At 32.7% G+C, this 72,089-nt stretch overlaps 5 protein-coding genes and 2 long non-coding RNA genes across 9 annotated transcripts; 2 read left to right on the top strand and 5 right to left on the bottom strand.

The window, feature by feature from the left end:
* Positions 1 to 913: 913 nt before the first annotated feature.
* LOC107921686 (uncharacterized) lies at positions 914 to 2,616 on the bottom strand. Its single transcript, XM_016851510.1, has 6 exons — positions 2,531 to 2,616; positions 2,233 to 2,380; positions 1,966 to 2,154; positions 1,483 to 1,797; positions 1,074 to 1,362; positions 914 to 939 (listed from the first exon to the last, which is right to left on the bottom strand). The coding sequence occupies exons 1-6, from the start codon at positions 2,614 to 2,616 to the stop codon at positions 914 to 916; spliced, it is 1,053 nt and encodes a 350-aa protein (XP_016706999.1).
* A 14,984-nt stretch (positions 2,617 to 17,600) lies between these two features.
* LOC107922530 (uncharacterized) lies at positions 17,601 to 24,016 on the bottom strand. Of its 2 annotated transcripts, XM_041087270.1 has the most exons (17): positions 23,543 to 23,795; positions 22,585 to 22,796; positions 21,689 to 21,825; positions 21,501 to 21,611; positions 21,292 to 21,393; positions 20,997 to 21,105; positions 20,703 to 20,903; positions 20,320 to 20,488; positions 20,144 to 20,225; positions 19,964 to 20,057; positions 19,585 to 19,681; positions 19,120 to 19,213; positions 18,968 to 19,040; positions 18,426 to 18,599; positions 18,194 to 18,316; positions 17,969 to 18,068; positions 17,817 to 17,879 (listed from the first exon to the last, which is right to left on the bottom strand). In XM_041087270.1, exons 1-16 carry the CDS (start codon positions 23,553 to 23,555, stop codon positions 18,018 to 18,020), a joined length of 1,842 nt encoding a protein of 613 aa, XP_040943204.1. In that variant the 5' UTR covers positions 23,556 to 23,795; the 3' UTR covers positions 17,817 to 17,879; positions 17,969 to 18,017. The 2 variants fall into 2 exon arrangements, with proteins under 2 accessions (XP_040943203.1, XP_040943204.1); XM_041087269.1 differs by lacking the exon at positions 17,969 to 18,068 and having other exon boundaries at positions 17,601 to 17,879; positions 23,543 to 24,016.
* Positions 24,017 to 26,386: 2,370 nt separating this feature from the next.
* LOC107921310 (uncharacterized) lies at positions 26,387 to 27,702 on the top strand. Its single transcript, XR_001691014.2, has 2 exons — positions 26,387 to 26,692; positions 27,197 to 27,702. It is a non-coding gene; the product is annotated as an uncharacterized lncRNA (long non-coding RNA).
* A 6,935-nt stretch (positions 27,703 to 34,637) lies between these two features.
* Positions 34,638 to 37,321, bottom strand: LOC107921008 (uncharacterized). The gene is made up of 5 exons (XM_016850861.2): positions 37,066 to 37,321; positions 36,485 to 36,579; positions 36,016 to 36,088; positions 35,157 to 35,220; positions 34,638 to 35,031 (listed from the first exon to the last, which is right to left on the bottom strand). Exons 1-5 carry the CDS (start codon positions 37,167 to 37,169, stop codon positions 34,996 to 34,998), a joined length of 372 nt encoding a protein of 123 aa, XP_016706350.2. The 5' UTR covers positions 37,170 to 37,321; the 3' UTR covers positions 34,638 to 34,995.
* Positions 37,322 to 51,291: 13,970 nt separating this feature from the next.
* On the bottom strand, positions 51,292 to 53,243 carry LOC121213919 (uncharacterized). 2 transcript variants are annotated; one of them, XR_005909431.1, is made up of 3 exons: positions 53,066 to 53,243; positions 51,843 to 52,535; positions 51,292 to 51,514 (listed from the first exon to the last, which is right to left on the bottom strand). It is a non-coding gene; the product is annotated as an uncharacterized lncRNA (long non-coding RNA). The 2 variants fall into 2 exon arrangements; XR_005909432.1 differs by having other exon boundaries at positions 51,292 to 51,499.
* A 7,262-nt stretch (positions 53,244 to 60,505) lies between these two features.
* Positions 60,506 to 64,291, top strand: LOC107921235 (COP9 signalosome complex subunit 4). The gene is made up of 14 exons (XM_016851114.2): positions 60,506 to 60,751; positions 60,844 to 60,995; positions 61,274 to 61,377; positions 61,491 to 61,551; positions 61,925 to 62,017; positions 62,107 to 62,207; positions 62,457 to 62,565; positions 62,659 to 62,703; positions 62,787 to 62,855; positions 62,946 to 63,037; positions 63,119 to 63,161; positions 63,692 to 63,751; positions 63,835 to 63,894; positions 63,983 to 64,291. The coding sequence occupies exons 1-14, from the start codon at positions 60,622 to 60,624 to the stop codon at positions 64,055 to 64,057; spliced, it is 1,194 nt and encodes a 397-aa protein (XP_016706603.2). The 5' UTR covers positions 60,506 to 60,621; the 3' UTR covers positions 64,058 to 64,291.
* A 453-nt stretch (positions 64,292 to 64,744) lies between these two features.
* On the bottom strand, positions 64,745 to 68,514 carry LOC107921068 (DNA ligase 1). Its single transcript, XM_016850920.2, has 11 exons — positions 67,939 to 68,514; positions 67,772 to 67,826; positions 67,580 to 67,679; positions 67,245 to 67,461; positions 66,973 to 67,026; positions 66,754 to 66,893; positions 65,860 to 66,436; positions 65,624 to 65,738; positions 65,483 to 65,532; positions 65,235 to 65,375; positions 64,745 to 65,105 (listed from the first exon to the last, which is right to left on the bottom strand). The coding sequence occupies exons 1-11, from the start codon at positions 68,440 to 68,442 to the stop codon at positions 64,830 to 64,832; spliced, it is 2,229 nt and encodes a 742-aa protein (XP_016706409.2). The 5' UTR covers positions 68,443 to 68,514; the 3' UTR covers positions 64,745 to 64,829.
* Positions 68,515 to 72,089: the final 3,575 nt, after the last annotated feature.

The following is a 72,089-nucleotide window of genomic DNA, read 5'->3' as shown; positions in this document are numbered from 1 at the left end:
GTTACCTCAAATTAAACAAGTATAAGAGGAAAAGACCGAGGATTCAGGTTTAATGATAAGGGTAAATTGTGTTTCCGAGAAAGGTTCTGTATGCCAAAGAACGATGAGTTAAGACGAAACATACTTTGGGAGGCGCATGCTAGCCCTTATCCCATGCATCTTAGAGGAAACAAGATGTATCAAGATGTGAAAGAGTTGAACTGGTGGTCGGGATTGAAATGTTATGTAACTGAATTTGTGGCCAAATGTCTTACTTGTCAGCAAGTAAAAACTGAGAATCAATTTCCTTCTAAGTTGTTGCAACCTATTAAAATACCATAGTTGAAGTGGGAACGAATGACGATAGACTATGTTAGTGGGTAGCCTTAACACCCTCTAAGAAATATCCAATTTGGGTGATAGTAGACCGGTTAACTAAGTCAGCACACTTCTTATCTATCCGCAATGATTATTGTTTACAAAAGGTGGCTAAGTTATACATCTCAGAGATAGTAACGTTGCATGGAGTGCCCATACAATTATCTCAGATCGGGATCCCCGGTTTACATCTTGATTTTGGAAGAAATTACAAGATTCATTGAGAACTCACTTAGATTTTATCACTGCTTTCCATCCGCAGATGGACGAGCAATCCGAGCGAGTGATTCAAATATTGGAAGACATGTTAAGAGGTTGTATTATCGAATTTCAAGACAAAAAATTAATAATGCTTTTGTCTTAACCAGCAGCGTACTTCCGACAACAAGCAAAAATTTTCCTAACGCATACAGTGGGATTCAAACTTCGAACCAGATAGGATATAGACAGATGCTTAACCAGTGAACCAGTAGACTCATTCTTGACACAGATTCGTACAGAATTACTTTTAACTATATACTGTATGGATAGGGGTTGTTCTAAAAGGATAAAACTTTTAACGATACAACTCGAACTCTAAACCTTAAATACAAAAGCAAAGCACAGAACCAGAGATATAGAAATCTAATTACTGTATATTATCATAATTAAATTCTCAAAATTTTAGGGCGTTACAACTCTCTCCCCCTAAAAAAATTTCGACCTGGAAATTTTACCTGATTCAAACAGATACAGGTACTGTCGTCGAATCGATTTTTTGGGTTCCCACGTAGCTTCCTCAATGCCATGATTCCGCCATATAACTTTCACTAGATGAACATTTTTCTTCCTCAGTATCTTAACGTCACGTTCTATGATCTGAATAGGTTCCTTTTCGAATGTTAAATCCGGTCGCAACTCAATCTTGTCGACAGGAATAATATGCGATGGGTCAGATCGATATCGTCTCAATATCAAGACATGAAACACATTGTGAATCAACTCTAACTCTGATGGTAATTCTAACTGATACGCGACAGGTTCAACATGTTTCAGAATGTGGTAAGGTCCAATGAACCTCGGGCTCAACTTACTTTTGCGTCCAAATCAGAGAACCTTTTTCCACAGTGATACCTACAAAAATACCTGATCCCCTATAGAAAACTCGATACCTTTCCTTTTTAAATCAGCATAAGAATTCTGTCGATCTGAGGCACCTTTCAGACGATCTTGAATTAATCTCACAGTGTTCTCAATTTCAGAAACTAGCTCGAGACCTAGAACCCGACTTTCACTTAATTTTGTCCAACATAACGAAGTATGGAACTTACAACTATACAAGGCCTCGTAGGGTGCCATTTGACTACTAGACTGGAAGTTGTTATTGTATGCAAACTCAGCCAACGGTAGATACTCCTCCCAACTACCCCGTAAATCTATCACACAACTCTGAAGCATGCCCTTTAAAATCCGAATGACTAGCTCAGACTATCAACAGGTCTGAAGGTGATACGCAATACTGAAATTAAGTCGGGTGCCTAAGGCCTCGCGAAGTTTCTTTTAGAACCGAGATATGAATCGTGGATCTCTATTAGAGATAATTGAGACTGGAATCCCGTGTTATCTCACAATTTCGGTAATATGCAATTTAGCTAACTTCTGAAGGGAGTAATCTGTTCGGATAGGAATGAAGTGAGCTGATTTAGTCAACTGATCAACAATGACCCAAACTAAATCTTTCTTAATGGGGGTTAAAGGCAACCCACTAACAAAATCCGTTGTTACCCACTCCCACTTCCACTGCGGAATCTTAACTGGCTGAAGCAAACCGAAGGGCAACTGATGTTCAGCCTTAACCTTTTAGCACATCAGACAGTGGAACACAAAAATAACCACCGCCCATTTCAGTCCAAGCCACCAATAGAGTTCTTGGAGGTCTCGATACATCTTGTTCCCATCATGGTGTATAGCATAAGGGCTACTATGTGCCTCCTTTAGGATCGACTGCCTCAACTCCTTATCATTAGGTACGCAAATGCAACCTCTGAAACATAGAACTTTGTCACCGTTCAGGCTTAAATCGGAAGTTTCGTTCGAACAAACCTATTGCAGTCACTGAACTAAAGATTCATTGCTCAACTGTTTAGCTCGAATTTGCTCAAACCAAGTCGGTTTAACTTGTAATTCGGCCAACAGCCCACCATCCTCAGCCAAACTCAAACGAGCTAACATGGTTCTCAGATCAGTCATCTCTTTACGGCTAAGGGAATCAACTACCATATTAGCCTTACTTGAATGGTACTCTGTCGTAATCTTTAAGTAACTCGAACCACCTACGCTACCGAAGATTTAACTCATTTTGTGTTAACAGATATTTGAGTCTCTTATGATCGGTGTAAATGATACACCTTTCACCATACAGATAGTGTCTCTAGATTTTTAGAGCAAACATGACTGCAGCCAATTTAAGATCATGTGTAGGGTAGTTACCCTCGTGTGTCTTAAGCTGTCGCAATACATAAGCAATCACTTTACCATCGTGCATCAGAACACATCCTAACCCAACGTGTGACACATCACTGTATACCACAAATTTCTGACTCGATTTCGATTGGACTAAAATATGAGCTTGTGTCAGAACAGACTTGAACTTATCAAAACTAGACTGTTGTGCCTCAGACCAACAAACGGAGCATTCCTACGCAGCAGCTTCGTCAAAGGTGGCGTAATCAGAGAAAATCCCTCGACGAACCTTCGGTAGTACCTAGTTAAACCCAAAAAACTATGATGCTCAGATACATTTTTAGGTTTTTTCCACTCAACTATAGCTTCTATTTTCTTGGGATCGACTCGGGTCCTTTCTATTGTTACCACATGACCTAAAAAAGTGACTTCTTGTAACCAAAACTCGCACTTATTGAACTTGGCATACAACTATTTTTCTCGGAGTATCTGAAGTACAATGCGAAGATGCATATGATGCTCAGACTCAATTTTAGAGTAAATCAGAATGTTATCAATAAAAACCACCACAAATTGGTCAAAGTACGGTTGGAATACTCGACTCACTAAATCCATAAACACCACCGGAGAGTTCGTCAAACCGAAAGGCATTACCAAGAACTCGTAATGTCTGTAATGAGTCCTGAAGGCAGTTTGATACACATCAATTTTGAGCTGATGGTAACCAGAGCACAGATCGATTTTGGAGAAAACAGATGCTCCTCGAAATTGGTCGAATAAGTTGTCAATCCTAGGTAACGGATACTTATTCTTGATTGTCAACTTGTTCAACTATCTATAATCTATGCATATTCTCATCAATCCGTCTTTCTTCTTAAAAAATAGCACCTACGCCCCCATGGAGACTTTCTAAAGTTGTACTTTTAGCTCAGCTAACTCCTTCGGTGCCATTTGGTAGGTGTAATGGACACCGGAGCTGTACTTTATAACAGATCAATACCAAATTCCACCTCCCAATTTGAAGGTACTCTAGGCAATTTCTTAGGAAAGACATTCGGAAATTCCCTTACAGTGTGAATATTCCCCACAGAATGTTTTACGAAAATAGACTTGGATACGTAGGAAATGTATGCCTCGCACCCTTTTCGGGCTAACTTGTCTGCTATAAGTGCGGAGATTACGTTAGAGAAGTGATCTCGATGCTCACCAACTATTACCACCTCGACATTCTCATCCGTTCTCAGAGAAACTCTCTTAGTTGCACAATCTAAACTAACCCGATACTATACGAGCCAATCCATTCCTAGAATCAAATCGAACTCATTAAAGGGTAACTCCACCAGATCAGCTAGAAATAACATACCCTGCATACTCTATCAACTCAAACTGACTGGCCCAAAGGACTAATCATAGAAAACTCTCTAGTAATATTTTTAGCAGTTAAACCCAGAGTTGCAAAAACAACACTAGCTATATACGAGTGAGTAGAGCCAATATCAATGAGAGCATAGTACGAAAAACAATGAATAAAGAAGGTACCTACAATGACATCAGCGTCATCGCTATCCTCAAGGCGTCTTGCCGCATAAACCAAAGTCGGCTGACATGCCTTAGTTTGACCTACACCTCTACCCAGTGCTTTCTGTCCTCTCTCAGAACCATTACCCCCTTTACCAGTAACATAACCTCTAAGTGGTTGCTAAACCACTCTCAGAGGCTGAATAGAACTTGGAGCCGGAGTCTATGCTGCAGCTAGCACCTGATCTGGTCGATGGAGGCAATCTTTAATTCAATACTCCATTGATTCGCAACGGAGGAACACTTTTAACTTCCTCTAGTACTCGCCCAGATGACATTTTCCACAATTACTACACAGTTGGATCTCAGCCGCTGCAGCTGGTGCCTCGAGTATTAGGGACCTATCAAATCTCGCCCATTTCTTATGGTGTTGTCCAGAAACAGAGGGACACAAATCCTTCTTAATCTTACTCTGATCTTTCCCGCGATCACGCCGTCCGTGCTCAGTGTGCTTCACTTCTACCACTATATTTGATTTGTCAAATAGAACCATAAAAACCCACTCCCTCTGAAGAGCTATCAAAACTCGCAGATCATTTCTCAATCTTTCCTCAAACCTCACGCACTTGTATTAGTCAAAAGCTACTAAAGCCGACACTCAGTCATGGAAACCCGGCTTCATATTCAGCCATAGATTGATTACCCTGAACTAGGCTCATAAACTCGTGTCGGTGAGCCTTAACATAACTTGACCCCACATACTTACTCTAGAAGGCGTTCTTCAAATAATCTCTGTTAATCTGTTCGGGCTGAGCACCTTGCTCCACCGTCAACCACCACTGATAAGCCTCGTCCCGAAGTAGAGACACCGCACCCCTCAATTTTTGAGTGGGAGTGTAATCAAGGTCGGTCATAATACGCTCAATAGCCTCGAGCCAATACTCAGCAACAGTAGGAGCGACTCTTATGACACCCCTGAACAATTTAGCCTCATTCGACCGGAGTCATTCAATAATCGACCCTTAGCCTCCCGATCCTGAATGGGTCCCTACGACCCTCTCTAGAGCTCAAACTATGTCCTGAGACAGTGCGTCATCTCCAGCCATCGGAGTCTGGGACTCCGTCTCAGCAGTGAGAGTACCAATCGTCTCCCTAGTCTCCCAATTGGGCATACTACCCATAGAGGACGACTCTGCTCGACCTTTACCTCCTCCTCGACATCCTCGACGCCCACGAGTTCCCCGTCCATGACTATCGCGTGAACTCATTTTAACAATCTAGCTACAATATCAGAGTGCACATATCAGTTAAGACATCTAACAAGATAATTTCCCCAGTTCACATCAAAACATTTAACTAGATAACAGTTCAGGTAATACCATCATTATAACAGAACATAAATACTTATAGGTTCAGCGTCAGAGGCTCAATCATTTGTTAATATTTCAGTTTCCAGATTAACTCAGATACTTGCCTAATTACTTTTGATCACACATTATGAGCCCAAACAAAGTTTGAGTGTTGACGAACCTGGCTCTAATACCACTAAATGTAGCACCCTAAACTCAGTCTAGACGTCCAGACTAAATCCGAAGAGTTACATCGACGATACTAAAAACCACATGTATAACACAGTCAGAATGAACCATTTAACACATAATATCCAACACAGCAATTAAATTAGTATTCAATCTTTCCAAACATCATAATATCTTAGAATATCAAAATTCTTCATAGTAGTATTTAGAAGAAAGTTAAAAGCTTGACCGAGCCCCCGCGACGCTGACCCGTTCAAGTTTGAGAACTACCTCAAATCCAATTGATAACAAAGTGAGTTGTGAACTTAGTGCGTAAAAGAAGTTGTTCAACTAAAACACATTTATCACATAATTTTTGTATTCAAAGATTTAATTTAGTAACAAAAACATTTCTAGTTTAGATTCGAGACAACTTAATTACAAATGCAGAAATAATCTCAGTTACATATACTGAACAGATCAGATTCAGGTGTAGAGATTCCTAACTCTTATTTGCTACACACCATCTTTGGCCATCCCAGCACACCGTTAAGGGCGTTCAATGCCCAGCCAACCCTACACACCATACAGTGTTTGTCCGACACGTTTATAGAAACACAGCTTAGCTGGTAGATCGTAATGCGACAAAGAGCCAGAATCAGAGTTATACATAGTGTGGCTTAGCCGCTATTTAGAGTAGATTACTTCCTTTTTCACAATATCCCAACCCATACAGATACAGAGTACAAATATCCACAATATATATTCAGTCATTGTAAATTGTTTCACAAGTAGATACCACAGTTTAATTTCAGATAAAAACTCACAGTAAATAAACAGTTATGGTATTCATACGTCTGTCACAGAGTATCAGAGAGTTCTCGTTTAGTCAAATTCAGATCATTCATATAATGGGGAAGTCAATATCAGTCTTAGACAACATTTACGGCCTTAAAAACAGGTTTCGTGCCCTTTTTACATACCACACAGCCTGGACACCCACCCACGTCCTTGTCTGTGTGGCTCACACAACCTGGGCACACGCCCATGTCCTTCGCTCGTGTGGTTCTAAAATATAAATAGAGAGTTACACGGCCTGGACACACGTCTGTGTGACTCATACGGCCTGGACACACGTCCATATCCTTGCTCGTGTGACTCACACGGCCTGGGCACATGCCCGTGTGCTTTCTCATGTGGTCTTAAGTCACAAACAATGAATTACACGGCCTAAACACACGCCCGTGTGGCTCCAAATCGATGACTAGTGAGTTACACGGCCACCTACATGGCCTAGGCACACACCCGTGTGCCTGGCTGTATGGCGTCGACAGCCATATTTTTTGGCGACCGAAATTCGTGAAAAATGAAGTTTTCGGCATGCACCTGAAGAGATTTTAAAGTAGAAACAACACAGAGAAATCCCGAAACCTAATTTAACCATTCAACAACCAATTAAACAACTATAATAATGAATCAACGTATACATTAACACTCAAGCAAATGTGTCAGAACCTCGACGTTAACTTTCAACGATAAACATTTACTAACAATTCAACAGTGTTAAATCAGCACAACACGCGAAGGGTCACTTTCCTCTGTACTCACGCCTAAGGAAACAAAACGACTAATTACCAGAGAGTTTAAGTAAAATAATCAGAGAATTCCCAATTTAGCAACGCAACAGAAAACTAACAAAACTTCGCAGAAGTTGAAGGATTCCGACAGAACTTAGACAAAAATCTTCCAATAACTTAAGGGTCTCACTAATTTTCGATATTTACTTGTTGAACACAATTGAGAATGAGAAATCGAATGAGTAAAAAGAAGAAAGAAAAAAATAAAAAAAAAAGAAAAGGGAAAGAAGAAGAAAGAGTATAGAACGTTAACAAAATATTAATAATGCTTTTATCTTAACCACCGACGTACTTTCGACAACAAGCAAAAATTTTCCTAACACATACGGTGGGATTCGAACTTCGGACCAGATAGGATACAGACAAATGCTTAACCAGTGAACCAATAAGCTCATTCTTGACACAGATTTGTACAAAATTACACTTAACTATATACTGTATGGATAAGGGTTGTTCTAAAAGGATAAAACTTTTAACGATACAACTTGAACTCCAGACCTTAAACACAAAAGCAAAGCACAGAACCAGAGATACAAAAATCTAATTACTGTAGATTCTCACAATTAAATTCTCAAAATTTTAGGGCGTTACACTAAGTCCACGATTCATAAGAGCTTACCGAATCCTTAAGAGAATCGGTCTAGTTTCTTATCAACTCGAATTACCTCCTGAACTGGATCAAATTCATGACATTTTCCATGTCTCTATGTTGAGACGTTATCATTTTGACCCTTCACACATTGTCCCAATCGAAGAAATCGAGGTTTCACCAAATTTATCCTTTGAAGAAGAACCTGTATGAATTCTAGAATGAGATGTAAAGGCTCTGAGAAGGAAGCGAATCCCTCTTGCCAAAGTCTAGTGATGAAACCATGGAGTCGATGAGGCCACACGGGAAACATAGGACATGTTTTGAGAAAAGTATCCTCACTTATTCAAACCAGGTAAATTTCGAGGACAAAATTTCTTTAAAGAGGGGAGAGCTATAACACCTCAAAAATCATAGGGCTAGAATTAATAAAACCATCAAGAAATGAGCCTTACTGTAAGTGGTTGAGAGCTTAATAAATTCCTTAAAGAGCTAAGGTTCAAGCCCCATTCTTTTCATTTTTCATCTTTTATTTTTCAGCAACTAAGGAACAAAACCAAGCTAGTATATATATTAAATGTGGTAAAAAATGACCAAGTATGAGAAGCAGCCTAAGTGGTAAGGCTTCTATTTCTCCCTTGCACCTAGGTTCAAATATTACCAATTTCCTTTCATTTTTTTAAAATTTCAGTAAAATGGTTTATTTGCCAAATTAGCCCCTAAAGTGTGAAAATCCTAGATATTTAATCTTCTTTCCAAATCATAATAGAATTATAGTTTCTTTGTTCCTATATCTTCTCTCTTTTCTCCCCCATCTTCTCGTTTGCAAAATCTTTTGATTCTCATTGCTAAGGTTAATATTTTTGAATCCCAAACCCGAAATTAACTTCTGTTCAATCCGTTCATCATATTGATTTAGTGTAACGCTGTCAGTTTCGTCTCTAACATACCAAGATTGGTAAGAACATTCCAAATCTTGATAATTAAATCTCAAATATCTATAGAATACATGTTCTCAACAATTTCAAGATCGATAAAATGATCTTTTACGAATTTTTGGAAAATTTTCTCTAAAATCTTGATAATTTCGATAAATTATGAATGTCGATATTAATTCTTGCGTATTTGTCGACCGAAAGGCCCATTGTAGGTGTCCCGAATCGGACTTGAAATGAGGACCATTGCCCGAAACCTCAGAAATCAGGTGTGTGTTCTTTTACAAGAAAATTAAGGTAAAACTGAACCTAGCCCAAATCACACGACCTACCACATGAGCATGTGGGTCGCCCATGTGGATTACATGACCATGTACCCTTGAAACCTTAGGATGTTCGACTTTCACACGGCCTAGGACCCCCATACGGTCATGCCTTCCTTGTAGGTTGATTTTACAATTTCTACATGACCATAGTCCCTCACACGCCCGTGTACCCCTTCCACAAGGCCCAAGGCTTCCCACACGGTCTGGTCACATGGCCGTGTGACCCCTGTAACACAGAAATTACAATTTGACCCAAAATTTTATGTTTTGATCAGTTTAGTCGCTGAATAGGTTCTAAACTATTTTTAGTGAATTAAATTATGCAAATAGGTCCCTAATGATATGAGATATGTTTGAATCCATGATTGAACGATTCAATGTGATATTTATTTGTATTTGCATGAATTATGAATAGTATATGTTACCTTTGTATCTATATACTTGCGATCGTATGAATGACATGCCCTATAGTAGTATCAATATTGAATACATGAAAAGCTCGAATTGCTACTATTTGGCCATGTTTTATATTATTTAATATGTCTTAATGCATTACATGGGTTGGGTTGATATGTACAGAGAAAGATCAAGAAGTATATCTGCAAGAAAAATGACAAGTGCAAAGCATAGCCATGCGGCAATTCTTAATTGCAATTCGCTGTGTATTCACAACCAAATGGCATATTCCATCTGTGGGTACTGTTGTGAATCCACAGCCAAAGGCTAATTCCAATGAAAATGTTTGTGTTGTAGAATCTACTGTCAAAAAGCAGGTTTTATCTACAAGACTTTTGTTGTGAACCCACAGTCAAAGGCAGATTCCAACCACGAGGACTTGCTATGTGTCCACAGCCGATATGAAAGTTGTTATTTGCGAACCAATAGTATTTTAACAACAACGTGGCGTAAAGGTAAAGGAGATTTGGGGAACTCCTATTGTGGCGTGTAGTGTTGGGTAGGAATTATTCTATTTAAAACTCGAAACCATATGGCATTCCCATTAGTGGAAAAATGACACTTTATTTATGTTTTTTTTTAAAAGAGTATTTTCATAATTTTTAGAATTTTAATTTTTATTTTATATATATATAAATTAATTTATCTATTTTTTTTTTCAGAAAAGAGACGAAAGTACAATTCGAAATGAAATGCAAAAACTCCTATAATATTTTTATCTTATTTAATGCTCTCAACTCGATTAATTTATACCAAAGAGAAGCTAGACTTGTACTTTTGAAAGCTTTAATTTTGTAACAACTAAACCATGAAAATTTTTGATGTGGTGGGTTCATTAACTCATTTTGATTGCAAAGTTTTTTTTTTTTAAATATTGTCTAAGTTAAAAATAATCACGGATCATTTACATGGTTTATATATTAATAGATTTATGATAAAATAAAAAGATAAGCATGACGCATGTAAAAATATGTTTATTATTTTCTCATGCCATGCATCTTTGTGTTAGTTTTCTTCATATTAACTTTCTTTACCAATAATCATAATGGTATTCAATATATACAATATTTGATAAAAAATTTTGGCGATTTTAATTATTTTTACGTTGTCATATTCAAATAACTCGATATATTATAGAGAAAATGAAGTTATTAAACATCTAAATTATTTTTCAAATATAACATGGAAGCAGCAAAGTGGGGGGAAATTAAAGTTATCCTAATAAAATCTAATTAGTGGGTTCAAGTCTTTTAATTTTGTCAAAAAGAAATACCCACTACAAATTTTCATACCTTTTTGAATAACACATAAATGTGATTTGGATTAATCGAATCGAGTCGAATCAATAAAAAAATTTAATGTAATTGACTTTTGATTTGTTCGATGTAGTTAGTCGACTTTGACAATACTACGTTAAATATAATTAAGTTCTAAAATAATACAAAATTTTGGTTAATCCAATAATTTGAATCAATTGAAAAATTAGATTTATTTGGTATAGATAGTCAATTTTGACACTTTATTAGATCGATTTTCTATTTTGAATTTTCAAATTAAATAAAAATATTGATATTTTAATTAATAAATCTTATACCTATACCCATATCAAAACTCAAATAAACAGATGCCGAATAAGCAATATTCCACACAAAAACCAACCCAACAAAACTCAAATATAAATCCAACAATTCGAAAAATTAAAAACCAAATAACCCATTCAAAAGTTTAAATTAAAAAATATAAATTAATCAATACCTTTAGAAAAATTGGTTAAAAATATGGATAATTAGTTGATATATTGATAATGAATTTTTTTAACTTCGTGAGCATGTACTTAATTGATTTTTTTAAAAAAATAAAAAATAACTTTTTAATTTCCGCTTGTGAAGGTAAAAATATTTCACTATCAATATATCAAATAAAAATCCAACATATAATTGTTATTTATAAATATGCCATCTTACCCTTTAAAATTAAAAAAGACTCCAAATTCATTTTAGTCTCCAAATTATATCATTTTGTTACATGGTTCAATTCAATCCATCAATGGTGTTAAAAGAAGAAAATGGAGCCTCTAGCCTATTACCATATGATAGCAAGATTATTAAAAAATAATAATGAAAGTTTTAAAAACAAAATATTCTACACCAATCGGTGTTAAGATGTAGCAACTCAAATAAATTTATTTTAATATATTAAACTAATCTAAACATAATTACAACTAATTTAATTAGTATATGGAACTAATACTAATAACCCCATTGATACTTATCCCATAGTAGCGAAGCAAAGCAACAATTGAAGTAGGCAGCTGATGAATGATCATCATAACTATATTTTTAGGTTTTAGTTAGTTTTCGAGTGAAATGTTATGCATTTAGTGTAATTTGAATATCATGCATTATATTTACTTTTTGTGCATTTTTAATAGTTTTATGTTATTTTAGTTAAGGTAATTTTATTTAAGTGTTTATGACTTGCATTTAAGTTGATTCGAATCTGAAACGCGACATCCAACGCAATCGGTGGCAAAACGACCGAGGAAATGTGAAGGAACCATGGAGGCATGCAAAAGCGACGTGCGCACCACGATGCCTTGCTCACGTGTTGCGGAGCGCAACGTTGACCCTTGGTCAAATTTCACCCACTATTTGACCAATCTTCAATACTCCCGAGCCTAAGTTTGTGTTGAAGCTCTATATTGGGTATCAAACACCTATAAATAGCTTACTTTAGAATGCTATTGAGAGAGAGATTAGAGAGACTATTCATATAAAATTTTTAGGTTTAGTTTTTATTTACTTTTTTTGTAATAGCCCGTTTTTAATGATGTCGGAAATAGTAATTTCGGGACCACAATTTCGATCAGTGAGTTAATATTTTATTATTTATTCAATATTCATAGAGTTATTACAATATCATATTAAAATTTGGTTAGAAAATGTTAACATTTAGATAGTTAATTAAGTAAAAAATATTAAATCATAAAACTTACAAAAGTTAATCGCTATTGATCTGAAGGAGTTAAATGATTATATAAGGATTAAATGGTTTTAAATGGAAATTAGCCATCTTTTTTAGTAGGTGGATGGTTTGGTTTGGTTTGGCATGATAGTAATTTTTTGTTAATTTAATGGTTAAAATGGTAATTTGGTAAATAAGTAATAATTAAATAAAAGATGAAAACATCATCTTCTTTCTTGTTTTCTTTTGTTCAAAACTGAATAGACTATGGATGAATAAGAGTAGTTTCAACCAAGCTTTAAATTGCATGCATGGTATGTATATTTAATCCGTTTTTAGTGATTTTTATATTTAGATCGTTATAGCTTAATTTAACTAACCCAGAGACTTATTTGTAAAACTATTAAATGTTTTGAGTTATGTCATTGATGAGTTTGAGATGTTTTTGAAGTTTGATGATGGTTTTATAAACTTGATAGCTAAATAGGACTAATGGATAAAGTAGTTTTGATTGATTTTAAAGTTTAAGGACTAAGTTGTTAAAATAGTAAAGTTGCATGAAATTCTTGTAAAAATGTGATAAATATGGGCTTTATAGAGGTTATAGGAAATTCGACTAACATGGTTTAGGATTAATTGTGTTCAATTTGAAAGTTTTGAGTTTAGGGACTAAATTGCATAAAGGGTAAAGTTTGGGGGTAATTTTGTAAAATGCCAATAAAGGGGATTAAATGCATAAGTTTAATTTTTAAGTTGTTTTAAATCGTTAATTGAATTAAAATCATTATTTAGATCAAGAAACAAATCAACCGGACAATAATCGTGATAAAGGAAAGTTAGCAGAGTAAACATCGGTGTCATGTTCGCAACCGTTTTTGATTAGGTAAGTTTGTAAATTGGTTAAACTAATTAATTGTTGTTTTTGTAATTCAATACCTATCTATTTATGTTGTGATTGAGTTCATTTGCTTGATAAATGTTAAGTGATGAAATGGATTAAGTTGAAATGTTAAATAAGTTAAAGGTTATGTTTGAAAATGTACATAGATAAATTCTTGTTATGAAATAATATGTATATATTTAAATGATATAGATATGAAACATGGCCTGTATGAACCTTGTGAATGCTTAGGATACAAATGACATGTCATTAGGGTTATTACCGTTTCGGGTGTTGGTATTGGATGTCCTACCGATAGCTAAGATCCTGCATTTATTGTGGATTCTTCACAGCTTGTGTGAGTATCATCGTGTAGCTTAACATCCCGACCCACAACTCGTGTGAGTAGGCTCATTTCACAGCTCGTGTGAGCAATTACAACTTGTGTGAGCATTATTCCCACGTATCCAATGCTATTTCATTTTGGTTCATCGGGTGGAAGATGCATAAATGGGAATGGTTATATGAAATGGCTACAAGAATTGGTTACATGGAAACATATTTATGAAAAGGGACTTTGGATATGGATATTTGAAATGAAATGTGAATTGTTAAATGAATAGGTGATGGTTGAATTGAGTTTTAAATGTGTTTACTTGGAATATCATATGACATGATAAAATTACATGTCTTGATTATGTGAACTCACTAACCTTGTGAGAGTTGTGATATGTATAGGCTAATAATGAACTATTGATCTTGTTAATGAATTTAATTGCGAAATGTCAAATTTATAACTTATACGGTAAGTTGAAGTTTAATTTAGTATGAACTTACTAAGCAATGAATTGCTTACAACCGTTGTGTTTGATTTTCCATAGCTCATCGAAAGTTTATGTCAGTTGGAAGTTCAAGTCGAAGCTCACACTATCCTTCAACAACTTGGTAGAGATTTTCATCATTTTGGTTTAGGTTATAGGTGGCATGTACTAGGCGTTCCAAAGCCTATATGTATATATTTCTATCTTGTGTTACGTTTTGGTTATGTAAATGTTGTTAAGATGTTACTTAATTAGCACTTTTGGTTTAAGTATGTTCATGTATGCATATGTGGTTTGAATCATGCCTTGTGAAATTGGTTTGGAATGTGGTAAGGTGTTTTGGTATGATTGATAGGTACATGCTTGAAAATGATGAATGTGAAATGGTTTAATGTTGAATTGTGGTGCCATTGAGAGCATATTGGTTAAACACTTAGGTTGAATGTTATTTGTGTGTTTTAGTGTGTCTTGAATAGGTAAAAACGAAGGCAAATTGTGTAGCTTGGGACCTAAGTAAATGTAGATGAATTGACTTATTTTTTAAGGTATTTTAGGTGCACACGGTCTGCCACACGACTGTGTGCCATACACAGACACCCTACACGGCCATGTAACCTATTTAATTTTGGTGCAAGTTTGTCCGCACGGTCTTAGGTTGTTACATAGCCTGGCGACACGACCGTGTGACCCTGAAATACACAACCACAAGTTGTTACATGGTCTGGTCACACGGCCATGTCTTTGAGCTACATGGTCTGGGCTCTGTCACACGGCCGGGTGACCAATGTTTTTAGTTTTTACCATATTTTTTTGTTTTGTTTTAGATTAGTTCCTATTTGTTTCTAAACTGATTTTAGGTTTCCATAAGCTCGATTTAAGCCTTGTTTTCGTAGGTATGCTATAAATATTGAGTGACTATTGATGAATGATAGTTGAATTTAAATTTTTTATCTGAAATGGTATATTATTTGATTTGTTATTTATCGTAACATTTCGTAATCCAAATCTCTTTAGGATAAGTTTGTTCTTCCAATATGATCCTATTTTATCTCATGGTAACCATTACATCTTCCTTCATGAAAAGTCAACTGCTATCAAATAGTAATCAAGTCATTTATCATAAAAAATGAACGATCTGTGGTCACATTTAGTTTCATCTATCATGTAAATATTGATGAGAGGATATCATTTACCCATATTCCACTATTATGAATGATGCTACATACTGTAGAAGTTGTATACCCAACGCATCAACTTTCAATTCCTTATCTATTCGAACTCAAGCTTTTACTTACATCAAAGTATACGAGTCACACATATATATAATTCGTCGTCCACTCAAGATTAAGGTATGTCACAATATGAACGTCACAAGTGAATAACTCCATAAACGGATTTTGGATCTATTCTACTTGGGTCCAGTCCGATGTACTATTAGTCCAGTCAGTCACATCTATGTCTCTATCTTCTGGGAGTCATCTGCTTCAATGTCTAAGACAAAGCATCTCCCCAATTGAACTTAATGGAAAACATATTAGTCTTTCAATCGGTTTGCTCATTTCCAGTTAGACTAAGGACATGTTTAGGTTCGTCTACTATTATAAACTATCTTTCTATATTACGATCTAATAACGTAGTATCGCTTAGTATTAGTTAAACATTAGACAACTAGTGAGCTAATATTTGCTTCCATTTTATTTTTGCATGCAAAAGCCATAGAACAATATACAAAGGGTATTAATGTAAATCATGAATAATTTTATTAACCAATCTATTCGAAAAAAATTACAAGTGTATAAACAAATATACTACACTTGGTTCACCAGATTCACAAACATACACATGGATTGTTACGTTAGCAATTAATTAATTTTTTACAATTTAAAAAACTCAAAAGAAAAGCACAAAAATTATTAAATTTATTTAAAAAATATAAAACTGTTTTTGTTATTTTAAATTTGTAAAAAAATTAATTAATTGTTAATGTGGCATACATGTGGATTTCCATCTCGGCAAAATTAACAAACATTAACTTTTTTTATCCATTTTGAGAATGATTTGATAAATAATATAAGTTCAAGAATTAAAAGAGACAACAAATTAAACGTAAAATTAAAATAATTTTTTTTATATAAAATTTAAGCGCTAAAAAAATTATTATGCGCTTTTAATATCTATATATATATTAGCTGGAAAACGTGAACCCATTTAGTGACCTACCTATAAAAATAATTGCCTACATCATTAGGTGGTAAAGTTAACCGACGAGTAAATAAAAAAAATTTCAAATCACATGGTATAACGTATTTTAAAACATAATTAAGACTTTAATTATTCGAAGCTCTTATAGGCTATGGAGCTTCGATTGCAAAAGAGGAAGGTCCCTCTGTCCTAATTAAAATCTACTTCATCGGAAATTTATATAATATATTTTTCAAGTTTTTCATCCATAACAAAATTCAATGAAAAAAAAGTTGGACAAATTTAGCAAAGCAGGACGAATGAAAACAACTTCTTAAAGCCCGAATGGTTTCCAACAAGTTAAAATTACGAAATAAATTGCTTTATAAAATGTTTCAGGTCCAAGAAAACCTGAGGTTTGGATTTTTATGATTATGAGGCAATTAAGCAATTGTGGCAAAAGTTTAGTATAATAGACATGCCCTAGACCTCAACCAATTGAACCTTTTTTTTCCTTGATTGTCAATAAGCAGCAAAAGGTCCCTCACCTTCACTCCAGAAGGATAGGCACATTCATCACACATAAGTAAGGCACAAAAAATCCGAATATGATGGACTTCAACCTAGGGTCAGATTTTTTCTTTTAAAAAAACAAATCAGGTCTGTTACGAGGCAGATCGAGTCAGGGTCGGGGTGAATCAGAATCGGGTCTTCTATTAAATTTGGGGTTTAAGTTTAAGACAAATTCGTGGTTGAGACAGATTGGTTAAGTTTCGGGTAGGGCAAAAATCTGCCCCATCCCCTTGCCATGATATTATGATACCTATTCTACAATTTCTACTTTGCATGATTGATATTCATTACGATGCGATTGAAAGATTATGATAATATATCATACTCATCAACAAAAACAAGGACAATATAATTTGGAACTTCAACATACATCCTAAGTTAAAGTTGACAGAAAGCTGGGCGAGTGGCTATAAAGTTTGTCCTCCTTCCATTGCATATAATTTACGAGTAAAATAAAGAGTGTCTATATATCAACGAAAATAGAATGACAAAAATAAAGAAATAGCATAAATAATTCAGGAACATGATCTGCAACTGCTGAAAATCTCACCCCGCATTATATCAATGGCCATATGTTCATGGGTGTACCGCTCTGGACCTAAATAAACACCCGTCTTCTCTAAAAGTGTAAGTGCTTCTTCTTTCCCATATCTTGAGGCATAAAGCTTCAGGTATTCAAAGTCCTGTATGCAAAATAAATACACATACAAGTAAACAACAATTGGCTGCAAATTTCATAACTATACCTAAACGTTGTTCAAGTCTATGTTACTTGGACTTGGGCACGAGTGTTGGATTTGGATATGGATCCCCCAATTTTTTCACGCATTCAGGTTAACACTCATGTCCAAAACATATGCGAGACGCGGATCCTTTAAGAAAATTGAATAGTTGGAGCAACATAGAATCAATTTTCCTCTACAGTTCTTCTAAATTTCAAAAGCAATAAAAGGGCTAAAATAATGTGACACAGGGCTGACATGAAAATTTGCCTTACCTGCAAGCCGCTGAGAATGCGCTCTAGTCTAAGGGAAGCAACAGGTTTCTTTGAAGACGAGAACACCTCACCTGGGTAGTACAAAACACCATCACCTGGGGGGAGGCCTCGCCTAAATCTTATCTGCACAAAGGCATATTTTCATTCTCACAAAAATTTATAAAAGATGGTAAGAGTTCTGAAATATCATTCTGTTTATTTTCATTGTGGACTTGAGATGCCCGGTGAATACCTCGGCACTGGGAACTGTTGCCTTCTCGTAGCAGTTGGCACCCCAATACAGAAAACCAGTTCCACCTTCCTTCCACACACGCCACATAACAGCACGATGCTGTGTTCCTCGCATTCCCAGATGCCAGTTTGGATGAGGATCGGATGGACCCATGCAGACATATGTCCACCATTCCTAAAATAAAAGCTCACACCCATCAGTATAACATTTCATAGTGCTCATAACTTAGATATTGGGGCTTAGAAGCTTTACTTTTTACAAATTACATAATAAGAACTCTACATCTCTGCAGTATGGAATGTTGGACACTTGCAGGACAGAAACACAACCACTGGTAAATATGTCAAGCATTTTGACGAAGAAGCCAGTAGCAAAGGAAGTAAATAACATTTGTCTTAATCCTAAAATCTGGATCAGAGAAAATTTTTACACTAATAGATAATAATTAATTTAAAGTCATGACAAAATATGAACACTCTTGTTTAAGTTCACTCCACTAAACAAACAGAAAGAAATACACAAAAACCACAAGTAAGCATTACCTCTCCATTTTCTGGATGCAATTCAGAAATAACATCCTTAACAAGATCCTCTCGGTTACCAAATACCCACTCACTGCATGCAAAAAAAAAAAAGGTTTTACCCATTAGTCAGGACAGGAAGAACTCTTTGAGCTAGAATAAGCAAGAGATACCTTGTACAATAGATTTGAGTATGAGGGCGTAGAAACTTTGGCACTTTTAGAAAAGCCTCAAAAGGAGTTGGTGCAAGAGGAGCATCGCTTGGTCCTTCATGAAAGAAGCAAACGAGGTGAAAATATCACGTTAGTTAAGAGAAGAATGCCTTGCTAATTCTATATGATAAAAATAGCCAAAACACTGCTGAAATCCATAATTTTCAACAATATATCAGGTCAACTAGAACAGCAGATCAATAAGCCTTTAAAAGTCAGCCTATGACCAGGCACCTCTTTAACACATGCAGAAGCAACTAATTACCCAAAGAAGAGAGAAACTTTAGACTATGACATTGGGCGGTTACAACTATCGGATTCCACATTCAAATAGTCAACAAAAAATTTCTCAAGGGCAAATTATTTGATGAAGATGTAGCTGACATGTTAATAGAAAACGTAACAAAGTGGAACATGAAATCTTACCACAATAGTAAGTGGTTAAAACACGAGCATCAGGAGCATAAGCATGAACCTCACTTGCCATGTTACAAAGAGACTCGTATTGTTCCATGTTCAGTGGCTGCAAAAAGAATTACATTCTCATCAATGTATCAAGATTGTGATACAATGCTGATAGGCAGCAATCCATTTGCTAATGACTGAGACAACAACTATATGAATACAAAAATGAACATAAAAGACATCTAGCACATCACAAAGAAGGATAAAGATGTAGAAATGTGGAGACCAAAAACATCACTAGAGAAAAAGCTGAGACATCATGAACCTTTCAAGGACATTAAGTCTCATTAATAGGGTATGTGGCAGCTAATTTTTCAGCCAATTGAAAAACAGACTATACCTCATCCCACAGATAAAAGTAAGCTTTCTTCCAATGACTTTTTGTCCTTAATATCTCAATTTCTTTCTGCAAGTAATCCTTTGCTGCATCATTACTGTTGCACATCAACAAGTCAAGGACATTCATCAGTTGTTGTTACCAAAATACCTGAGAGAAGTGAGCATGCAACTAACTCTATACCATGAGACCACTGGACTATGTGGAACAGCATATGCTGCTAGTCGTGGGTCTGAAAAATATTCATCTGATTTTGGATGATCCGCTGCAGTAGTAGAAGAGGTAAAATATATCAAAGAGGGAACAACAAAAGGAAATCACAGCTGTGAAAGTAGATAAATGACAATTCACTTCATTACCTGGCCAAGGAGATGTGTAAGTTAAAACACGCATGCTATCACCCCATCTACAAAAGTATGGGCTGATTCTGTACTGAAGAAGCCACTTGAAATGCTGCTCCAGTGCATCATACCACTCACTGCTCCCATGTCCGACACCAAAGCGATCCTCAATTACAGTATCAGATATCTAATTACGTAGTTAAGCAGACAACAACTAGAGAGGAGAAAATGAAGTACCTATAACTTGTCACCAGTAATTCCAATTATAATCTGAATTTAATTATTATACCAGGGTAAAGTGAAGACTAAATAACCCTTTAGTTTGTGTTCTCAGTCATAAGGTGGCAGCCTATAAAAATTATGAATACAGAAAGAATTCAACTTAGTCAAATACAGGATACACCAAAGACAGCAGGTAGTGAGGGAGTTGTTGGAATAATAAAGTCCCAAACTGTCAAACTTAATTTGACTCGTACAGAAAGGTTCGATATGGCATCTTCATCCATCATATCAACTGGCCCATTATCCGAAAAGAACTCAGAAAATGATGAAGAAAGAAGAACTTTTCTTAAAGATGTAGTTGAAGATTTCACTCTTTCCACCTAAAAAGCAATTAATCATAAGAACAGATTGAAAAGAGAAATGAAATGTAAATGTAATTGGAACCCCAAAGATGAACACATTCGGATATTCACCACTTCATCCAATGGCTTTCCATCTATAGGCTCCAAAGCATCAAGACAGTTACGAAGTTCTGTGAATAGTTGATGCTTCTCAGCCTTCCCCAAGCATTGTGATGATGATCTGAATAAACGGAATGAATACTTGAGATTACATGTTATAACAAAATGTCTGATATAATACGGGCAACACTACTCAATTCATGCAAAAGCCCATGCAAAATATTAAGCACACTCTTTTAACAGCTGCAATTTCATTGACTATGATGGAACAAAAACCAAGGCAAACAGTGTAAAAGAGGAAGGTTACTCTGTATCTGCCTTTGTAGCATTAATGATGATCTCCCCTTCATATAAACCAGGAGGCTGTTCATTTGGCACATCTATTGAAACCCAGACAGCAGTTGTCTCCCTGCAGCAGGGGAAAAACAAACACAACCATCTTAGCACTGAGCAATAAGAAGTCACTTGACATTTGTTCATGCCACCAAAACATGCACTACGACAATAGAGTAGTACCCAGGTTGTAGGCTTATTTGGCTAATAGGGAGGTCAAGAGGTACAAGAGCATCAGGTACACCCAATATGGGAACAACACGTCGCAATTTTAATGATTGGCCAACAATCAACCTGCCCCCAGATAAATATGGTCAGGATATCATCTAAAGATATCACATAAAAAGAACCAAAATTGTCCAGAAACTAACCGATCACCAGATGCCGAGCATAAATCACAGCATTGAACCTGCACAACTCCAGCCACACTAGAACCACTCCAAGAGACTTTTGGACGGATAGCTAATTGAACGCTTTCCCTCTCATTTCTAGCTGCCAGAAGGTTTACCTTCAAGATTAAAAAATCATTAGAAGTCAGAGGAATATATCCACTAAAAGAACATCTGCGTCATTTCTTGTAGTAACCACACCATAAATTTGTTCTTTATAACCAACATGCAAAAAAACAGAACTAAAATGAAAATAGAGAAAAAAATGGAAAGAAAAGAAGAGTAAAAAAGAAATCTGCTACGCACAAAAACCCCTGTTTATTTTCAGCTACACACTACAGTACCAGAAGGCAATCTATTGAAAAGTGAGAAGGAAATGTAAAATAATAATATACATATCATATGCTGAAGTTTCCTTTAGACCTCCTCCAACCTGATATGCAAAGACGTGAGAAGGCTACCCTATAGACTATAAAGATACAAGAATGAGGACAGAAATAAAAAAAATTAGTATAGAAACTGAATAAATTTATATTTATATTTATATTTATATTTGGATCAAAATGAATGTCAAAAGAAACACTTTTTTCTGTCTTTTCTATACAAACATAACCAGGTCAATGAAAATGCACACATTAATTATTAACCATGATTTGATATATAAACATGCAAGTCTGAATCAAAACAATAGTCTAAACTAGCAACTGTGACTAATGCTTGCTTGCATGGTGCGAACAAACAGAGTTGTAAGCCAGCTCAAGGCATAAGAACGTAAAATAACTATCCAAATCTACCCCTTGAACCTGAATGAATGTATTCCTAAAAAGAATTTCTTATTAGATATTAAACAACAATAGAACAGTGTGGAAATTACTTACAGGCTCTAAATTTCTAGGCACTTCTTGTGGTCCAACATTTGCTGTGCTTGGGAGGCACCACACATGTACTAAATCAGCAGTTGGAACTTCTGTGGGGTCAATTGAGCCCTTGAGTGGATTTGAAACATTTAAACCACCATCATTCCATCCATATGCTGTCCCTCCCCCTGCAACACCTTCAACTGGCGGCACAGCCATATCTTGCGAATTTCCTACAAAGTTGTACAATTCCAAATAGAGAACATTAGACTGATGTAGTAACCCAGATTCTATATTTGCCATGCTGTGGAAGTTGAACCCACAAGAAAAAATTAACAAATAACAAAAGAAACTGTTCATCATGACGCTTGGTACCATACCGTAAAGAGAGCATAATTAGCCAAATAAAGTATTTGAGATTATCCTCAGGAGTAATCGATGAGAAAATATGCTCATAAGACATCACAAGAAAGTTTTAAGTTTATTTGGTGTTGCTTTAATAGATAGTCCACCCATATTTCTAATATTTATGCCAAGAAATCACAATCAAACTCCAAGGGAACCTCACATCCCATGATTAATAAAACCTAGAGTTAGTTCCACTGAATTCAACCTTGAATTACAATTGTTGGAACCTATAAGGCTAAAACACAGCTTTTCGATTGCATAACCGCCATAGATCTCTCGTAAATAAAAAGCAATTCAAGCAGGAAAAACATACAGAATAAATAAATAAAAAGTAAAAACAATATAAAAGCAAAGAAGATTATACTGACTAAGCTTAGCAGTGTAAGCTTCCGAGTTACTTTTTTTTCTCTTATTCCTTTTCTTTTTGTTATTTTCTCAGCTACCAAACAGAACACTAAAAACCGGAGACAGACAAATTGAACAGTTGAAAGATAAATTAAATGAAAAAAACCAGAAAAACTCAAGGCTGAAAAGTAATAGAAGCCTAAGGAAAACAAATGTGGAGACTAACCAGGATAGTCCATTATTTTTTCAGTGCGGTTAGGCTACTGCGCTGCTTGCAATTACTCCGATCTTTGAAATCTTGTGTTTCCTTTTTACAGTTCGGTTTATATCTAGGATTTAATAGAGAACCAAAATTCGCCTGACAGAAATGATCGCCTTTTTTTTCTTTCTTTTAAGAGAGCGAACCCAAAAAAAAAAAAAGAGTTGCTAATTATAGGGAAGCCAAAATGATTATTCCACTACCAGATTTACTTCTTACACGTACAAGGTCCGATTATTTACGCGATCTTATTTTATAAGTTTTATTTTAATTAAATTGGATTGTGGGATAAATTATGTTTAGGTTTGATTGGCTACACATAAATTATTCATAAATAATTGTTTAAATTATAAAATTTTATATGATCTTTTAAATAATAAAATAGAAATTTTTATATTAGACAAATCTTATGTTAACGGACTAAGGATGAAGGAGATTTGTAAGACGGTACATCTATAGATTGAGAGTTGTAAAGATGATTCAAATTGATCGACAGGTTTGAGGACAAAAATAAGAGTTGAATGGTGGTTGTTTGACTTAATTGTGTGATGCATTAGGTTAAATTCATTAAATTCAATTCATAGAAACTACCAATTTTTTAAGTTTGAAAAAGTAATTGCCTTGTGATGCATATTTGGATGAAACCCAAGCAATTATAAGTTGATATGTTGATCTATCTCTTAGTTTTGAAACGCACTTTAAATCACATTATTTTGAGTTTGCGAGCTCAACTTATAATCACTTTGATGAAAACTACGCAAGCAGAATTTCTAAATGGGACTATTACAAGAATTACGAGCTTTGAACTTTGGATTAGTGTTTAAATCATATTGGGCTTGCTTTGGAATATTATTTTTCACACGTGTTTTAGTAGGTAAAAAGACCTCTACAGTCCCTCTCAATTTTGAAATTGAACAAATTAGTCCCTCTCAGAAAAAGTTAGAGCAATTTAATCCCTGTCAAATTCGAAAGTGAGCAACTAAGAACAAATAATCACGACATTAATGTCTTCCATCAATTGCACATAATTTGGATTGGTATATAATAACAAATTTAGCCTTCAATATTTATATATTTTGTCATTTTGGCCTTAATTCTAAAAAATTAAACAAATTTGGTCTCAATATTTACACATTTACTCAAATGTTATGGGATAAATTTGTTAAATTAGGACCAAAGTGACAAAATGTGTAAACTTCGAGGGTTAAATTTGTTATTTTACCAATCAAAATTATGTACAATTGATGAAAAACATTAACGTTATGATTAATTGTCTTTACTTGTTCACTTTCGAAATTATAGGAATTAAATTGCTCTGATTTTTTAAAGGGACCAATTTGCTCAATTTTGAAATTAAAAAGGATTGGAGAGGTCTTTTTATCAAATTTAGTATATGGGTTAGCAATAAACTAATTCGATTGGTAATATTTAGCCACTCCCATGTTTTTTTAGGAAAGAGAAGGACAATTTTTCGCTTATTTTAGAGAAATCTTATTTTTTACAATAGTTATTACTCATATTTCTAATTTCAAGTTTAAATTTGTACTAACTATTCTTTATTTGATATCTAACTATTGTAATACATACGTAATAAATATTTTTTCATCATATTATTATACTAGTAACCAAACGAGGAATTAAAGTCTAATTTTGATTATATGTAAACCCAATATTATATTTATTATGGTTTATATTTTTATATTTATTTATTTCAAGTTTTAGGAAATTTTCGAGTCTTTCAAGTTACTTAGAAATTTTATATTTCCTACTTAACAAGAAAGTTTAATTTAACTAGGACTACTCCTTGTTCAACTAATTTAAGAGTTTTATTGTAATTAAGAGATTCTTTTTTAGAGCCTATATAAAGGCACATTCTTTTTTTGGGAATATGTTTTTGTTATTTGATTAGTAAAGCTCTCTTGAGAGTAATTTTCTTTACAAGATTCAATTATTATTATTATTTCAAAAAAAATTTACTTAATCTTGTTTAAGATTTTGGGAGAAATTCTTCAAACTTCAAATTGCCAGGAATACTTTCTTGGAGGATTGATTAGAGCTATATAATTGAGTTTTTTTAGGGATTCTTTCATGGAGGGTTCAATCAAACATCTTATACATCTATCCATCTTCATCGATTTTATTCTTTCCTTAATCTATATATAATTCAGTTTCTCAAATTACTTTGTTGTTTTAATTTGAAAGACTTATCTTTTGTTAATCAAATTGTTTCTTTGTTTGTAAGAAATCTTTCGAAACAATTTGGCTTGTTTCTTGAACTCGAAGCAACCTCAAATTTGCTTGGGACTTGTGCGTTGTTACCCTCTATCATTGTGCTTTAAAAACGTATTTAAGGGGGAACATCCATATGTTACGTGTCCTTTATTGATTATTGGGCTATCACCAAAGTTTTGCAATCTAAGTCTCCCTATTTAGGTGAGTAATATGACCTAATGGGACATGAATACAAAGTATGTGGGTAAAATGTGACAATAGCCTTGTTAGGCGAAGTTTGTTTGTAATGCCCCAATATTTTTGTTACTTTTCCAAGATCGTGTTTGATGGATTTTGAGGAATCTTGGAAATGATATCACATCCCAAAATTAGGCCTAGTAGTTTCAGGTTAGTGAACCGGGTTTGTCGATTTGGGTCGGGATTAGCTTTTAAAAATTAAAGCCAAAATTAGGTTTGAGAATTCAGAATTAAGTAATCAAAAAATATTTTCCTTAAATGGCTTTCAAAAATAAAATTAAATTTTAAAAAGAAACGAGAAAAAGGCTTTTAACTAGAAAAGAGGACTAAATTGAAAATGGGGCAACGTTGGGAGTTTCCCACAAGCAATTTGGCCTAAAATTAAAAGAGTTGGGATTTGGCAGAACTTTTAAGCGTGAACCGCTATTCTTCCTTCTTCTTTGCTTGTTATTTGAAAATTCTGCAAACACCAAAACTCCCTGTTTACTTTCAAATCAAACTCTTCAATTTGATTTTCCTTTTTCCCAAACACCAAAATCTCTCTCAATTTTTAAGAAAACCATAAAAAATGTCACCGATTTTTTCATTCTTTTTCTATTGGATTTTCACGAAATTCAATCTTTGGTTCGTTTTTCTTCACCAAGCAAGGTAATATTTTGTTTCTTGACTATGTTTTCATGCATCTTGTTTTTATAAATCAAGGTTTGATTCTTTAGAATGAGTTTTTATGAATTTAATGGATTATGTCAAAAATTGAGATCAATAATGGAAAATTTTGGATTTCCAAACTAAACTTTGGTTTCTAAGTGATTTTCAACTTATTTTGATTAGATTAAAAGGTTTAAAATCTTACTTTAACCAATAGTTAAGGGATTTGAACGATTTAACGACTTATCATTCAAGATGTTCATGAACGTCAAATTTGTCAAAAACTTTAAATCTAAATTTCTAGGTGTTTTAATGGTTTAGATCTATTGTAAAGTGATTAATTAGATATTTTGAATCAATTTCAAACAACGAAAATGAGATTGAATCTAGAAATTTAAGTTTCGTTTTAAAAGGAGATAGATTAGATTTGCATCTTTGTTTGATTTTTGTGGTGTTTGTGGCTATTAATGGCATATATGTATTGTGTATATTATGTATGAGAAGTTTTGGATCTATTGGAGCCATCTACTAGCAAGTCAAAAGGCAAGGCGAAACTTGTTTAAGCTTTCGACTAGCAAGCAAAAGCAAGATCGGTGAGTGTTTTGAAGTCGCTGCTGATATGCACAATTCATAGTGTTAACCGAGAGTTTAGGATTAGCCTAAATCCCTATCCTAAGTTCCGAAGGTAAGCCTTTCCTATACTTTTTGCCTTGTTTGTAAAATCATGCCTAAGTAGGATGAGTTGTGATATATGATATAATGCAGCAAGTAATATGTGAAAGTATATTAATGTGATATGTGAGCTATTGATTTTTAACGTACACCTATGAGAACTGATATATGATAGCTCAATGAGCACTATTGTGACACTTGTAAGTGCAATTAAATATGTATCCGATAAACATGTATTGTGTATGAGGTTGTAATGTGAAACTGATGACTATGAACAGATTTTATGTGTATTAAAACAATAAATAAATATGTGTAAATATAGATATTTGGCTTTTTTATCTCTTGAAATCATTGAAAATAGTTGGCATGTCATAGGATTGTGAGTACTAACCTTTGTGTTTTGTGATGGGGCAATTAAGGTCTTGGGACAAGATAGAGATATAAGGGAATGTTGAGCTATGTTCCATTCAACGGAACATGTTTGTTGTGTTGGAGAGTGTTTAGCTTAATGTTACACTTGTTGGGGCATGTTAGACTCTTTAAGTCATTGGTGTGATGGAGATACATTTATCTAATATGTGGTGATTGAGTCCACCTATATGTTTCATAATATCAAGAAGCCAATTTATCATTGTTTGAAATATATGGGCTATGATGTGTGTGATTATATGTAAACGTATATTCAAACCTCGTGAGATAATGAAGCATGGAAACGATTCTTTGACTTGATGAAAATGAGTTTGCGATTGTGTCTTAGTATGCTCTTGATTAACTTATGCTATTGTGTATGATGAATAGTACTTCTAAAAATTCACTGAGTTTGTTTAAGCTCGCACTCTTCACTTAAATTCTACAGATAAGTAGTGTATTCGAGAAGGTGATAAGGAAAGGTCATGAATCAATTCAGAAAGATGAAGTGCAATACCTCACTTAGAGAGGTACACTATTGGACCTTAAGCAATAAGAACTTTTAGATGAGCTTTGGAGTTGGGTGACACCACAAACATATGAAAAATTGATTATAAGCTTTATGTTAACAACCCTCTTGTATGGCACAAAGAAGACTATTACTTTAAGTGTTGAATTTCAAAAGCGTAACAAAATGCAAAGGATCATCGGTGCACCTTGGTTAGACAACTTGAATGTTGAAGCTTTACCTAGTAAATTGATAAGCTCCACTCCTATCTTGTGGAGGGAAATTGAAGACGATTTAATATAGGATCCAAATTAAAATCTAGAAAAAGAATCTGAAAAAGATATCAAATGATCAATTTAATGGAAACTTTGAAAAGGTCTTGATGAGGAAGTGAAGGTGGATTCAGATGAATGATATGTAAAAGATGTATTAATATTTTGATTAGTAGATAGGCTTTAGTGTTAGCTAATGTATGTGCCCAACATTGTAAATATGTAATGAGTCTCCAACTTTTGAGACTTATGAATGAAAGAAGTTTAAGTTTCTTGTGATGTGTATATGGTAATGTTTGCAAAATTTTGGAAATTCAAATAGAATGATCTAGTATTTTTGTGAAAGGTTTACTTGATCTTGAATTCTTAAGTGAGTGACAAATGGATATAAACTTTAACCACTTATGATTACTGACCGGTTGCACGCGTGCACATTAAAACACTGAATTTATATAATAATTTTTAAAGTTCAATTTTATTGCAAGTGTATAGGTCAGTAGTAATATTTATAGTGTTACAATGAAACACCAAAGTAGTCCGAGGATCGAACCCAAAAGAAGAGGTGATTGAGCAATAACTAGCATACACAATAGAGTCTAAGTGGCTACTAATATGATTTCATAGTACGACAATCCATAAAAGATGATTTTCTAAGAAAATTAAATATTCTACCTTAAGGACTAAATTGCAAGAAATGTAAACTAGAGGGACTATCTAGCAAATGACTAATGGGGGTTGGTTGGCTTTGATATGGTTCACCAAATCTTAGACTAGGGATATAAATCATATAAATTACCAAGTAGCTCTATTTTATCTTCCGATCTCAATTTTACTAACTTAGACGAATTAGGTTTGATTTATCTTCCGATCTCACTGGTTAATCTGAGACTAACGAACAAGTGCACAACAAGATTATCTTCCAGTCTCACTTTATCTTGATATTCCCTTAGGGGCGTCACTACCTAAGTTCTTAGTTCTATTCAAATTAGTTCAATTTGTTACGATTTAGTCATTTGTCCAAAGATTTTAGTTAACCCACATCTCCATCAACCAACCTCTTTAAAGGTTTAGCTACACATGTTCAAAGTAAAGAAAATAAACACAACAATGGAAAACAAGGCAGCCATGAAAGTAAAGCTTAAGAAAAATATAAACGTTGAGATTTTTATGCAAGAAAACTCAAATAGCATGAAACCAAAAGCATTTAACAAATAAATATAAAGCAAGAAACATAAAAGGAACAAGCTTTGAATAAACTGAAATACATTAAACTAAAGCTTAGAGAGTCTTGAAAGCAAAATACATGGACTAGAAATGTAAATAAACCTTAGCTACAATGTTAACCAATTTAATTAACATAAAGAACAACAATAACAAGAAGTAAATGCAGAAAAATAAACTCTAATCTAAGGTAGAATAAGAGAAAAATAAAAACCTTAGAAAAAGTGCAGAGCAAACTAAAAAAAAACTAGAGAAAATTAAACCTACAACTAAGCTAATTTGTGTCTCCCTCCTCCTCATCAGCAATTTTTGGCTATTTTGAAATGTATTATGATGACTTTTACATGCCAAAAATGCCCCTGCATGAGCCTTGTTTGATTGGCAGGCCGAGTAGACAAAGGTTGCCCTTTTTGTTCAAGTTTGTCCCCTTGATGAAGGTGATATTGCGATACCCAGAAGAAGATATCACAATATGTTGAGCAATATTAAAACTTAAGGTCTTCCTTGAGAGGTGGATATTGTGATACCTAAGGGGATCTCGCGATACCACTGAAGGTAGTCCTTGGTCTTCTATATTGTCGAGGATGTCACGATCCCAAGGGTTGGATATCGCAATACCCTTGCCCTAAATGTCGTTCTTGCTCGTTTTTACCTCCAACACGTCCCTATAGCACTCAAACACGTGTTAGGCCTCCAAATGGCACTAGCAACCAATTTGGGTAAAAAAAAGACAAATTGAGACATTTTCACTTATTATCTGAAAATATGAAAATAATGAAAATAACAAAAAACTATGCTAAAAATTTTATTTTACTCGAGAAAAAGCTCATTAAGTGTGTTGGAAAAGCCTAATTTGCCACGTCAATTTGTGACAGATCAGTTACCTTGGGTTCTTTTGGTGCGACCGAGTCAGTAGGATTTGGAGGGTAGGATCGAAAAGTTATACTCTAGTCTAAAACTAGAATAGGGCTTAAGAATCTCCTAAACCATTCGCTGAACCATGACACCTTCAGGTAGTCAATATTATTCCTAGAAAGGATATAAGAAATGGAATAAAATAATGTGAAAGTGAAGAAATGAATGATATGACATGGAAGAAATATTTGAGTTTATGTATTGTGGCAATAGAAACCTTATGTATTATGTAATATGATGAGTGTGGTATACTAGAATATTTCAACTGATTTTCCAAGGGAAATGTGTATGCATGAGTAGATTAAATTGGGATAATTAGGGGGTAAATTACTAGTGCAGTAAGGCAATTGTGAAATAATGAGAATGTGAGATTTAAATGTTGAAAAAATTCGATATGCAAAAATGATTTTGTAACACAACGGAAATTTTTTTTTTTTAAATTGAGCCTTGGTGTTATTTATAGCAATTAACTTTTACCAAATTTGTACATGTGTTTTGGGCTAAGCAAACCTGGTCATTTCCTAGGTTTCTACCAACACAATCTTTTTCGTTATTCTCGAACCCTAGGCCTGCTTAGAGAGTGGGCTATAAATTCATGTATCAATAACATAATGAAAACTTATTAATTTTTTAGTAGGGAAAATTAATTTATGGGCTAGAAATTGAATATGAGTTCATTGGGATCTAGTGCTCTCAGTGTAGATTTTCGTCATATACATTTGTAATTTTTCTAACAAATTAGTTTAATAAAATTCCATAATTCACATTAATATCTTTTATATTTTTCCTCAATGGTTTTTCCATGTAAAGAAAAATGAACAAAAAAATATTGGCTCACTAATTACCTTATGTTTAACTAATATTAAGTTGCATTATGTGGTCGAATCATAATGTAAGAAGACAACTTATATTAGTAGGTAATCTAAGTAGTCTGTAGTTTGATGTAAAAAAATTGAGCAAATCAATTCAAGGACTATAATCCCGTCTATCAAATCCAATCGACGAGATATCAATCTTAGGTATGGGATGGATGACTCTCAAAAGATACAGACATAGATGTGATTGTCTAGATTGATAATACATCATATAGAATCATAGTAGGATTAATCCTAGACCCGTTTATGGATTGATTCGCTTGTGATGTTCATAGTATAGCCTACCTCAATCCTAAGTAAGTGACGTAATATGTATATATGACTTGTATACTTTGATGTATTGATAGCCTGAGTTCAATTAGTAATGAAGGTGAATGCTAGTAAAATAGGTATATGACTTTTGCAGACATAGCTTCATACAATAGTGGAATTCATAGTCCAACAAATGGTAAATGATATCCTCTTAAAGGCATTAGATGATTGATGGAAAAGTAACATGGTCACGGGTCATTTGTCCAGGACAAATGATTTAATGACTATATGTTAGTAATTGTCTTTATCATGGAGGAAGATGTAATAGCTACCATGAGATAAAATAGGATCATATTGGATGAACGTATTTGACCCAAAGAGATTGACGATATCCTAAAAGGTCAAATTGACAGAAAATATAAAAAGTAGTGGACTAAAATTATTATACCAACTAAAAAAGTGCAACTTACCAATTGAGTGACTAAAGAAAAACAATTTTAAAAAATTTAGTGCTAAAATTGTAACTTTTTTTAATTAAGTGACCAAAACGAAAATTTACTCATAGTTTAGTGACTAATGGTGCAATTTACCCCTTTTACTTATAACTATTGGCTATTTGACCAAAAAGACTTTCAATTCTCAGTTTAATTATAACAAGTGATTTCTTGTTCACCACATTTTCAATTTTTGGGTAAATCCAATAAATAGAATTTTGTGGGTAGTTACATTTCAATACCAAAAAGGCTCATAATAGTTATTAACTTAAGGGCGTTCCACAATGCTTTTCGGGGCGGAAAACTGCTTTCCAACCTTAAAAGAAGTGCCAAACGCTTGGATTTTAGGATTGAAAAAGCCCTGTTATCAAAATATTTTTATTTACATTAATTTTTTAAAATTTTAGATTATTTTATGTTTTATGTATAATTATATTAAATTATTTAAATATTATTTCATATTATATTTAAATTTTTAAAAACATTTCATGTATAATTAAATTTATAATTAAATTATTAATTATTAAATATATTAAATATATATTTTATGTATAATTATATTAAATTATTTAAATAGTATCTAAATTAATTTATTTTTAATTTTTCAATATTAAATCTAAAATGGACATTTTAATTTCTTTCCACAATATTTGATAGTAATGTCAAACACTTTAAATTAACAAATCACACTTTTTCACAGCACTTTCTAAAAGCACTTTTTTCCAAATCGAGCTTTTCAAAAGTTTTTCTCAACCGCAATAGCAATGTCAAATTAACCCTTACTATGATTGATTTCTTTTAAAGAAAAAAAAAACTTAGAGAAGATGAAGGATGTAACGGAAAACCAATCCAAACCGACAATGTTTGAACTACTTTAGTTTATAATTTAAAAATCATGATTATTGGAATCCAAACATTTTTTTATTTTTTATTTAATTTATAATTAATTTTAACTTTTTATAATATAAAAAGTCTTAAGGGTAAAAAAGACTTAGTAGAAAAAATAAAAAAAGTAATTAAACCCTTAGGAAAGAAGTTCAGCTTATTGAGTCTTTAATAACCCCTAAAAAAATCAACTTGATCCTTTCATTAACGGAAACCATCAGTTGATCGGTTTGCTCGTTAATGATACTGACATGGCAAATGATGCTGATGTGGTATACTGACATGGCAAACGACACTGATGTGGCATACCACATAGCAAAATTTAAAAATTTTAAAAAATTATAAAAAATATAAAAAAAAAATATTTTAAAATTAATAGAAATATACATCTAGAATGAACCTGGATAAACTGATAACAGCTTGTCCAGATTCATTCAAGAAAAATGCAAAACTATAAAAAATATTTTTTAAATTATAAAAAATATTAGATATTATAAAATAAATGTGTAATAATTTTAAAAAATTATTAATAATTTATAATAAAAAAAACAATATAATCTAAAATAAATCTAGATAAACAGTTGTCCAGGTTCAAATGAATCAAGACAAAATGATATCCAAATTCATTATAGTTATTGCAAACTATAAAAAAAATTATAATTTGTAAAAATATTAATAATTATTTGATTATGTAAAAAAATTTTAAACCTTTACAAAGAAATTATAATTTATTCTATAAATCTAAAAAATATTAAGCTTAATATTTTTATAAACCTTTGGGAAGAAATTATAAAAACATTAATTATAAAAATGACCAAATATGTATACATATTAGTAACTTGCTTGACAGAAATTTTAGTTGAAAACTATTGATGTTGTTCATCATACCATCACCATTTATCATTCGCATGCTGCATCATGCCCTTGTAATATTATAACAATATTAATTATAAGATATGATTCCCTCAATTTTTTAAAGTTAGTTACCAAATTACCCTAAGTTGCCATATCTTTATTATCGGGCCAACCGAACTTCAATCTAATAGGCTTCTCCAGCAGTTCTTTAAATCGGGCCAGTTCTCGTGAGCTAAATGTTCCCCTTCTAATCGATAGACCTCCATAGGGCACATCTTGTGCCATGGTCACGGGCTTTGCACTTTGGCCCGTGACACTAGAAGGATGAAGTTAGTAACACTAGAATTGAGAAACAAATTACATTAAAAACAGAGTTAAGCCTAGAAGGATGAAATCAGTTCCACTTGCATTGAGAACAAATTACATTAAAAGGGATTTTGTATAATAGAGCATATAATGATCTTATAATACCAATGAGTACATATGATTCTATATAAACAACAGCATCACATGATATCAACATTCATACGCTTTGTATCGTCCAAAGGAAACAAACAAAAAAAACAAAGGTAAAGCCAATGGTAAAACTCAAAGAAGAAAAATGTAATATTGCTACATTATGGCTCGGAAACCGACTATTGAATCAAAAACCAAAAAAAATTACACATTTAGCATTTGATATTGCGGTGAAACGTAACTTTTGACATAAAAACCATCTCAATCTGAATACTTTAAGTGGAATTCAAAAGCATGTGTGTTAGAGCACTTCCAACAGTAACTACAGTAGGGCCAATGTTCTCAAGTTTTTGCCAGTGAAAGCCACGAAAATAGCGTAAAATACAGGGGACACATGCACCGGTTCACTGCATCCTAACATCGTAGCATGCAAATCCACACCAATTTAGATTTTTAACCAAGCAATTTGAACATTTTGAAACTTGGATCATCATAGCAACGCAACTCCAAACCTTAAGATAAATGCCTGAAATTTAGGGCAAAAAGTAGTATTAAATATGACTGCATGCACTATAGTGGTCGATGACTAACAGTTAAGGAAAGACATAAGTATCAGGGTTTTTCAAAGAATATCCGAATACAGAAAATTACCGGTAAAGTTTTAACAACGGATACAACAGTGTAGCACACACAGTTCCAACCTTCTGAAGCATCACTGACATAAAAAGCACTCTCCAAATGTAAATTATGTCTATGCAGTATATAAACTCAAAACTACATTTCAAAACATCATTTGTGATATCCACATCTATAGGACAACCAGGAAGGAAAGAACATTAATATCCCCATCTTGATTCAAGAAATCTATGAGATCTTTCAAGTTTGAAGGAGAAAGGAACCAGCTTCAATAATCACTAACAAGCATATAAAAATTCCATGATCCACATATTTTTTTTCAAATTATTTACAAAATAGTAAAGATTAAAACAAAAAATTAGCATTAAATTCATCAAGAAGATGCAAAGAAGAAAAGAACCCTAAGCTAGAAAGAACTCAAAACTACATTTCTGTCACAAACAAGGTACAATATTGTAAAGATTACAAAAGATTTAGATGAAGGGAAGCCAAGCTCTAGACAATTTTTTCTGCCTATAGCACCAAAAATATCTAGCTGGAACAAAAACCCCTAAATTTTATAACTTTATTTAAGCCCATATACTTTCATTACACAGAAGTAAGGCCTTAATCTGTTATTTGCACTCAAACACTTAATCTTTAATTTTACCAAAGAAGCCTTTAATTTTCAACTTATACCTAGATAAGCCGTTAGCTTTAAGTAATATTTTATTTGATATAAGGGCTTATTTGAGTACAAACAAAAAGAAAAGGAATAATTTAAGTTCAATGAATGTATAGAAGCTTATATAACTTATAAAGCTCGGGAGCTTTTTCAATAGTTCAACCAAAATATTCAATGAATAGTGCCAGACAGCAAGGCTAAGGATTTTACCCCTTCAAGAACACAGTTACATATCGTGAGCTGTTGTAGAAGATGAACCACATCAACACAATGACCAAAATATCTTCCATGGTTTAGGAACTGACAAATGGGATATGAAAATGGTACAAAGACATAAAAACTGTTGTGATGCACAAATAAGCTAATAGGATCCTCTGCCGCTATTCTAAAGAAAAGGAAGCCAAAGTTTCTTGGAATACCAGTGTCTAAAACGTCATTAAATTAAACATCGGGAAGAGTTAAATTGATGACACAACCGATCAGAAAATACTAGACAACGCAAGACAGCTCCTTGTATAACTATATCAGTATAATCTGGTCACAGGCATAAAAAAAATGACCATGCTTTGACTTTTGTTAGGTAATAGATGAACAAAAGAATACTTCAACCACCTTTGAAGTGTGCAAATCCTGAGACAGATTGGATCTCTTTAGGCAAGAGAAACAGAAAAAAGGATACTGAAAAGGCAACGCTCCCACCAATCCAACATGTAGAGTCCAAAGGTGACATTGTATAGAAAGATCTTGCGTTGAACCCAGTTCATACCTCTAAACCTATGAATTGAAAAAAAAGAAATCCAACTTCATGGTGAATGTCATTACAATGATTAAATACCTTTAAGGAAATGTTGAAAACATCTAATTTATAATTCAAAATTTCCGTCAAAAGCAACTTATATTTCTCAATATAACGCCATGAAAGCATATATTCTATATCATTATCAGAAAGAAGTGAGAAACCACAATATCTAAACCTTATCGTATTACTTAATTCACTGGTGCTTTTTGAACCAATTTATCCAGCAAATCATGACGGAAACTATTATCAAACGACTTCAACAAAATTTCAGATGCAATCCAAAGCGACGAAGCTTAAGTTATTTGGATCAAATGGAAGTAAGAAATTACATGGAAGAGTTAAATGGATAGAAATTCTGAGGGTAAATTGAAGGAATTCAACGCTTATTTAACTGAGAAATTGCTACTGATTTCTTGAAGATATAAGCAAAATCTTGAGGTATATAGGAATCAAAAGCCTACCTCACCGGTGCAGGCGCCGTTAACGGTTCCGATGAACGGATCGAGAGTGAAGAGATTCTCTGAGATTTGCTACAGCAATTAGCTAAGGGAAATTCTATATACATATATTTGAGAAAAAAAGAAAAGCTTTAGAAAAGGCTTAACCCACCAATTCTAAATACATCAGTAAATCAAACCATTCACTCTATTTAAAAAAAAGGTTTTATTCATAATTTAACCTCTAATTTTTTTTCTTTTATTTTTATCCCATTTTAATACTTAAATTTTAAGTTATTATCCGTTTTTATTTCGAAAAGTAAGCTATTTAGAAAAAAGTTGATCAATTAGAGTATGCCATATCATCGATGACATAATAAGTTGATCGATGATATGACGTGTTGATTGATGACATGGTATATTAACAAATTTTTATTAGGTGTTGGTCGGTATTGACCAACATTAATCGGCCATTGATTCACGTTAACATATCATTGATTTGTCAAAAAAATTATTAAAAATTATTTAAATTTGTAAAATTTTGTTTAGAAATGAAAAAAAATTGTAAAAATATAAAAAATTATAATAATTATTTAGAAATTTTAAATTTATTTAAAAATATATAAAATTATTTATGCTCCAACTTAAGAAAAAATGTATAATTTACTATTAATTTGTGCGTTAAGCCTTTCTTTTTGAAATAGATATAACTGATTGGGTAGAAAATATAGTATAATTTAAATATTAATTTTTAGATAATCTTTTAAATGTTTTATTTACAATTTAATCCTTAAATTATAAACATTTGTTTTATTTTGGTACCTAATTTCTTTTTCTTATGTTGGTATCTAAATTTTGCATCATTTCTCATTTTGGTACCTAAAAGATAACAACATTTAAAAAAGTTGGCCAATCAAAATGCACCACGTCATCTATGGGATGGCAGATTAATTGATGATATGACACATTAACCTATGATATGGCAAGTTGATTAAGTATTGATCGGATGTTGATTACAGTTGATTAACCGATTCACCCACATTGACAAACTGTTGACCGATCAACAAATCATTAAAAATGATTAAAATCGTAAAATATTATTTAAAAATATAAAATTATAAAAATTAGTAAAACATTATTTAGAAATTTTAAAAATTATTTTATATATATATATATAGTAGATAAAGCGTAGGCAATGCCTAATTGCTAACTGGACAAAGCCGTGGAACTGCGACTCCCAGTGTACTGCTAGAACAAGCTGATTCAAGGACGATGGCATCTCCTCAAGAACATGTAATCCAAATGACACGCTTAAAGCTAAATCCGCCAAGTGATATGTACACTTAAAAATTTTAAAAGCTATAAAAATTCTTAAAAATTTGTAAAAATTGTTTAGAAAATTAAAAACTTGTAAAAAATTATAAAATTGCAATTTTTTTAAAAACACAAAAAATTGTGAAAATCATTAAAAATTTTAAAAATTGCAATCATTATTTAAAACATATGAAAATCATAAGAATTTTAAGAAATTGTAAAAATTATATTTTTTAAATTATAATTTTTTTTTACAATTTTTTTTAAAAGTAGCTTCTAATATTCGAATTCAATGTTTTTTTTCTAATTTAAAGTTTAATTCATTTGCTAAAATTTTTAATTATACTGAGGCCTAATTAACCAAAAACTTATCATTGTCAACCCATGGGCATAGGGATGAATCTTCAATCTCTTTATTTGAACAAATATTGCCATCTTTATCATAATAATTTTCATAAATTTTTTTAAAAAAATCTTATTATTTTTATAATTTTTAATCATTTTTAAATTTTTAATGATTTTCACAATATTTAAATTATTTAATGTTTTTTTTACATTTTAAAAAGAATTACAGTTTTTATAATTTTTAACAAAATTTCAAAGAATTTTTAAATAATTTATATATTTTAAAACAAATTTTAAAATTTTCTAAATATTTTTTACCAATTTTTATAACTAGTTATTAATTTTTTTTCAAGTTTTTTTTAAATAATTTTCTAATTTCTAAATATATTTTAATGATTTTTTGACCGGTCAACAACTAGTTAAGATTGACCAACGCTCGATTAACGTGCCACATCATCGTTCAATCTACCATGTCATCTAAGATGTGGCAGGTTTTTTTAATGTTGTTAGCTTTTAAGTACTGAAATGGGTAGCGATACAAAGTTCAGGTACCAAAATGGAATAAAAAAGTTTAAGTATCAAAGTGAGAAAATGAGTATAGTTTAGGGACTAAATTATGAATAAAGCCTTTAAAAATAAAAATAAAAAAGTAACCGACAAATTAGTACCTAAATTATACTATTTTCCCAAAGTTGATACCTCTGTTAGTTAAATCATTAACTCTATTTTAAAAGAAAGGCTTAACCCACAAATTAATACCAAAATTATACCATTTTTTTCAAATTGGTACCTAAACTTTTTTTGGTCACAAGTAATATCGAAACTATTCTTCTATTACCCATTTTACACAAAAATGTTTTATTTGATAAAAAAATTCCAGCTAATAATAGACTGTCATGTCATAAAACTTGGCAATGCTAGCCATGTACGAATTTTGCTTTCTCAAGATTGAGACGTTGGGAATTAATTTTGTTTTCAAACTTCACCCCCCATTTCAAGATGTCGTGAGTATTGTAATATTGCTGCCTGACGTGGAGAAAAATGATTGCTGGGGTAGTTTTTGTCTAACACCAACACTAATCAAAATATAATTCTAAAGGCATTTTAGTTATTAAAATCTGAGTTGTAATCAGCTTAAAAGCCCCTTTTGGCTAAGAGAAAAAGGGGAGTTGTAGTTTTAGGTTAGAGAGAGCTTTTAGTTTTAAGGTTTCTTTCATTTTTTAGTTTAGATTTAGGGTAGTTTTCTTCTCCATAGTTGTAGGATTTAGTTTTTCTGCAACTTCTTTATTTTCCTTGCATTTTCTTAATTAGTTAAGTTAGTTTTTACTGTAGCTTAGGTTTATTTACATGTCTAGCACCTTAAACTTTGTTGTAAGCACATTTTAATCTTTAGTTTAATATCATTAAGCTTGTTTACCTTTCATTTGTTAAAAATTATAGCTTTAGTGTTCTTGATTATTCCTCTTACTACCATTTTTATTGTTGTCAAGTTTCTCCAAGAAAAATCCTATCTTTCATCTTTACTTTCTTGAGTTCGATGTTTAGGGTTATTATGTTTGCTTATTTGAAGTTTGTTAGTTTAGATATGTTAATGGGTAACTAAATCCTAGGGGATTGATTGATGGAAATGTGGATAAACCAATTTTTGGGTTAGGGACTAAATTGCAATAAATTGGACTAAATTGAATTAACCTCAAAACTTAAGATTGATGCTCCCTAAGAGAAAATTTAAGTAAGTGAGATCGAGAGGAGATTTTATCAGGCACCAATTCGTTAGTCCGGGATTAGTTTGTGAGTTCGAGAGATTAACTAGACTAATTTGTCTAAGTTGGTAAAGTTGAGATCGAGAGGTAAAATGGAACCAATTTAGGAGTTTAAACAATTTAGATCTCTAATTCAATAATTAATCAACCACATTGAAGTCAGCGAATCCAACTTTACATACTTTGCGATTTCATCTTTTTCTTAATTTCTTAGAAAATTGGGTTAATCACTTTCAAATTAATGGTTCGCCGTACTATGCTAATTCAATAATTAGTCAACCAACCAACCTATTTATGTGCATGCTTTTAGCTAGATTTTGCTTTATCGCCGACTTTTATGGGTTTGATCCTCAAAGTACTCTTGTATCTCGTTGTACAAATATATTACAATTGACCTGTCAACTTGTAGACACCGCACGTAGTAATTCTCATTCGATTTTCGTTTTAGTATTGGTTCTCAGCCCCGGCGCATGCATGCTAGGGCGGGCGGTCACAATTCAATTCAGTGCCATTCCATCAAAAACATCAAACATATACATCATTCATATCATTCCAAATACATATAGTCATTTGAGCATAATTTCATAACACTTATATGACATTTCCCTTTTAAACTAATCCAATAGCCCGATGAACTATAATAAATAGATTCGGATTCACGGGTAACTACACCACACCAAAGGGCACCAAAGTGCTAACAGAGGCACCTAAGTGCAAACTCGTACAAGCGCAAAAATATCAATATTGGCATGACATTTGTATCCTATCCTTTAATAAATTCACTCGAGTACAATTAACTCGTTTAACAATTTCTTTACAATTTAATCCTTATATCACCTTTTTGTACCAATTTGTAAATAACTCAAATTACATACACACATACAAAAAGATTATAATTCAAGTACATATAAAAATTAAAAATATCCATACCATATGAACTTACTTAACAAAACTCAGCAAACAACTTGAATCGTAGGGACTATTCAACAATTTTTTTCCTTTTCCCTGATTATCCTCGACTTGATTCAAATCTTGATCTATACGATTATTTAATTTTAATCTATCAATTCCAATTTTCCTATAACATCCAAATATATAAATATGGCATTTTAATTTCATTTTAAAAAGGTTCCCTCAAAATTTTCATTTTCTTCAATTTAGTCCCTAAAACTGAAATTGTTATAACTTTCAAATTTGAGCCTCAATTTCAAAATTGATCTCAGTTTCACCCTTCTACAAACCACCAAAACCTATAATTACAGAAAATTCACGCAAAATTTGAAATTATTGCACTTTAGTTCCTATGTTCAAAACTAATTATTTTCACTTTACAAATTAGTCCTTTTTCATTACTAAGCTTAAAATCTAACCAAATAAATCAAAAAAATTCAAGAAATCATCAATAGTAAATTTTGGAAACTTTAACGATTTTGCAAAATAGTAGCCGAGCTAGCTAAATCAAGCTCTTGAGATCTCAAAAATATAAAAATTACAAGAAACAGACTAAAAATGACTTATCAATCAAAGACTAAAGCATGAAAATTTTGAAACCCTATTTTTTTCTCTTGTAAAGAAAATATTTCTTTTTTCTTTTAAATTTTCCTTTTATACTTGGATTAAAATATAATAAAATTTAATTAATTACTTTAAACTTAATTAACTTATCACTAAGCATGATTAAGTAACCATAAGTAGGAAATGTTGTCATCCACCACCAACATTCCATATAAAAAAAAGTAATTTTCCATATTGAACCCTTAGCAAACTGAAAATTTGTAGCGATTAAATTTTTACGACTTTTACAATTTAGTCTTTAAACCATAATGAACTATCCATTCAACAAAATTCCTAAACCGCAATTTAATATCATACTATAATAGACTCAAAAATATTTAATAATAATATTTACGGACTTGATAATCGAAATGGGTTTAGAAACCACTATTTACAACACCACTAAAATGAGATGTTATATATGTCCAAAAGCATTGTTTCGATAATTCGCAATTTACTTAATCATGAAGTCAGTTAACAAGAAGTACTATGATTGAAAACTCCTTATTGTATACTATTTACGAAAGCAATTCATCCAACTACGTTGTCCAATGACCTCGTCATGTGTGCGTTACCCTTATATAATATCATTGATTCCTTTAAGTTAAATTCGTTCACTCAATACAATCATATTTTATCTCGTTGTCACCAGTGTGTCTTCTTAATGATTAATATGATCACTGTCAACTAATGGCTATGGTAAATTGCTCATTATAGAACAAACAACCCATGGCCACGTTCCATATGTATCAATCCAAACAATGCCAATAAGAGGGTATCGTTAAATCTTTAATCGAGCTATGAATTCCATTGTTGCTAGTAAAGCCATATCATACATGAGTCATGTACCCAACATACTGGCTATTATCTCAATCATCTTTATAGTGTAAGCCTCCACTTATATCAAAGTACATCAGTTACATACGCATGGTCAATGACTAACTCAGGATTTAGGTAAGTCACACCATGAATGTCACAAGTGAATCAATTCAAAAATGAATTCAGAATTAATTTCAACTTGGGTCCAGTCCAATGTATCATTCTTCCAATGAGTACATCTATGTCCCTACCCATGGAGTCAACTACTTTGATAGCCAAGACTAGCCATCTCCCTAATTGAAATTGTAGACGACATAATAATCCTTCTAAGTATTTGAATCAAATGCTCACTTTGATTCTTAACAGGATTACGGACTCGTTTAGATTATCTACTGAATTAAGTTTTCTTTCTCGCAATATAAATGTTCTTACAGTGCCACTTATTATTAGTTCGAACTTAGACAACCAATGAGCTAATATATGCTTGTCACAGTTTCGCTATGTATGCAAAACATGAAAAAAAGCACAAAAGATATAATAGTGAAATCTGAAATTAAATTTGTTCATTATTCAAATACAAAGAAAAATAGTTACATATTTACTACAATATGGACACATTTCCTAACAGTTCACTGCCCCGAACATCGCCGCCTCCAAAACCCTTTCGATCATCGTCAAACGAAGCCCCGATCTTGTGTCCAAACCAAATAGTAACCACCAACCACCACCTTGTCACTACCCCGAGCACCATTATCGCTCAATTCGAAATCAATCATCTGATGATAGTTTAATACCCCCAGCCATCGCTTTTATGCTCATTGATGAGCAAGACTACCTCCGACACTCTAAAAATGCACACCAAAGTCGTCCATACGAGCCTTGCTTGTAACACCCTTATATGTTTCCGTTGCCAGAATAGGATACAAAATGTTACCAGTCAAGTTGGAACAGTTAATAATAATTTATATTAAACAAAAAATTCAATCTCATAATTACAAGTAATATTCAATATGAAAGAGGTTACTTAGTCTCGGTCTTAAATTGAGCTTTCAAAGCTCTAGAAATAAGTCACGGGCATTCAGGGACCAATTCAGAACAAATCAGAACATCGAGAGAAAAATTGAAAATTTCAAGTCAGGGATCACACAGTTGTGTGACAGAGTCCAGTTCATGTGGCTTCAACATGGTCGTGTGGTTATCTTACACGCTCGTGTGCATAGACCGTGTAACTCGCTGATTTGGATCACACGGCCGTGTCGCAGACTGTGTGTCAACCTGTGTAACAATCAAAATATCTTCACATGGTCGTGTCGCAGGTCGTGTGTCTGTCCGTGTGAAAGCTGCACCTATATTGTTTTTATACACGTCTTAGGAACACACCCGCAGAGGTTGCCCGTATGCTTTACACGACTGTGTGACAGCCCGTCTCCCAGGTTGTGTGAGCCCAAAATGACCAATTTCATGCTTAATTTCACCCCTTACTGTTACGTACCTATACACTTTCAAATACACATTTTGAAATGTCAAAACCAACTTCAAACACACCCAAACATGACCATAAATTCATTCTATATATCATACATTTTGTCATCATTAACACCCCAATGAATCTCACCACAATTCACCCCCAACTTTACAACCACAATTACATTATATCTCTAAAAAACAAACATCCATTTCATTACAAGCTTTAAGTTAACACCTAACATATCACTTCATACCATAACCATTAAAACACATTTAGGTAGCAAGTAGGAGATCACAAGTAATTTAAGTACACAACATGTAATAGCATTTTACTCAAAACTAGGTATTTGACATAACTATACGTAGGGGTCCTAGTACATGCCATATACCAAAATCGAGAAATTAAGTCTACCAAGGTTCTCGGATAGTGTGATTCCTAGCGTTGACCCGATCTTTTTAGCCTTTAAAATGTAATCTACAAAATAAACAAAATACAAGTAAGCTTTAAAGAAGCTTAGTAAGTTCGTTCAGAATCTAATAAACTTTTCAAATAAAACATAGGTTTAATCAGTATTAAAATATAGATTTCCATTATAAGCAGCTTATAACAGTAATTAACAACCAATTCAATAATTCAGTACACTTAGTGGACATTGCTAGATTTAGCTTTTCATCAGTATATCAGTAGATTTCTACTCGTTTGAGCTTCACTCTGTATAACAATAGGATTTGATTGATTGAGCTTCATTCAATATAACAATAGGATTTACTTGATTGAGCTTCATTCAGCATAACGTAGGATTTGCTCGATTGAGCTTCTTTCCGTATATTAGTAGATATGGCTCTATGGAGCATACTTCCAATATATAATACAACATTCATTAAGAGCATATTAACAAAGAATAATTATTTTAGAAGCACAAACAAACGTATGAACTTACTGGATTGATTTGCAGAAAATTCCAAAGTACCGAGACTACTCCGTAATTTTCCCCTTTCCACGATTATCGGCACATTATTGATCTAAACATAATAATTTCATTCCATAATTAGAATAACAACACAATTTGATCCTTTTATGCAATTAGGTCATTTTTGGAAAATTACCTACTTGCCCCTCAACTTTTCATTTTCATTCAATTCAGTCATTGGGCCCTAATCATGCAAATTACCCATTTTTCCTTAACACCATGATAACCCAATGTTCTATAACTTCATATCAGCCCCGCATTTGCAATAATTTCACCTCAAGTACAAGCAATTTATCATTAAATCAATTTAGTCCCTAAATATTAAATATCATTAAAAATCACTTTTCAAAATAATTAAATCTATCAACAAGGTTTCATATTTCATCACAAGCTTTAAGAAATAACTTCATTCATCAATGACAACTTTTATAACTTTTAACAGATTCACCAATTGGTCCTTGATTTAGTTAGGTTAAGCTAATACGAACTCAAAAACATAAAAATTACTAAAAACGTGCATCAATACTTACCAAATCAAAGCTTGAATAAAAAAGGAACAAAAACCCCAGCTCTCTACCTTTTCCGTGGAGGAGATGAAGAAAATTTCTAATTTTCTTCTTAAATTTTGGGTTTCATTTATTATGTATACCGTGGAATTTTTGTAAATATTTTAGTTTTTTTAATTACGCCTTAATTAATCTAAGATTAAGCCTAATTAAACCTTTCATTTAAGCATTGCATCATTAATTTCCACTCACTAAATTCCCAAAGGGCTAATTTATCCATTTAGCCCCTTTTAATTTAATTACTTAATTTTTACAGTTTTTAGGATTCAGTCATTTTTACTTATTAAACTATCTAAACGATAAAATTTCTCAACCAAAATTTAATATGACTCTAAAGACCTTGTAAATATATTAATTAAACAATATTTATGAACTATTTCGTTAGAATTATGGTCTCAAAACCATTGTTTCTGACACCACTGAAAATCGGGTTGCTACATTACTCTCATCCTATCAATCTCAAAGCCAACACAGGAAGTGTCGGCATCACAATTGACTCGACAAGGGAATGCGCGTTTTACCTATTTATGAACCTGAGTTACATGAACATTTGACGTTCAACAAAGCGACAAAATGAAAATGGTATGCTAACCTCTATTGCAAATCTATTACACATTGTAAGCAAGTTCATAAGCTGACTTTAGATGCTTTGAATATTTGTAGTGACACACTTAAATTGTTTGAAAATATTGGTTGGCAACACTATTTTATGATTAATTTTTCGGCATTTATCTCACTCGTGAGTTTTATACCACTTACAAATTTAAAATGCCTGCGAATTTTACGTTGAACAGTCCTGGTGTAGTTACATTTTGTCTGAGGGGAAAGCACTTTAAATTATTGATTACTGAGTTTAACATTGCATTAGGTTTGATCACTAATGACTATGCACTCACCGGTGAATACTTGAATAGTTTATTTGATTATATGAGTCATTTGACCCCTATAGACTTTATTGAAAATGGACTAGAACTTATAAGGTACCGTACGGTCCTAGCAAATAGAATGACATTTTCCTTCAAGATCCAGTTTTAAAATATGACCATTGATTCCTTGCTATCTCATTTTTCCAGTTGAAAGGATTCCTCTAATGTGTTAATGAAAATCAAGTTTTATTTCCTTTGGTGCATACAAACGAAAAAGAAAGTTAATCTTGGTTATTAGTAGCTTCCCAATTTGTTAGTGTTGTTGAAAATAGACATCATCTCATCTTAGGTTTTTAATTACTCAGATTGTATTGCATAAACGCTTGTTTGACCGTCATGATAATGATTTGCATGTGGCTTGTGAGATGATGCCTTTGGACTTGACATATTTGGAGGGGATGGGTTTATAGGGCAAATTGAATGGTACGTTCTATTTTCTTCCTACGGTTTCTATTTTGTTACGACATACTCAGATGACCAAAAATGATTAGAAAGACATTGACGCTTCTTTTGCAACACATTTGAACACTGCATTGCATTAGCTCGATAGGATTGAGACAAATCTTACGGCATTCTTTGCTTTCCTCGATTGTACACTGCCTTTTCTTCCATCACCACGAAATTAAAAGACACAGGGAAGTTTCCTCTTCAAACTTAATATGTTCATTTACTTTCGTTGTGCTACATTGTGGAAAATGTATGTATTAAGTGGATCAGATTGAAATGACTTGTTAATTGATATATTTTAACCGCCAGTGGTGAATTGTGTCATTACTTGCTTAGTCTTTGAGCATGAATTGCATTTTTCATTTTCTTAGTATGCTATTTTCATTTGGTTAAGTTTGATGATCACTTTCTAAATTTTTTCATGCATCTAGGTATTTGAAAATTTTTGACCCGATGACTTGATTTTGATAAGAAAACACATTGGTTCACTTAATTTGTAACAACCCGATTTTCAGTGGTGACAAAACAATAGTTTCAAGACCAAAAATTTCATCGTGTCGACTCGTAAATATTATTTTCAGAATATTTATAGATTAATTATAGTCGTATTAAAATTTGGTTAAGAAATATTAATGTTTAGTTAGTTAATTAAAGAAAAATGACTAAATTGAAAAGGTATAAAACTTGCTAATTATAGCAATTAGGTGATGAAATGGTGTCATTATTAATTGGGGAAGGAATTAAGTGATAATTAAGCCCTAAATAATATAGTGGGATGGAAAATTGAAGGAAAATGACAAAATAATGAAATTATAGTGGCAAACTTGTAATTTAGTTAAAATTAAAACAAAATTAAGTAAAAAGAAATAGGTTTCTTCTTCATTTTACATTTTCATAGCCGAAATTCATGGTTTTTCAAGCTAGGAGAATCGCCCAAGCAAATTGTTATGCATGTGAGTGAATTTCTTACCTGTTTCGTGTAATTTTTATGTTTTTGAGATTGTTGCAACTAGGTCCAGCTAGCCCATACCTCTATTTCTGATTCTGTTAAAAATTTTGGAAGTTTTCATTGTTGAATATTGAATGTTTTTTATTAATATCATGTATTTGGAGTTTTTATTGTGCTATTTGATGAATTTGTAAAGAGATTTTTTATTAAATCTTGATTTTAGGATTAAATTGTGAGAATGTCAAACTATTAGGGTTTGATAGTGAATTTTAGGTTTATTAGGGGCTGTTTGAGGGCATAAAATATTTGGATAGATTATTTATTTGATAAAATTGGTTAATTTGATGAATTAACTATTTAAGGGATTAAATTGCAAAAATTGTAAAAGTTTAGGGTAATTATGTAAATTCAAAAAATAAAAGGGTATTAATTGTAAAATGGATTGGAAATGAAATATATTCTAATAAATGAGTAATTTTATATTTTAGATCAAGATCTCGTAGATACTCGTGGAAAAGGAAAAATAGAAGAATAGTCCCTGAACTTCTACAATTACTACAATTCAATCCAAGTAAGTTCGTATGGTTAAAATTTAATAGTTGTATTAATTGGTTATTGGTATTATATATATTCTATTATTGGAAATGAATTACCATTTGAATTATAATATTGAATTTGATATTGGTTTGAATTGAACGCTGAATTTGAGTACATTCGTGATTTGGTGTATGACGGGGTTTGGAGTGGAGATGGTACTGGAGGGAGATATTGGCATTTTACCCAAGTAAACTGGGGTCCAGCATTTGTTGCGAACTCTCGCGTTTTACTTTCTATTTTGCGTGATTGGGTGGATCAGCTCTCACGAGCTTCTGTTCAGCTCTTACGAGCTTCTATTAAGCTCTTATGAGCTTTTGTTCAGCTCTTATGAGTTTCTGTTCAGCTCTTACGAGCTTCTGTTCAAATTTCGAGCTTCTATTGGTGTATTCGGGAGGACCAGCTCTTATGAGCTTCTTTTGACGATGTACTTTTACCCGTAAGTCATTCTTTGAATGGAAAATCTCGGTAAGGTGATTTATTAAACGAATTTGAAAGACATGTTATTTATTTTTGTATTGATTTGAATACGGATGTATTTGTTGATTGAAGTTGTGAATGATAGGAAGTTCTCTTGGATGATTTTTATTGTTTGATTTATTATAGTTAGTTCGGCAAGATTTTCATTAACTCGTCGAACTTACTAAGCTTCATTAAACTTACTTGTGTTGTTTAATGTCATTGTAGATTTTTGAAAGGTTGGATGATCGGATTGGCACTCAAGTCACACTATCCAGTTTATCTCAGTAGTTTTTGAAACGTTTAATTCGGATTATATGGAATGTATAGGCTTTTGTGCTATTTTGGTTAATGTTTGGCTTATATAAATGTTATGAATGATATTTTGTGCAAATAATTTGCAAATGGTATGAGAATGAGGTATAGTTGTTATGTTAGTATGTGTGGATTACATATATTTAAATTGTTGTGATTGTGGCAACTTGGTTAGGTATATTGATTTGGTATTGCTTGAATGAGTTGATGAATTGAATTAATGTGTATTTTGAGGTAAAGTTGTATATAATTGTGGTACCAATGAGAGTATATTAGTTAGGCACATATTAGGTTGGTTTTAATGTATTTTTTACTCGATTAATGTCATTTTGATTTGGTATTTTGGTTATTATTTGAGTTTCTTAAGGTCCAAGCAATTTGAAATAGTAAACTTGTGTTTTACGGTTCATTTTGAGGCCACACGGTCTGAGACACGAGTATGTGTCTCAGCCGTTTAGCATACGACCGTGTCGAAGCAATTTGAAATGGTAAACTTGTGTTTTAAGGTTCATTTTGAGGCTACACGGCCTGAGACACGGGCATGTGTCTCAGTTGTGTGTAGCACACGGCCGTGTGACATGGCCGCGTGTCCCCTGCAGGTTCAAGGCATGCAAGTTAGGCTGTTACACAGCCTGGCACACGGGCGTGTGGCTTGGCCGTGTGACCCAAGTCAGTGAGTTACACGGGTACAGACACGGGCTGGGACACGACCATGTGTCTCTATTTCAATGTTCACACGGCTTGAGACACAGGTGTGTGTTTCAGCCGTGTGAGTCACACGGCATGGCCACACGACCATGTGACCTCTGCAGTCCAAATTTTTTCAACTTTTTCCTAAAATTTTCAAATGTTTCCAATTTTGTCCTGGATTGTTTCTATAGTATTTTTAGGGCCTCGAGGGCTCGATTAAAGGACATTATGGATGTATTTGAATGAAATTTGACTATGTTTGTATTAATTTATGATTTGAATGGTTTAATTTTGTTTGTTCAGTAATACTCTGTAACCTTGTTTTGGCGACGAATACGGGTTAGGGGTGTTACATAATTACTCCGGATAATAATTGTGTGTGAAATTGAATGCTCTATGATATTGGTTTTTACTAAATTTATCGAGACACCTTAACTGTAAGGATTCTTTATTGTAGATAATCTTTTGTCTTATTTTGTGTTTAAAATTCTTTTTGAAAAAAATGAAAAAAATCAATAAATACTCTATTGATTGTTTAGATTATGAGTAAAGTTTTAGAATTACAGCCAGTCGATACCCAGAGTCAAGTGCTTGGGTTTTCATCTATCTTCGCATCAAAAGATTGATTGACGTTCTAACCTATTCACTTACTCCACTAATCTTGATAATTATGAGAAGAGCTAGTAGTCATCTAATGTGACACTCCAAACCCGATTGGAACAAGCCGACCCGAACCCAAAGCGACACATTAGTCACCGAAGTGACTCTCTCCAGCACAAAATCACCTAAAACACACCCCAACCTTATAACACCTCAATTCTAACTAATAACTATCTAATCTAATTACAACTAATAAACAACATGTGTATAATAATTTAAAAATTCAAAATCATGCTTAACAAACAACAATTAAAACATACAATGGACTTGCCTTAGTCACAAAGCTATCCACTCCTTGACAAACTACAATTAAAATGTACTAGTGAAAATTTCATGCTTCAATCACCATGTTATCACTTAGCAACATACAATACTACACTCAACATTTAACCATAAAACCAAACATAAAAAAAAACAAATATAACATCTCAAAATTAATGTCCAAATGTAAGCCTCAAACATCCATTACAAGTGTATCAAATTAGCCCAATTGAGTGCCATATTGGCCTCTAATGTATCTATAGAAAAGTCCTTAATCTATACTTCCAAGTAGCCTTAAACTTGGACCAGCCTTGCCCTTGCTCCTCGAATCTCCAAAGCTGGAAAAACTCTGACAAAGCTGTGAGGATGTGAGCTGAAAAAGCTCAGTGAATGACAATAAATTCATTAAGTAAATCACACCAAAGACATACTTAAACCAAGACAAATCATGTATCAAATTTTAGGTATATGATCCATAGTTTCAATTATATTTTCATGCTTAATTATGGCATTCAATTGACTGAAATTTCCAACAGCAATACAACATCATAACATCATAATTCCACATGTTATTCCATGAGTAAAAATCACATTTATTATGGAATATAAAAACATAATATATTTAACAAACACACACTTATATTGGCAAATAAAATCCATGACAAAATATAAATAAGTGATCATACATTGGATAAACGAACCTCTAATCTCTCAAATATCGAATGTAATACTCCAGTTTAATGGGGCGTAGCCACATACTCCTTTATGTCGCCTCGAAATCACCAATGATTGACTGGAGAAAAAAAACTCAACACTCCCTTATTCACTCCAGCAAAGTCAATACTCCTAGAGCTATATGCTCACAAATAACACATGTAGTGGTGAGTACTCATTAATCCCATGGCATGCCATCTATATCCAATGGATCCACCATGTAATGTTGCCAATATAACCAAACACACCGGGCATAAACACTGATATTTAAGCACTTAATTCATTATATAAAAAGTTAATTTAAAGCATGTCACTTAGCAATTTTAACATCAACATGGATAAGCTCAATAAGTGCTTTAATATACAGTAATCCGTGCTCTAATTATTAATCAATACAATTCAAATCAACCATATCAAACACTCTATTCGTAGTTTCCATAAATCATTTACAAATATGCTTTCATAAAATTAAAATCAATTTTGAAATCTAAACCATGTGAGATACAATTGAATCACTATAAACATAATTCCAAACCTCAATTCAGAATGTAAATAGGCATGTTTACCAATTGCCTTTAAAAACCACTCACATTCACACTTTGCTTCTCAAGCCAAAGTGTATCAAGTAGCTATGTTTGGACCTCAATTCTGATTAGCAGTGGCCCTTCCTCGATGTGGATCTTAAATATAGGTAAAATAAATGTTACAAGCTATCATTAACAATAAGAAAATCAAAAAATCATGAACTACATAGATCTAAAACGCCTCTCCAATATACCTTACAGAAAACCCACGATCTAGTTGAAACACAAATTTCAGCCCCAAAATGACCTTCTCTACACCAAAAACCATTTCTAAACATCATTCCTAATCTATTAACATAAAACCTAAGTATCAATTTCATCAAACAAACCGTTTCATAATTTTCCAGAAAATCAACTTATATTTTTAGTTAAAAAAAAGGGATTTGTCAAAATTGATCAACCAAACGAGTTAGATCTTTTGTTTTTTGATAAAAACCTCTTAATAAACATGATTTGATCTTAAATATCCATTTAAACTTAGATTCCAACTCAAAACCATGAATTCACCATTGATGAATCTCATGTTCAAAACTAAGAGATCAAGATTTGAAAAACCATTTTAATCAATTCAAATCGAAAATAATGATTAAAACAACCTTAGAATGAATTTAGAGTTGAGAAAATACCTTCAATCAATCTAGAATCACCAATATTGAAGATTGGATCAAGATCTTTGAAGAACTCGGATGAGTTTTTTCTCAACTTTGAAAATTTTTTCTGAAGAATTTTGAAAGAATAAAAGATGAGATCTAATCCTTGATATGTGGACTTCGAAAAAGAAAAAGAAAAACGAGATAAAATGCTTAGAATTTGGGTGAGAATTGTGTGTGAAGTGAGGAGGCTACAGTGTTTTTGAATGGAAAAACCCCCACCTGATTTCCAAAATTTGGGGAAATTGCCATCAGGCCACTCCTACAATTCCCTTGTTTTACTAAATAATCCTTTCCCTCCAAAATTTCGAAAATATGGGTAATTTGTCATAAAACCACTCAAATATTTTCCTTGTTTTGCAAAATGGTCCTATGTAATTAGTATTTTAAATTCTCTCAATTAAACCCCATTTTAATTTATTTTTCAATTCTAATTTGACCCAAAATATTTATTTCACCCAAAAATTATTTAAAACTATAAAATTAATTTTTCTAAAAAATATTTTTATTTTCTAGAATATTATTTCCCGTTTTTAAATGAAATTAAGCTAACTAAATAATAATAATAAATTTACTAATAAACCCGATTAACTCCTAATTTTCACTCGAAACTCGGTAAACTTACCCGAAACTACCAGACCTATTTTTAGGGCCTTACATATAGAGATGTGAGGAATTGAGTAACCAGAATGGGGCACTTAAGTTGTCATCCTTTTTCGTGTAAAAAGATTTAGTGACATGCTTTTCAATTCTAAAAAAAATGAACACAAGAAAATGGGACGGAAGGTCGTTTATGGTTTTGAATTGGTTAATTTTGGTGTCTTTACAATTTTATTGTGTATATGTTGGTGTTATGGAGCCCAATTATGAAATATTATGATAACCAATTCAAGGCTTTTACAATTTACTATGAATTGATGCTATGGAGCCTAATTATGAAATATTTTGATAATTTGTGCATTTAATTGAATTGTGAATTGATGTGTCTTCTTAGAAGAAGTGGATGTGGGGTTGAAATTTTAACAGTGCCTAATTGCTTGATTGAATTGATTTGAATGATTGTAGTATGCTTAAAAGATGAATGCATGAAAACTTAAGGATTTGATACTATGCTTAATTAACATAATTTTGTTATCCATTTCAATTATTTTTGGACATGAATTCTATTGGTTTTGACATATTATTAGTAAATTTCTACGTAGGTATAATAATGTCCTGTTCATTGGAAAACAAGTCAAATTGTGTACTAAAATGAAGATTTTGCATCGGGGTTGGAGTGGAGCACAAGCTTCTTAAACATTAACACTATTTTAATACTTACTTTTATTATTTTCTATTTTTTAAGAGTTTAATTTGGAATTGAATTTATCTAGGGTTTATTATTATATAGGGAAGCGTAAGGATGAAGTCACGTATAAAACAAGAAAGAAAAGAAAGCTTTTGGCTTGATTTTTGGTTTTGAGCATAGACTTTGAATTTGGTTCAAGGATTTCAGTTTTTGGAGATAATTTTCTTTTTAATTTTCAACTTTAATTTTCTTCTAATTATTTTTATTGTTTGTTGTTTAATTATGAGTAGTTTAATCTTTACTCTAGTTTTAGGCGGATAATTAATTTGGTAATAGAATTGTGAGATTTCAAAATTGTACGCATATTTTTTAATTTGATATTCATTAATTCTTCGGTTTAAGAGATAAATTCAATCGTTTTACAACGTTGTTTTAGCATCAAAATTGAGAAGGGCTTTGTGTTTGGTCCACTAAAGAACAAATTTATAGGACCAATTGAGTGAGTGATTGTATTCGCCAAGGGAATTAACAATCAAGTTTAAATGAATCGCGCAATTGAGGTCATTGATTTAAGCTGGGTCCTTTTAGTTTGCAAAGCTACTGAGGAATGAAATTGTGGAAACTAATTTCAAGGTTATTCATTTAGCAAGGATTAGCAGTAGGGTTGTTCCCAAGTTAATTTTCATACGGAAGGGTTGGTGGTTTGAGGTTATTCCTTGATCAGTATAACTGACTTATGGAAGAGAAAATCTATTGTCTAGTATCTATTTGAAACTGGAGTCAAAATCGTACCTGCAACTGGAGCTTTTGTTATATCAATTTACTTAATTTTATTTTTGTTTGTTTATTTTTATCGCGTTCAATTTATTTCTAGTATTTATTTTTATTTGAATTTTAATTATTTATTTTATATTTAGATTTAATCTCCCTTCTTTACTTTCATAGGTTCACATAATTTCTTGGTCATAGGAAATAATAAAATTGATTAGTCTAGTCAATCCTACTTACTATGCTGCAAATTTAATTTAATTTCAGTTCAAGTGTAGGAATTTATTTTTGGTAAATTTGACAGCCATCACACAATGTAGTGAAAAAGTTATGTAACAAATTTTAAAGAAATTGATATAATATCATTTTACATTTACATATTACATACACAAATAATTATACTTCCAATATAAAAATAAATTGATGTATTCATTTATTTAAATGTATACAACTGAATCAAAATTAAAGTTTTATGTATACATTTGAACAAAATAAAAGTTTAATGTGTATAATTACACAAAATCAAATTTCATGTATCAAATTACCTATTTAATTAAAATTCATATATAATTTTGATATCTATCCCTAATTTTTAATATCCCAACTTCATCATTTCAACCAAAGTCATATTTAATTATTATATCAAAATTACCCTTAACATGGAGCTTGTTCTAAGCAAGCATGGTGCTATCAGGATGAAAGGAAAACTGGACCACTCTTTTACTAACTAATCACTGTCAGTTGGCATGGTCATTACCATATAAACAAATGAAGAATTGCAACGTCAAGCATGATCAGATGTTACTTTTATGTTTTGCAAGAAATTTCTTTATTTTCTTAACTTTCTCCTCATGCATATCTCACTTGTGAGTTTATGGACCAAGTAAAATACAGCACAGTTCACACAAAAAAAGGGAGCAAAGAGAGTTGATAATCCTTGGCAACCTCATGCTCTCTCCTACTCCATCTCTGCCATCATTGGCAGGTCACATCCACTCCTCCATCTCTGCCAGGTGTTTAATTTTAACTACGTAAAAAAACAAGGAAGAAGATGAGAAAAAAGAGAGGAGAGAGAATGGAAAGAAAAAATAATGAAAAAGTAAGAAAAAAAATTAAAGAATAAGGAAAGGAAAAAATAAAATGGATTTAACAATGAAATAGTGGATTTAATAGCGGGTGCCAAATTGATGAATTTGATTAATCGCAATGATTAAATTAACAAAAAGAATTTTGGAATGACCAAAATAGGAATTAATATGATTAATGGGATAGTTTATCTATACGAATTTTTTAATTTATTATTTTAAATTTAATTGGGTATATTCAGCTACTTGCAAATTCATACTTGATTCACTCAATCTTTTTTTTAGATTTTTATTGTTTAAAGTCTCAATCCATATGTGTATTCATGAGTCATGATAAAATTACTATCAAATTCACTTTTTAAAAGGTACAAGATGTCGTAAGGCATTTCTTATCTAACACTTGTCCAAATAAATACCTTTTTATGTCTTTTTATTTTTCTAAGATTATATAACAATTGCCAAATTTCAATTTTGTTATTTATACTATGCTTAAATTTGAAATTAAATCTCTCTACTCTAATTTTTGACATAATTTGGTACCTTAATTTTTATAATGTTATTAGTTAGTCTAAACATTTTATTTAAATTCACTATTAAATGTTTTTGGGAATTTTTAAGAATTGTTAAAACCATTAAAATTTACTATTAAATTTAGGTCCATTATAATTTTATTTTTTTGTTACATAGATACTAAGTAAAAAAAAAATTCCAATGACACTCTAGAAAATTTAACCAAAAAAATTAATGATGTTAATAACCGAATCCAAAAAAACAAATGATTAAATTCTTAAAAATAAGAGTACAGTAATTATATTTTATATGCACTAAGACCATAGAGATTTGAATAGTGTTTTGACCTTCAATTTTTTTTTGTCTAAAATATAACTAATTCAATGTGAATTGTGTTATGAATATATTATTGCCTATGAAATTAAAAAGGATAAATTATACCAACTATTCCTAAATTTTGTTTAAAATTATATTTTGGTCACAAACTTTCAAAAGTCATATAATAGTCATTAACGTTATCAAATTATTATGTTTTTGTCACTCAATTGTTAACTTTTGCTCAAAAAGTAACATTGCATCTTAATTCAAAGGGTTAATAGCTATTTGGCCCCTGACCTATAGTTAAAACCATTTAGATATATTTTTTAATTTTTTTAACAATAATTGTAAAAAAATCAAAAATCTTAAAAAATAATTAATTATATAAAAATAATTACAGCAAGGAAAAACTAAGAATTTTGTAGCTAATTTTTCCACTTCTAATCTCATAAAAAATCATAGTCTTTAAATTTTCACAAAAAAAAAACATTAAATATCCATTCACTTTTATCCTACTCATTTTTTTATTTACTTTGTTGTTTTACGCTCTCTTCATTTTCATCTTTCCTTACTTTTTTTTTCTCTTTTTTCATGTAGATCGGCGTCGGCTCCACTCTTCCCAAATCATTAAAAATAATATATATATGTTTTATTTATAGCTGAAGTAAAACCTTGACTTGAAATTTGAGAGAAGAAATTGTGGGTTTTGAGAAGAAGAAGAAGAAGAGCTCAATTTAAAAAATCCAAAGTTTTAAAACTGGAAGTTACTCAAAAACTTAATCAATCTAGTTGTTGAGTATGACTCCTATTTCAATCAAATTTGAGAAATAATTTTCTAGTTAAACTCTATTTATTTGTTTCAATTAAACTCTGATTAGTCTAGATTATTTTATTATTATTTGACCTATGAATCTAGCCTATAAATAGACTCTTTTACAACCTTAGAAAATACACCCATTAGAGATTAGAACTCATAACACTTTTGGAGAATTTTGTATTTATGTTTTGAGGTTTCTTTGTTTTTCGGGTTTCAAGGTTTAGTTTTTGTCTTCATCTTTGTACTATTTATTCTTTTGCCATTATAGTAAAATTATTTTTACCCGTGATTTTTTTATCCTCTTTGGAAGGGTTTTTTCACGTTAAATTTTTGTGTTCAATTTCTCAATTTCTCAATTTCTCAATTTCTTCCGCTATTTTTACTTGTTTGTTGCTTAATCGGGTCGACCCCCAACAAGTGGTATCAGAGCTAGTTCAATTTTAGTATATCAACCCGTTCAGATATGACAGCAACAAGGTTTGAAATTGAGAAGGTCGACGGTGTCACAAATTTCAATCTGTGATAAGTTCGGATGATGGCAATTCTAGTTCAAACCAGCCTGAAAAAGGTTATTACAGGGAAAAAGCTTGAGAATCTAAATCAAATAGAATGAGAAGAACTTGATGAAAAGGCCTTGTTTGTAATCCAGTTGTGCCTTGCGAATACGGTATTGTAAGAGGTATTGATGGAAAAAACTTCATCCGTCTTGTGGAAAAGGTTAGAAACTCTTTATGCGACTAAGTCTCTAGCTAACAATTTAGTGTTGAAACAATGTCTATTTATGTTTCGCAAGAACGAATGTGAGGTTCTTAGATATCACATCAATCAATTCATTACTCTTTTAAATGATTTAAAAAATGTTGAGGATCAGATTAACGATGGAGATCAGGCTATGCTATTATTGTGCTCTTTAACCCCTTCATACAAGTCTTTCAGGGAGACCCTGATTTATGGCAGAGACATACTCTCGTTCGAAGATGTGAAGGGTAATTTGTTGAATAGAGCCAAACTCGACAATGAGTTTGGTTCGGATAGTAAGGCAGATAGGCAAGCTTCCATTTTGGTAGCATCAAAGAAGCGAGACAAAAGGTGTTACTATTGTAAAAAGTTAGATCACGTCAAAACATACTATTATAAACTGCGAACTAAAAGAGCTACTGAAAGTAATGAGGAAAATGTAGCTAGTGCTAATTTAGCCGATGAAAGCGATGATGATTTCTTATCAGTGTCAACGAGCGATAACTCCAAGCTTACGTCCAAAACTCACCCATTATATTGTTGAGTACGACTCCTATTTCAGTCAAATTTGAGAAATAATCTTCAAATTAAACTATATTTATTTGTTTCAATCAAACTCTGATTAGTCTAGATTATTTTATTATTATTTAACCTATGAATTTAGCCTATAAATACAATCTTTTCTAGCATTGGAAAATACACCCATTAAAGGTTAGAACTCGTAACACTTTTAGAGAATTTTGTGTTTACATTTTGAGGGTTCTTTATTTTTCGGGTTTCGAGGTTTAGTTTTTATCTTCATCTTTGTGTTATTTATTCTTTTGCGATTATAGTAAAATTATTTTTACCTATAGTTTTTTTATCCTCTTTGGAGGGGTTTTTTCACGTTAAATTCGTGTGTTCAATTTCTCAATTTCTTCTGCTATTTTTACTTTTTCGGTCCTTAATCGGGTCGATCCCCAACACTAGTAACTGGAGTTACAAAAAATAAATGGTGAGTTTAGAAAAGTAGAGTAGGTACTTTGTATTATAATTGAAAGGAAAGAAAATCTTAAATTTCAAAAATTGGAGCTTATCAAAGAACCCAAACAATATGATAAAACATTTTACCCTTCTCTCTTGCCCTGTTTTTTCTTAATTTTTTTCTCCTTTTTTTCACAATTATCGAAGAAATCTTGCAAATAAATCGTCAATGATATAAGTTTTTACAATTCTAAAAAATGAAAGCAATGTTACAAGTCTAGATTTTGTTTCTTGAAAACTTGAGAAGCAACAATCGATCTAATAGTGGAATACGAATCTTGCATTGAGATGTATTTTGCTAGGGCTTTTAAAGCTTTGATAAAAATAGCAGAAGTAAGTTATTAATGTTTGAAAGTTATTAGCCTAGAAATTGAAGGTGTGGAATACGGAATTTTCAAACTAACTTACTTGCTAGGACATTACTAACAAAACAAATTTGAAAAGCAATTTCTAGGTAAAACAACATGAAGTTGATAATGTGTTTGAAGGTGTGGCAAAAAACAAATGGAATTTAGTTTGAAAATTTTAAGATTTTTTTTATATGATAAAAATTTTCGAGAAATGTTAGTTTAAAATTTGTTTAGTTTTAATTTTAAGAATTTTTTAAATTTATACATATTTAAATATTTTTATTTTTTAAGAATTATGTTTTTTTAATTATTTTTATAGATTTTTTAATATTTTTTAAACTATAGCTCAAGGTGGCAACATTTTTTTAACGTAAGTTATTAGCCGAGGGATAAAAATGTAGCAATTTGATAACATTTGAAAGTTGAGTGAAAAAAATATAATTTTAAATAAAATTTGGGGAGAGTTGGTGCAGTTTACCCAATTAAAAACCTCAGAGACTCGGTTGCAGAAACCATAAATCAAAATAAAACCGCCATAAACAGCAAAGCATCGGTTTTGTTAAATCTCTCTGTTCTCAGAAAAACTAAAAAGAAAAGAAAAGAATTTAGGGCTTAGGGTTTCGAATTTTTAGACAATGGAGAGTGCATTAGCAAACGCCTTGGCGATCGTAGACCAGAGGCAAAAAATGGAGCAATACAAACACATTTTATCAACTGTTTTCTCGTCTAACGACATAGTTCAAGCCAAGAAATTCATTGATCATAGTAATTACCTTACTCTTGCTTGATTTATTTGGTTATTTAGGGCCTTTTTTTTAGTTTTAGTGATTTTAATTGGCGATTAATGTTTGCTTCAGTGTTATCGGACGATGTCCCGCTGATGGTTTCGAGGCAGCTTTTACAAACTTTCGCACATGAATTAGGGAGACTGAAGCCAGATGCTCAAAAGGAAATTTCCCATTATACACTTGATCAGATTCAGCCTCGTGTCGTTTCATTCGAAGAACAGGTTCGTTTTACATTTGATTGCTACCTCCTTACTGGAAGCTATAGGGACATTATTGAATTTGGAAGTACTCTTGTACCTTTAGATACCACATTGTTCAATCTTTTCCGTGGTTGAGAACTCTCTTGAATGCATCAATTACAGCTCTCCCAAATTGTATTCATTTATTATTTTACCTTAAAATTGCTTGCATTTTGTTTGCAAAAGGGTATTTGTGTCTGTGTTTATGCCTCATGTTTACTTTCTAAGAAAAGCGTGTTTATTTTGTATGAGTTGTACAGGTATTGTTTATTAGAGAGAAACTTGCTGAGTTGTATGAATCTGAGCAGCAGTGGTCAAAAGCAGCGCAGATACTAAGTGGGATTGATTTAGATTCTGGAATGAGGTCTGAGAGTAAGATTCTATTTAATTTTTCGATGATGGCTACACACACGCATACACATGTATGTATTCTTTTGGTCCTATTGATGATGCTTATATGTTTGTGATCTGGCTCAGGGTTATTGATGACACATTCAGATTGTCAAAATGTGTCCAAATTGCTCGTCTATATCTTGAGGTATTGAATTTCTTTTTGGAATTGCTTTTTCTTGAATGCTAGCATGATTTTTGACGCATTTCCGGGAATCACCAGGATGATAAGTGAACACTTGCTTCCCCACTAGAGGGAAGGGAAGGAAAGCGTTCCAAGGATAAAGTAGCTCTAAACTCATCGATATGAAATCATCGTCTCTATTTTTTTTACTAACCCAACCTAAACCAATCATTCTCATATCTATTAAGGAAAGGTTTGAACAGGCTCATGCTCATACGTATGGTAGACAGTCTGGACAAGTTAGAATGTCAAGGATTAATGTGGTTATTTATTCCATTGCTGACACTTGAAATTAGTTTTGAGCTCTGACTGAAACTATTGCTTGAGTATTTTATAGGATGATGATGCTGTTAATGCAGAAGCTTTTATTAATAAAGCTTCATTCTTGATTAGCAACAGTCAGCATGAAGTATTGATTTTACAGTACAAGGTTTGGCACAGTTTTTAGGCAATAAATGTAATATTAGAGCTGGAAGTGGGGTCATTTGTTCTTTACTTTATTCTTTTTCTTATTTTCAGGTCTGCTATGCAAGGATTTTGGATATGAAGAGGAAGTTCTTGGAAGCAGCACTGCAGTACTATGACATCTCTCAAATTGAGACGCGGCAAATAGGAGATGAGTACGTAATTTTAGTATCTCTTCTTTATTAATCTAAAAGTTCTGCTTGTGTTTCCATTTAGGAAGCAGTTATTAGTTGACATATACAGAAGTACATTGATTCTAGACATCGTGTTTACATTAAAAATGATCATGCTTTGCATAGCACGTACAATTATCAGTTAGCTTTTATCTCATTTCTCCTTTTCTGAATTTTGAGATATGTTTGAGGAATTATGATAGAAAATTTATCGGTTTTCCCTTATTACAGGATAATTGATGAGGATGCACTGGAGGAAGCTCTGTCTGCTGCTGTAACATGTACAATTTTAGCAGCTGCTGGTCCTCAACGCTCTCGTGTGCTTGCCACCCTTTACAAAGTAAACACTTCTCATGTGGAATGTAATATGAGAAATTCCTTTTATTGTTTGAAACTGAGTCTAATTATGTTATTGGTTTGGTACACGTTTCAGGATGAACGATGTTCCAAGCTAAAGATATATCCGATATTACAAAAGGTTCTCCATCTCTCGTGCATACCTGCATGCACTAGCCTTGTGTATTGTTGTCTATTTGATGGGGATTTAAATGGAACTGACAGGTTTATTTAGAGAGGATTTTAAGAAAACCTGAAATTGATGCATTCGCTGAAGAACTTAAACCTCATGAGGTTATAAAATGTTCAACTTTCCTGGATGTTGAATTTATAATAAAGTTGAATTCTGTGGTCTTTAGATTTAACCTTTTTGCTTCCCAACAGAAAGCAGTGCTTCCTGACAATTTCACTGTGCTGGACTGTGCCATGATAGAGCATAATCTTCTGAGTGCAAGCAAACTTTACACAAATATAAGGTTAGAATGTAACACTGTCTATTTTCATCTTATCTTCGAAGTTTGTAAATTTTTAACAAAGTTCTGCTGTCTTTGTTGTAGTTTTGATGAGTTGGGTACTTTGCTGGGCATTCCTCCTCATAAGGTATGATTCCTTTGTGACACCTGTTTGGTCCAACTAAGGGTAAAAGTATCATGGAAGCCCCTATATTAAGAGTTGGATTGCATTTTAACCTTTCTACTCAAAAAATAAGCAAACTAATCTCTATACATTAAATTAAAGAGCAAATTGATCTTTTTTGTTAAAAATTTCATCTATTTGTATAGTTAAAAACCAGCGTGGTCTATCGAATAACCAGACAATGACATATGGTATGCAATGTGTACCTCATGCCGAATTTTTATAGTAAAAATTAATGAAATTTTTAATAGAAAGACCAATTTGCTCTTTGATCTAATGTACATAAACTAATTTGTTGATTTTTTTAAGTAAAAGAGATAAGATGCAATCTGACTCTTAATATAGGAGCCTTCATGTTACTTTTACCTCCAACTATGTGACAATAGCAGCTGCCATCATATAACCTACTAGTTTGGCTTGTGGTTTTTGCTCTCTATGAGGACATCCATTTATTGTACTTACAGATAAGATGATTGGCTGATAATTCTTTGCAGGCTGAAAAGATAGCATCAAGAATGATTTATGAGGATAGAATGAGGGGCTCAATAGACCAGGTTTCAATTTCTTGCCACATTAAGTTGTTTAATTCCTGCTTTAATGGATTCAATGATCAATTTGATATTTTGGTATGCATCAGGTGGAAGCGGTTATACATTTTGAAGATGAAACAGAGGAACTGCAACAATGGGATCAACAAGTAATGACCAATGAATATTGAATATCAATTTAATTTTAGCCATTTTTTTTATAAGTTCTCAAACTTATCTTGGTATATGACTTTGCAGGTAGTTGGGGTATGTCAAGCTCTGAATGATATACTAGATAGCATGGCAAAGAAAGGCATGGCAGTACCTGTCTGATCCAGTCAACTATATCAATTACAAATAAACTTAGGAGATGATTGATTCGGTCTTAAGCCATAGCCCATCTGCATAAAAGAAAACCGTCCAAGCCCCTCTGATTTTATCATTTTATGCCAGTTTTTGTCCTTGAGGATCACCTTTATGACATAGATTTTGCCTGTTATTGACGCGAGGGATTTTTTATATAATCAATTAAAGTTCCTATAATCAATAATTTATTCGTTATTTTCATTAGCTTTCTTTTCCTTTTCCTTTAATTTGTTTATTAAGGGTGAGTTTAGATAAGTAGTGCGTTTATCTACGGTTAGTATAAAAATAACGGTGGCAGTGAGATTAAATACTGTAACAATACTGTAATGTAAAATAAAAAATAAATTAAACGCACCGCACCCAATCACCTATTCAAACTCACCCTAAGACAAGTGCCTTGTTGATTAAAGTTGTGATTTTGCCAGATGTGTGCCTATCCTCGAATTTGTTGCATATTACAGTCAACTGAACTCAAGCTTTGCTTATCTGTGTTGTAATCGTAACATCTATCACTATCAAAAGGGAATTCGGTTCCCATTTTCTGAAATAAAGCCACCTTTTTTTTAAACCCTTTTAGAGTATGCTTACGATCTCCTTTTATTTGACATCAGAATAAGAAACCCGGACCACCAACATTTTATCTACAGGGCAGAATTTAGAGAAAAGAAATGCAAATACGTTTTACTTCATAGAACTAGGGTTTGGCATCTGAGATATCAAATGTTGGGTGCTAAATGATCTAAAGAGTCTTTACAGATACATTCGGCCTTTTAGTTCCTATTGATTTCTTTTCCAGCTTGAATGCAGCAAATATGGATTCAGTTTGGCCTACAATACATCTCTTACCAGTGCACTCACTTGTTTGCGCTGAGGAGGAACGCCTTAATATTTCCAATAATTGAGCTCCAGAACTTGTTTCCATCTCATCTTTTCTTGGTTGTGAACTTGATTTGATCTGTGAATTGCTAAACTTGGCTGATGGAGCATTTTTCTTTGGTCGGTTCTCCTTTTGGATCTGCATTCAGATTTCGTAAATAGAAGGCAATTAAACAAAGATACTTCTAGCAATCTAATTTCTGGAAATGAAATGGCAGCTGAATTTAGCTACTATTATAAACAATTGCCAATTCCAAAGCAAGCCTACCACATCGGAAGAACTTTCTGCTATCGAGGTTGTGCTGCTATTGTTGTCTTCACGTTCAAATACAAATGAACGTAAGACGCCTGGTCCATGCTTGGTAGATGATGGAATAGAACAATTTGATCCCCGACCTATAAAAGATGACTGCAAAGTTTACCAAGGACAGTAAAACTTAGTTGCCTCCAATGCCACCTTATTCAAATCAATAAATGCAAACCTACTAAAAATTAAAAGATGGCAAAATAGCTTACCTTTGAGGGCTCATTCCCTTTTTTCCCCATGAATAGCATATTAGAAAAGGCTGCCAAAATCAAGAGCAACGGTAATGACCATCAGGAAATGCTGAAAAGCAAATTTCTTCATTGAGAAAAATTTGTAGAAAATAATCTTACATGATGTTTTGGCCTTTCTTCTGGTTTCAGGCATATTGTTGACCTTCTTAATATAACCAAAGAGTTCTGTGGACCTTGCATCCTTTGTTGGTGGCAAGAGCTCAGCTTGCTGATTCTGTTCCATATCACTTAATTCAGTTCCTATCTCATAATCAGAGCAATGAAGAAATAAAAGATGCATACTTAAAGACCAAAAAGGTTATGCATGCTCAAATTTATAATTGATGGTAACTTACGGCTTTCTCATACAAGCTCTTTTCAACAAGCTTTTTTTCTACTTCCTCGTCATCAGATGATATGTACATGTCGTCCTTATCAGTGAACATTTGTGGTATCATTTCCTTTATCTTTTTTATATGCAAGCGCAAGTTTACTGGACGTGAATCTTCATTTTCAAAGAAATCCTCTTCATCGTCTCCATCCTCTTCATCATCTTCCTCAAATCCTTCATCATCAAGCAGGTCAGTTTCTCTCTGCTTCGGACCCCATTTCCGCAACAACTGTGCTGTTTTAGCAGCATCCTGTTGGTCAAGCAATTTCTGATGGAGTTCCATTCGCCTATCAATATCACTTTGCTTTTCTTCAAATCCAGTTGCTATCATATCCCTAAGTTCTTCTAAATCTTCAGAATCTTCATCCTCTTCATTGTCATCATCTTGGAAGCGAAGTAAGTCATTGTCACTGTCATCCGATTCTTCAGCTTCTTCATCAACAAATGCTTTAACAGGGTCAGCATTAGCTGGAGACAAATCAACAGATTCATGTGGATGAGGATCAATGTTCTCCTTGTCATTGTCCTCTTCGTCAGAGAAACTACAAGAAACGAGGTGATAAACATACATTTTAGATCAAACAGAATTTGTGAAGGGCAATGATTGATTTAATTTTTACAAGGTATAATGAAAATAATCAAAATAAGTTGCCTTCACATATTGCAAATTCATTGCAATTCCAAACTAGTTCCCAAGATAACCCTAAAACTAACTTTTCTTTAAAGAAAACGCTAGGCATGTTCCATTGCTAAACCCCGATAGATTGAGTTCTCGCAAGTACTGTAACGATGCTTATAAGCCCACTCCAAGCAAATGACATCCTTCACAAAAGAAATAATAGAAAGTTCTAAGACTCACATGTCATCAAGAGGAGCAGAGTCAAGCTTTAAGTTCATAGCAAGAAAGGACGGTGCCAAAACTTCTTCTAAAGGGCTATTAGGAGTCTCATCTGCAAGCTCATCTTTGGAGTCACTAGTTTGGGAATCAGAAAATAGATCCTAGAATATACAGAGTCAAGCAGTTAGATTCCTTAAGTATTACTTCTTCAACCAATAAAATGTGAGGGTGAAAAGAAACCTGGGTATCATTTACAGGAGCTCGAAACGCAGGTTTGGGTTCCTCACTAGCAGCCTGTAATGTAAGAAATGATACCATCAGAACAGATACAAGTTTACCTGAACATGATGCAAAAACTCATCTGATCCGACTTTACCAGATTGGTAATAACATGTAAATGAAATATACTACCTTCCCGAAATTTGTTTGCAACCTTAAAATTATAAAATCCATAAAACTTTCAAACATGCAATAACAAAATTCACTGTTAAAATACCATATGAATTACTCACAATCTGTGGTGAAAGATTTTCATGACTTGAGACATTCTCAGCATTCTTTATTTCATCAGAACACGAGGTATCTGAAATCCCATGCTTTACAATTGTTTCCTCACTTTCCATAACAGCCCTATCATTGCCTCTCTCGTCCTCGCCAACATTTTCAGATCCAGTCTCCTCCATATCCTTGCTTGAATTACCATCATGATCATCAATAGCAAAATACGTCCTGGAAAATTTAACAACTTATCATAACCATCTATAAATTGGCAAAGCATGTAAAAATTTATAACAACTTCAAAAGTACCAAATCAACATAGAGGCAAACTAAAAAGTTAAGCACTCACTTTTTTGAAACCTCAAGCTTCCTCCGCCGAATCTTCTCCAAAACTGATGATATGGGCTTTTGAACAATCGGTGCTGGTTTAAATGCCGCATCTCTAGTTTCTAACCAAAGTCGCATATAATTCAAGAGTTAAAGTTGTTACTCATTCAAGTTACAAACCTAAGTTTAAATAAATCACTATTCTCCAAGATACCTCGGAGCAGTCTCTGAGATTCAGCACGAAGCTGGACAAGATGTTCTCTTCTTTCCTGTAAAAATATTAATAACAAACCACGGAAAATCGGACAAAGAACTATAAGAAACAAAGAATTTAAATATTGTGATTTGTACTGTAAAAAATAAGAGAATATTTATTTTTACCTTCGCTGTTCTTCTTTCAGGTAACACGGGCATATCCCCATCGCCGACTCCTTTCGCTCTCTTTTTCTTTTTCGTTTCTTTACTCCTCATTTCATAAGAACTAGGCCGTTTCTCGTCTGGCTTCTGTTCCAAATCCCTAATTTCCATCTTTTTGTTCTGATCTTCACCGGTCCCATCAACTTCCTCGGTCATTGAATCAAAATCCAGCACCCGTTTAGCTACTGAACCCGACCCATTTCCATCAACACCCAACTCATCAAATCCAAAATTCAATTCATTTCCCTCGTCAAAACCATGGAACCCGGAGTCAGACCCAATCCCAGATCCCAATTTCGGCTCCTCAACAACTTGGGCGTCCGGTGAATCCAAATCAAGGGCTTCAAAATGGGATGGATTCTCGGAAACCGTTTTCAGCTTCTTCAATCGTTTAAACTTTCTGTCTTGAATAGGAGAAGATGTGTGGTCGGAAGGGGAAACTAGCTCTAAATCCTCGTCGCTGTCCATGTCTGGAAGGGTAGCGGAGAAGAGGATGTATTGGATTTTGTTTTTGATTGATATAGAAATGCAGAAGAATATTAGGGATCTGCAGATCTATTCTAAAGTAATTGGTGAAATTTTGAAAATTGGCGGTAAAATAGATTAAGGCGGCAAATGCTTTTATTTTTTTGGGGTTTCGTTTGGTCCGTGTAAACCAAATTTGATCCGCTTAAAATCGTTAGTTTTGGGCCTTTTGGCGCCCTGCCGTACAAAAGTGATTCTTTATCTTTTTTCTTCACTCAATTATAAAATATTTTATTTTAGATACTCAAAATAAAAAATTTACAATTTAGACACTCATGTTATATAGTTCATTCATTTTGATCACTCCCGTTAAAAATTCTAACAGAAATTTGGCATAACTTTTTTTCAACACATGGACCAATCATTGGACGCCACAAAGCACAATTTACCATGACATAAGTGTTGCATACCACTTTAAAGGACTAAAATATAATTTTCCCAATACTAATTATCGCCCAAAATAAAATAAAACGATAATTAAATAGTTCAAAAAAAAAAAACTCATAAAACTAAAACCCATATTCTTCTTTAAATGATGGTGAGTTTGTATCTGTCTTCGTGGAGTCGTCCAAATGAGTCCGTTGGGACTTTAAACACGATTCTTTGAAAGGAAAAGTCCATGGCACCATATGGAAGAATCATACAGTGTAAGACCATAACTGGTGGGTTATGGCATCGTATGAAATAAACTAAATGAAGGTTATTACCCAATGGGGTTTTTTGTGTGACCTAGGATGATGAGGGGCAAACCTCACATAATGTGAGTTTAGGCGAATCCTTATCATGACCACATCAGAAAACAAAAGCCTTTGTGGCGATCTAAGAAATTGGAAACCCTTATGGCAAACTAAGAGATAAAAGCCTTCGTGGCAAATCTAGTGAAGGATGCTTTTGTGGTGCACTCTAAGGGATGACCCTCGTGGCAATCTTTTGAAGGAAACGCCTCTATGGCAGACCCTGAAAGAAAGAAATGATTCCTATGACATATTTGGAAGGAATGAAATTCTTGACAAATAAGGAAGGGAACGATATGAAATGTGAATTCTAGACTTAGAGCCTTCACGGTAAAGAATAAGGCAGGTTTCGGAGGAACATCCTCTTTGGAAAATTCCATAAAGAAAGTTTTTGCAGCACACAGAATGGGGTACACCTGTGGCATGTTCTGAAAAAGCTCCCAAGAATAAACTATGAAGGACATTCTTTGTGGTAGACTCTGTACTAAGTGAAAGGCATATTCCATATTACTCATAAATGCAAACAGTGAGAACGGTAAGTACAAAACGTATCTACAGGTATTATGGTAAGGTATTCAATATGGTTAAAATTTTGTGTAGAGATGAAAATTCTAAGAGACATAGCGAGGTAATGAGAATTTATTCTGAAAATGAACATAAACATGACATGCTCGAAAAGAAGTATTGATCACTTGTGTATGAGTTTCTTCCTAAAGTAGAGAAAGTTATGGCTTGGTGAACGGAGAATGTAGGTAAGGTCTCTAAGGCACAAAAAAGAATAAATGAAATATGGTAACGAATGTGAGTGAAGAAACAAAAATGGGGGCAAATTTTGTTAGAGGCTCGTTGAAGAATAAGAGCAACAATATGGTTTTTGAAACATTAGATGCGACATGCAAATATGACTTAAGTAAATGGTGGTTTCCTCACTAAGTTTCGTTGAACTTATTTTTGCGTGTTATGTTTCAGGTGAATCTTAAGGTCTGCAATGGAAGGACAACGCCAGGGCTACGCTAAGGAGTGGCAAGGCAGGCTATTATGCATAAAGAGCAAATTGTTAGTGCGTTCGAGTTTGAGTTATTTTGCAAAAGTCTTTTACATGGAATAATTATGATATACTAGGATACCAAATCAATCATAGTTGTAAATAAATTCTCTGTATATATTAATTAAATATTCACCCGATTCACACTTACATATTTCATAGAAAAGTCGTAATGAAACAGTTGTAATTGAATGTAATTTGCATGAATAGAATTGAATTTCTGATGTACTTGAGTAGTAACACCCTAGGTTTGAATCCGGATCATCGGATCGGGTTTGGGGCCTTACACACCAGGCACCCGCTTTTTTGATGTGGAAACTCCTCAACTGTGAACATGCCTTTAAGGACTAGTAAATCCCACCTAAGCGTAACAACCTGGTACTGGCATAACAGAATGGGGCCCACAGTGCATAAGCAAACAAAAGGACTTCCACTAAAAATACCCCCCAACAATGAAGAATGGGTATTTTGGCCTCTCCAACAACTTGAGAATACTTCTTCTCCCTCGTCATTCCTCAACCTTTCCTCTTATCTCTTTCCAGCTTTTCACCTTTCTAGGTGAATTGGTCTTCTCTACACCATCACATCCTCTGTAACACCCCGAACCCAACCCAGTCGTTATGGCCAAATTCAGAAAGCTACATTGGCCACCAGAATGGCCTAGAAATGCTTAGCAAGACAAAGATAAAGATATATAATCAAAGCCATTCACAACATTAATCTCATTATTGATTGTTATCATCTGCTTTTATTTTTACTAAAAGTTGTATAATCAATTGTCTAAAAAAGTTGTATAGCCAACTTTTATATAAAAGATATAAGAGCTTCACCCTAAATAAATATAAGCTTCACAATTAAGATTGTTGATTATAAGATTTAAGAGTAGGGGATGGGGTAATACGGTTCAAATCTGTACCAAATGAGTGTTTGATAAGAGTTTTAACCACCACTCCATTTAATTAAAGACATTTTCATCTGTCATTAACTACCCTAAAACCTTTTTATATAGGATTCTCTAAAATCTTGAAGGAAGACGATTATTTTTTCTAAATTTATTAGAATAACCGATTTAAAGATATGATTTTACTACATTGATTTAAACTCAAATTACAAAATTATAGATTTTGAGAAATTTGTGAATTATTTGAATCAACAAAGTATTGTTGTCTGAGAATATTAAAAATGATATGGAAGATTAACTGGGGAGAAAGATGTTATAAGTAGATTGTTGATGAGTTTGTTTGAAACACTCCGCTTTAAAACAAAATTGTGTAAACTCAACTATCTCCACAACTACATCAAATTTCATTGAGGGGGTTTGGTTTTGAGGATTGACCAACATCCTTTCATTGATTGAAACTGGGGATTTTCTTCGCTTTTAGTTTTTAAGTCGATACATAGAAAAATTATTAAGAGAGAAATTATAATTAATTTTTAACTATCTATTAATAAGGTTTTCTTTTATTTTGCCTATTAATAATACGATCGAAGCACCCACAATGATTTAAATATTATTTTTAAAACATTCTAAGTTTAAATCAAATTAAAAATTATTTTCATTATTATTTTAAAATAATTAACAAGGACAAAGGAGGGAAACCCTTATTTAAGAAATATGAATGAAATATAAACCACCCTTATGAATTTATATTAATGGGAATGTGGTACATGCAAAGTTGGAGCTGACCGCCTAAAATTTGGTACTCTTGCCGAAGTCCTTAATTTAAATACAATATTTCATAAGTTTTCGTATCTTTCAAAAAATTAAAATTTAATTTCTCCTTTTTTATTTTTAAAAATTTAGTCTCTTT

The sequence above is a fragment of the Gossypium hirsutum genome, chromosome D01, assembly GCF_007990345.1.
Source record: "Gossypium hirsutum isolate 1008001.06 chromosome D01, Gossypium_hirsutum_v2.1, whole genome shotgun sequence".
Taxonomy (NCBI): domain Eukaryota; kingdom Viridiplantae; phylum Streptophyta; class Magnoliopsida; order Malvales; family Malvaceae; genus Gossypium; species Gossypium hirsutum.
Note: the sequence above shows the minus strand (reverse complement) of the source record. Positions and strands in the feature narration are given on the sequence as shown.

Coding starts and splice junctions, on each gene's coding strand:
- LOC107921686 (XM_016851510.1), bottom strand. CDS start 2,616: ATGGTAGTTGATTCCCTTAGCCGTAAAGAGATGACTGATCTGAGAACC. Junction 1,798..1,965: donor AATTGCATATTACCGAAATT/GTGAGATAACAC, acceptor CGGATTTTAAAG/GGCATGCTTCAGAGTTGTGT. Junction 940..1,073: donor CCTGTATCTGTTTGAATCAG/GTAAAATTTCCA, acceptor TTTGTATTTAAG/GTTTAGAGTTCGAGTTGTAT.
- LOC107922530 (XM_041087269.1), bottom strand. Junction 20,489..20,702: donor CACTACCTGCTGTCTTTGGT/GTATCCTGTATT, acceptor CTACGTAATTAG/ATATCTGATACTGTAATTGA. Junction 19,682..19,963: donor ACTTTTATCTGTGGGATGAG/GTATAGTCTGTT, acceptor TTCTTTTTGCAG/CCACTGAACATGGAACAATA.
- LOC107921235 (XM_016851114.2), top strand. CDS start 60,622: ATGGAGAGTGCATTAGCAAACGCCTTGGCGATCGTAGACCAGAGGCAA. Junction 62,856..62,945: donor AAGAACTTAAACCTCATGAG/GTTATAAAATGT, acceptor GCTTCCCAACAG/AAAGCAGTGCTTCCTGACAA. Junction 63,038..63,118: donor AAACTTTACACAAATATAAG/GTTAGAATGTAA, acceptor TCTTTGTTGTAG/TTTTGATGAGTTGGGTACTT.
- LOC107921008 (XM_016850861.2), bottom strand. CDS start 37,169: ATGTATATAGAATTTCCCTTAGCTAATTGCTGTAGCAAATCTCAGAGA. Junction 36,089..36,484: donor GTGGGAGCGTTGCCTTTTCA/GTATCCTTTTTT, acceptor AAACCATGGAAG/ATATTTTGGTCATTGTGTTG. Junction 35,032..35,156: donor CCGTTGTTAAAACTTTACCG/GTAATTTTCTGT, acceptor CCTAAATTTCAG/GCATTTATCTTAAGGTTTGG.
- LOC107921068 (XM_016850920.2), bottom strand. CDS start 68,442: ATGGACAGCGACGAGGATTTAGAGCTAGTTTCCCCTTCCGACCACACA. Junction 66,437..66,753: donor TCTGCTCCTCTTGATGACAT/GTGAGTCTTAGA, acceptor CGTTTCTTGTAG/TTTCTCTGACGAAGAGGACA. Junction 65,106..65,234: donor CAGAAAGTTCTTCCGATGTG/GTAGGCTTGCTT, acceptor ATCTGAATGCAG/ATCCAAAAGGAGAACCGACC.